Raw genomic sequence first — 72,089 nt, 5'->3', positions numbered from 1 at the left:
TCACGGATACTCACTTTATTTGTGTGCGCCAACCAACACCGAGACGCCCGGCCTCACCGATACTCCAACGGGACGCTGCTATTTAAGAGCTCAGGCGCGCCGCACTCATCAGTTCTCGAATCTCTCCACAGTTAGCCAGTCGAACTCCGGCCGAGAGCGAGCACGGATACTCCCGCGGAGCAGCTGAAAATCGAAAAGTTTTTAATAAGTTTTAAAGTTCTCGAATCTCTCCACAGCTAGCCAGTCGAACTCCGGCCGAGAGCGAGCACGGATACTCCCGCAGAGCAGCTGAAAATCGAAAAGTTTTTAATAAGTTTTAAAGTTCTTTTTCGTACAAGTTAATCGTACGAGTTCATTTTAATTTTGTAACATCGCAACTTAAAACTTTGTAACAATACATAAGTGTAAAAAGGGTGAAAAGTGTTTTAAAATAATTATTTAAATCATCCTCAAAACCCTCGTTGAGTAATTTCCACCGAATCTCGCGATTAATTAACAATTTATTCCCGTTGAGTAATTTCCACCGAATCTCGCGATTAATTAATAATTTATTTCCGTTGAGTAATTTCCACCGAAACTCGCGATAATTCGAAATCATTTCTTTCGTTCGAGTATTTTTCACCGAAACTCGCGAATTATTATCATCAATTTTCTTCGAGTGATTTTTCCATTCTTTTCCTCGAGAATCAATATTTCTTAATTCAATAAAATCGAGCCTAATTATTTTTCTCGAATTATAAATTTTCACGAGTTATTTTCATCAAGATTAACTAGAGTCTCAATTTCATGTTTTACAAAAACTCGTGTTCATTACTGAACGAATTTATTAATTTCATTCTCTCTTTTATCTGACATCGTAAATTCTTTAAAACGTGGCATTATTTAATTTCATTTTCATGCCTTAATTCAGCGATAAACCTGCGGATTTATTTCCTTTATAATCTGGCATATTTCTTTTATTCAATCTGTCAGTTGAATAATCAATTCAAGTTTTTGCATACGATTCTTTTTGTGCTAGACTCAGGCACGTTAGATCGTATTTTAAATTCCTTCATTTGTATCGTTCCGTGCTGGAGAATTTGGCACGCCGATACTGTGACGTGACATTTGAGCCACGCCACTCGTACGGTTCCGTGTCGACCAGTGGACCGGATTTACGGTCCTACTTGACCGACGCACGCCGACTCACGGGGCTGGACCGATCGGAGACTCAACTGGCATAGAGGCGAAGTATTTTCGTTTGTTTTGTTTCACCGTTTGTGATTTAGTTTTTGCGGCGAAAAGTACCTAATATCACCGCGGAATCCGCGAAAACGTGTGAACGTGGTCGAGAAGCCGTCGAGAGAGGAGACTGAGAGAGTTAGAGCCTAATAATTGAATTATACCATTGCCGTTTTATTGCATTTTGGCCCATTTCACCCCACGTAGTTACCCTCGCGCGGGAAAACGCGCAAGCGTCTCAGCACGGTTCATAAAAATAGCTTTTTTTTGGTTAAATCGCGTGCTCGAGTGCGGATCCGTATTCCGGGTTTAGTCATCGAAATCTGAGAGTGGGTGTCAAGGACTAGCGCCGGAAAAAGGCCCAATGTCGGTGGCCGCCCGCTAGTCCTCCTACTGTAGCAATCAAGAGTTGCAACCCCACCATCGTATCCTTGGGAACCGCGGTCCGAGTCAAATCGGCGCCTCGTCTAATGGGGTTCGGGTTCGTTTCCGAGTTGGAGGTGCTGAATTTCCTGGTGGTTTAAGAGTGGGCCCACCGTGGATTCAGGGACGCTTGGATCCATGAGGGAGGCCTCCCCTCTTTCCGGAGACGAACGCCGAATGGCCCTAGAGGAAGGCGACTAAGGAACGATCATTTGGAAGGACCTGTACTCGAGCGCGGGATTTGAGAACCGTATCAGCCGCATCGATCCTCGTTCGCTGGATCAGAGTGGGGATAACATTCCAACGTAATACGCGAAAAACTCCGAAATACCACGTGAGGCGTGAGGATAGGAGAGACAGAGAACAATCCAGTGCTGGGACACGGGCGCGTGGCCCTTCGTGGGGGGTAATGAGTGGTGGGGATAGAGCGAATTCGGGAGCTCTTGCCTACGAACGAGGCGAGGGATGATGAGTCTACGATCGATATCCTGTGCGGTGAGTCGTGTGTAAGTGCCCTTTGGATTACCTGGTTGTTCTTGGCTGATTCGGAGGAACTCTCGGTGAGCTCGTTCCTCTTTCTCTCCATTAATACGTTCGATCCCGTGATTCTTTAATCATTTATTTGGCGTTCCCTTTGTAGTACTAGTCATTTTATTTGGCGAACCACGATGCCGTGTTCTCTTGCGACAGTCTCGCGTTCACGCCACGTGGGTATTAATTTTTAGAGTTTGAGGAATCACGGGAGGAGAACAATTGCGATCCAAATCGGCCTTGTTTTTTTCTTATTGTGCGCTATTTTTCGAGTCATTAATTCCTATTAGTTGTTTTATTATGAGAATTTTAGTGGAATATTACGGCCAATATTACGTCGTAATATTTCAAAGTTTCGTAACTGCGTAGCTGCGAACTATCGGGTTCGCCTCAGTCTCTCTCTCAGCGCGCGCTCAAGGCCAGCGTCGTCCTCGCGTGTTTACCGTTTTTTCCTTGCGCTTCGCGCTCGCCGCGCGGGCTCTCCAAGCCGATGTCGTTATCTTATGCTCCGGCGTATTATTTTCTAGATTTTTCGTAGTCGAGAATCCCGGGCGAAACATTATTCCCTCGTCGGGATTTATTATTTTGCGTGCGATTATTGCGTTATTATATCTTACTTTGTGAATGGAATTCGTCAAGCTGTCTACACACCACGACGCACCGCTGCTTACCTATCCATTCTGGACTACCTCGCAGCGGTGATTCCATATTTTTCGTTATCGGGTTTGATTATTTCGGGTGCGATTATGGCGTTATTATATTTTGCTTTGTGAATGGAATTCGTCAAGCTGCCTACACGCCACGACGCACCGCTGCTTACCTATCCGTTTCGGACTACCTCGCAGCGGTGATTCCATACTTTCGCTATCGTGTTTTATTTCGTTCGCGTGCGATTCCTACAGCATTACGTTATAATTTTTGTTCGTAAATGGAGACGTCGAGTTGCCTACAAGCCACGACGCACCGCTGCTTACCTATCCGTTTCGGACTACCTCGCAGCGGTGATTCCATACTTCCTTTATCGCGATTTATTTCTCCCGCGTGCGATTCCTGCGTCATTCTGTCATAGTAATTTTGTGTAAATGGAGGCGTCAAGTTGCCTGCAAGCCACGACGCGCCGCTGCTTACCTATCCTATTTGGACTACCTCGCAGCGGCGACTCCGAATTTTCTTTAGTGGAACCTCTTTCCTCGCGCACACCTGATTCGGTGGTCGATTTCGTTATTTTATTATTTTGTTTATCAGTTCGATCGGACCCAATTTTGTTATTACTTCCTGTATTATTGTGGGCGAGCCACGACTACCTCCGACTAATAAACTGCATTTTAAGTCGAAATAACTACGCGTTGAGTATCTCTTTTGACCTTTTATGTTGCCTCGTGTTGTTACTCTCACCTTGGGCCAGCCCCTCTACCACTTCGTACCTCAGTTGGAGCTGAGTAGCCGGACCATCCTCGGTCACCTGTGTCGGGTGGCTCGGAGGGTCGTATTTGGCGAGGTAGGGCGAAAAATAAGTCGGTATTCCGACGGTACCTCGGTACCTGGCGCCCAGCCCGACCTCGCCGGTACGCCTCCACCCGTTAGCGGGTCAGGTGAGTCGAGAAGGGACAGGTTGGACCCTTTGCGGGGAAAAATCTCGTTACAATACATATTTCTCTCTCTCTCTCTTTCTCGTTGCTCTGTGCTGGAGAATTTGGCACGCCAACGAGATTTCTATCTCTCTCTCTCTCCTTCTCATTGTTCTGTGCTGGAGAATTTGGCACGTCAACGATATTTCTTTCTCTTTTCTATCCTTTAAACAAACTTGAATTAATTATCGAAATATAAATTTAATTATGAAATTCTCTTATTATGCCTCGACGTCGAGGAGGCGTTAAATTTCAAATCCGCCGGGCTATCGCACGTGCCTGTAACAGACCCGCTCTAAATCGCGGTAATAATAAATCGTGGGTGAAAACATTGTGCAAAGCCACTCAACACTCACAGCTATCTGAAAACTCCGGTGTCGAATATCCGAACGATATTATTTATAATTTGGTATTAAAATGGTAGGGTGTAAATTCGCCGAAAAATGGCATTTTCACTATTTCCGGTTAGGCAAAGTCACTAGCCGAAATAACTGCAGTCAGATAGTTCTTAGATGTAAGTATAGACGTCGCAGTGCAGTCCGACAGGGGTTCTCAATTTGTACCTAAATCCAGACTTGTTTTCGTCGTTTTCGTAGTTTCACGTCATGTTGACGTTTAAGGTTATGGTCCCCAGAGTGCTGTTTCTGCGTGTGTGAATATAATTGTGAATAATAAAGTAATAATAAATAATAAATGAAAATAATTATTGAAAAGTGAAAGGAGTCAATTATCAACGCGATTAATTAAAAATATCAAGTGTTTAATACTAATGAATGCTCGTTAAAGTTCTTGAGCGTACACAAAAGATGCGAGCAGTTGACAGTAAAGAAAGAGGTTCCTGGCAAGCTCAACTTTACGGAGCAGCAGTTGATGCTCGTAACACAGGAAATGAAGGAAAAACACCATCGAAAGGTGGAAGACGTTCGACAAAGGGTTTCCAAAGCTCTCAGCGAGGAAATTCGCAGACTTGTTGTTCTCGTTGACGGATTCAGCGCTCCCTTTCATCCTGAGTCACCCGTATCCAATGTTTACAAACGGGAGTTTCATACATACGTCAAAAATCGCTTAGGTTTGTAGAAAATATTTAATTTTTTCTATCAATTTCAATCCTCTGATAAAAATAATAGAAGTTAGAGGGCAAATAAATCTTTTTTGAGGCTTCAATTAACGAGCACGTCCCAGTACGGCGTTGGCAATGGACATGGAAAATTCACAACGATAACGGCCGTGACAACTTGCGCGCTGATTTTCAGTTTCTTGAACTCAATAAAAAATCATCCAATGATTTGATACACAGGCATCCGGCAGTATCCCTCCGAGCGTGGTGTTCGGCGTTGCAGACTCTTACACTTGCGAGTAACGAAGCAATACCGAACGATGAAATCAATGCAAGCATCAGTACACCTTTAGATGGTTTGTTAGGAGGCATGGCAAGCTGCGTTGTCAAGGATCGTAACATGGGTCCTATGTTCCTTCGTCTCTTCTCCGGGAATGGTTTGAATGTTGAATCTCGTGACAAACAATACACGATGGTGAGTTTTTAAAAAGTACTAATGTCTAAGATAATACGCTGCAAGAACTTCATAATTTTAATCTGATTATATGAAATTTGATAAAAAGTTGAAAATTGTTTCAAAGCAATAATGAAAGTAAATGTTTTTTGTCAGATTGGTTATTTTTTGAATAACTTCTTTTTCTATTCGCTATGCAAAACCATAATTCATAGTCTTCATAACAATAAAACAGGCTGGACTGAGAGTTGGACTCGCGCTCCAGGACTTTCTTGTGAGACTCAAGACCCGCTGTGACATCATAATACCAGGAAGTTCGATGGGAAATGCGCTAAAAGAGCTTCTCCTCTGGGTTGTTTATCAGTTTGTACAACCGGGTGGTGCTCTCGTGGCGAGGCGTGGATCTCTAGATGCTCAATGCATCCTTACCAATTCTCTTATTAATCTCAACTTCACAAATACTGATCTCGGTACCGCTATGAGTATTTCCGAGTGTGTTGGTGTACTGGTTTCTACTAACGTCAAAGACGCACGAGGTAATATACTTTTTACATCAAATACTTCATTGTATGAAGTAAAATAATGTTCGTTCTCGAATTATGTACATTCAATGCTATTGCCATTGATTCGTTTTTTGATTCGTCATCGATCAGTAGGTGCACAGTGCGGTGGTATAACCGACTCTTTGAATCAAACGGGCAGCTTCGGTGGCTTATTTTCGTGCGTTCTTGGTGGTGGAACAAAACAAGGTTGGCCTACGTCTTGTGATACGCTCGTTGTTGCTCTTATCAAATTAGTTTGCCGGCTTGTTCAGACACCTTTATCAAATGTAAATACACAAGATACAAGATCACAAGCATAATGTGAGTGAGTGAGAGCAGAATAATTTCTTATTTTGAGATCAAATGTTATTCAGAATTTTATTCATAACTTTTGGACATCCATAAAAAAAAACTTGGAAATCGATGCCTCATTCTTCTTATTTGATTCGAACAGCTAAATCAATTGAAAAAAATTCCATCTAATTTACGTGCAGCATTAAAATTTATTATATCAATTCGAGGCCAAGTATTTTCTAATGAATTGAAAAAAGTTACCACTTGAGTTACGTGCAGCACTAAAATTTATGATATCAATCAGTGGACAAGTATTTTATTAGTAACTCCAAATTTTGACATTATTAAATTGTTCTAAGAAGCTTTTAAATCCAAAAAAAATCACATGAAAGCTAGTCATTCGTTACTCTATGGTAGCAAAGACTTATAAGAAAATCGATTTTTCTCAGACTTTCAGGATCCTTGGTATTATTCACAAAATTCAACGTCGATTGGATCGATACAAATTATGTTTAAATAAGTGTTAAAAGTACTTGTCCGGCCCATCACTTTCCGTTTAATTTGTTTATCCAAATAAAAATCAGGGCTTGTCTAGAACTGATGGTTCACAAGTCACAAGTATTCATGCAGAGGGAATTGAGAGAATTATCTTCAAGTAATTTTTACTTAGTTGCACTAATTCAATAAAAAACGGAAACAAATTATTCCGCAATATACGAGGGATTTTATTCTGCATCGATAAATGAAACAAATTGTACATAATATATATGTTCAAGCTTCCAAAATAACTCTCCAGTTTATATTCAATGATGTCAATTTTTACTTCCTACTTATTCTTCCAGCGAACGAATTCCATACGGAATAAGAACTAACCTATACTATTATTAAAAGCATTAAACTAATAATGAATCGCATTTCAACAAATTTTTAACCAGATTCTGCCATACAATTTCGTTTTTTTATGATTGATTTTTTATTGAATGAATAGTGATGGGCCGGACAAGTACTTTTAACACTTATTTAAACATAATTTGTATCGATCCAATCGACGTTGAATTTTGTGAATAATACCAAGGATCCTGAAAGTCTGAGAAAAATCGATTTTCTTATAAGTCTTTGCTACCATAGAGTAACGAATGACTAGCTTTCATGTGATTTTTTTTGGATTTAAAAGCTTCTTAGAACAATTTAATAATGTCAAAATTTGGAGTTACTAATAAAATACTTGTCCACTGATTGATATCATAAATTTTAGTGCTGCACGTAACTCAAGTGGTAACTTTTTTCAATTCATTAGAAAATACTTGGCCTCGAATTGATATAATAAATTTTAATGCTGCACGTAAATTAGATGGAATTTTTTTCAATTGATTTAGCTGTTCGAATCAAATAAGAAGAATGAGGCATCGATTTCCAAGTTTTTTTTTATGGATGGAATTATCAGCAAACACGATACCATCAATGTACTTGTCCCAACCTTTTTTTCCCTAGGGGAAGTTTATGGTTTGATATCACGTCTTTTTTCTCGAAAGTTCCTTATTTATGTTTTAATGAATATATAATTTTAATTTAAATTGCTATGAATTATTTACGATTTACTGCTTATAACGTTGGTTTCCACGAAAAACGACCTATTTTTCGTCAAAATTGTGCTACTTTGGCGATTTTTTTCCTTGTATTCTAATATGTTTTGTCAATTAAGAACCAAAGAGCATGGTGGAAAGCGGGTTGGAGGCCGAGATATAATTTTCGGCTTATAACGTTGGTTTTCACGAAAAAAGACCTATTTTTCGTCAAAATTGTACTGGAAATATTTCGTCACAGGTCTGTTGTTGGACTTCAGCGATTTTTTTCCTTGTACTCTAATATGTTTTGTCAATTAGGAACCCAAGAGCACGGTGGAAAGCGGGGTGGAGGCCGAGATATGATTTTGGCTTGTAACATCTGATTCGTTGAAAAAAGACTGATACCGCACAATCAGTATACTAGTGAAGAACATTATACACTAATGCTGTAGGATTGTAATATATTTGATATTTTCTTACGGTTCGAAATCATTTTTGTTGTGTGATTTAAGAAGTTTTGTTTACATTTTTTGTGGTATAATGCGAAAACGAGCGATCATCAATGTAATTGTCCAAATTTTTTTTTCTCCGAGAAAGGATTTTTACGGCTTGATATCAAATCTTTTTTCTGTGGTAGTTCTAAACCACAAAAAATATTCTTAAATAAGATTTTCTCAAGTTCTCCAATGTTTCTATTGTGATATTTAAAAATAATTCTCCTTTCTCCAATGATTTTCTTTAAGTTTTGTACAATTTATAACAGTTTGATATTCTTCGAATGTTTGAAGTGATATCCTCAATTTTTCAACCATTTCGAACGTGTCTATAATTTTGTGGGATTAAAATCATATTCCGTAAGGTTTTTCAATATTTTGTATCATTGTGGAATTTTCCCCCTTCATTTATAAATTTTGTTTTCATCTGTTTTGATGAAATCATTGTGAATAAAGAAAACATGAAGATTTTTCAATGAAACGAATTTTTGGATTGATTTTCCTTCAAATTTGACAGAAGGAGAAAGAAAAAAATATATATAATGTTCACCAAGTCCACCAGAATTCGCAATTTTCACATATGTTTAATGAATTCTAATGCTAGTTATTTTTATTTCATTAAAAAACGTGCTTCCAAGGACTTTTTGAAGCAATCTTTTCCATTCGTATTATCATTCCCAGAGATAGAAAGTTGACGCACCTACGTCGATGCACAAAATTTTCAAACTCTGCATGTAGCCACCAAGGTTCAACCGGACAAAAGAAAAAGTATGAAGTGCGTCAAGACCAACAGAATTGCTTACTTTTTAATATGAGCATTGCATTTTGAAAACATAACTTCTTATGCCATTCATAAACAGGCCATCGCTGACTTTTTGTATCATTCATCATTATTTTTTATTATTGATTATTATTTATAATCCATTTCCAAATCCTATAATTCATGTATAATTTTTATTATTTGTAGATATCCATATTCCATAATCAAAAAAAGGAAGTACTAATACCTGGCATGCATGTCAATACACAGAATTTTCCAAATTTGCAAGTATTTGCTGCGATTTATTCATCTAAATTTTGGTACAGACAGAAAAAATTACCACCGATTCATAAAATTTATTATGCCAAATCTAAAAGGAAAAAAGACAGCGCACTTGAAAGTGAACAGAACGCATAATTGTTTCATGTATCTCATTCATATATTACAGTTGGAACCAAAAAGTGAAAAGATTGGCACACCTACCGCTTCGCAGGAATATCAAAGTTCATAGGTATTCGCTGCGTACCAGTAATACAAACTTTGGTGCTATGGGGCAAAAAACTTTAAAATTACCCGAACCACATTTTTGAAACTTATTATGGCATATTCAATAAATAAAGTGACAGATACGCTGCATGTTGAAGTAAATCAAATAGTGTAAAAAGTGACAGACAGATACGCTGCATGTTGAAGTAAATCAAATAGTGTAATTTAGTATGTCTCCATGGTTATACACAGACAAAATATTTGATCACATCCAGAAATGATCAGGCGTAGACTCACACACATGAATTTTTTAATCCATAATGTCAATCGTAAACATGGTCTGGAAATACTCAATATACGTGTCGCTTCATCATGTTGTCAAACTTAAGATGTGTTCATTGCATTTGGAAGATACAAATTTTGATATCACGAAAAATAAGTAACCAATGACTTATTGAAATGAATTTCCAAATTCATCATGCAACAATTCAAGTGAATATCTATGTATTTACATGGCCCAAAGATTTTTTAAAACTCGTGTTTGTAAACAAGCAATCATGAAAACTTTTTGTTATGAATTTTCCAATTTATTGACATCAATATGAGGAAATAGAAATACGAATGTCACTCGAATTGTCTAGAAAATGAATAGAAATTGGTATGGATACACTGTAAGCTAAGGAGGTGGGAAAAAGGGCCTGGTGAACACGGCCAAACGAAATGAAAGAAAATATGACAACAATACATTGAATTAGACACTTTTACTTGACCGAAGTTTTTCAACATTTATTTGCTTTCATTTACATACAATCACGCATATTTTTTCTATAATGTAATTACACAACATGAAATTTCTGTTTGGAAAGAACGTTTGAGAGGTTATATAATGAGCGAAAGTTTATTTTTCTCACATAACTCCCGTTGAAAATTTTTGAAGAACCAGAACCAGGATTGCAACAAAATTATGTCATAAATAAACGTAAAATCAAAGAATTTGTACAAGGAGAAATTTCCCAATACTAATATATGTTCGATATAACAAACACTCGCGAACCGATTGCGATGAGCGTAAACTAACCCACATGGTTTTCACAAAACTTACATAACATTTTTTTTTTATAGTCATATAAGAATTTTGAATCGAATTCATACAGCTCGCACTATTTCTCCGAAATTTTATCATTCAGATCGCTGTTGCTATTAATTTGCTCATGCCATCAAAAACTGACAGATGGCGATGTACTATATATCACGTCAAAGTCACTATATGTCTGGTTTTCGTAATACTGTATGACACCACATACCACTATTTTTAATAAAATAAATACATATTTAACACTTTATTAGATGAAAAATATTTTTTTGTCACCCCGCACTTCGTAATGTCGAAAATCCGTTTGTTATAACATCAATAACTGACGGCTGACTGATGGTCTTGTATATATATTCACATAGAAAAAACTATTCCATAAAAAAATGATTTCAACACAACAATTGAGAAAAAAAATTACAAATCAGGAAATTATATTACAATAGAAATCCATAATTAAAAAAAATTATTCAAATGAAACGTGATCAAATACGCCACTCAAAAATGTGGTTAATGTAACAAATAATGAAATCTCGTTAGAAAACATTTTAAACATCGATCCGACATTTTTCTCATCTTATTCTAAAAAAGAAATAACTAAATGAATTGAATAAGTTTCCATCTGAGATACGTACAGCATTAAAATTTATGATATCAATTCGAGGCCAAGTATTTATTGACAATTCGGAATACTAATTCCTACGGAACATAACAGGAACTTGGGAAAAATTTCGTGAATCAAAAAATTTACCATTTAAGTTATGTACAGTTGTAAAATTTATGATATCAATTAGTGGACAAGTATTTTATTAGAAATTCGCAATTTAACATTATAACATTATGGTTAATATTCTAAACCAGTAGTGTAATAGTATTAGAATAATTAATTTTAATACGCATTAATAATACTCGTCCAGCTCAATTCATTTTATGGAAATTAGAAGAACAATCAGTAACTATAAAAAATCTTGAGATCTTGCTTTCTAACAATTAGAACGATGCCAACTCATTTTTTTAATAATCAGAACATATACAAATAATCAGAACATATACAATTTTGTTTGAATGCGAGTTGAAAATACTCTTCCAGCCCAAGCAACGATGAAGTTAGAAGTTAGTTTCCGACAGCAGAAACTTATATGGAAACCGAAGCCTTCCTGTCCATGACTTTTTGGTAAAATGCTTAATCCAAAAAAATCACATTAAAGGTAAAGCCATTTATTATTCTTTGACGGTAGAGACTGCTAAGAAAATCGATTCTTCTCTGACTTTCAGGACTCCCATGGTATTATTTACTACATTCGACGTCGATTGGATCGGTACAGATTTTGTTTAAATACGTGTTAAAAGTACTTGTCCGGCCCATCACTTTTCATTCAAATTGCTCATTCAAATAAAAATCAGGGCTCTCCTCTAGAAATGATAGATCACAAGTTACATACAGAGAGAAATGAGATTAATCTCAGGTAATTTTAACTCGACTGCACTGATTTAAAGAGAAATAGAAAAGAATTTTTTGTAAAATACAAGGGAATGTATTGTTTACTCAGTAAAAAAATACACTTTGTATAATAAAAGTTTTCGAGCATCTAAGATAATCCCCCAGTTGATATTGTAATGACAATAATTTGTACTTTTCTCTTTATTTAGCGAACCAATTCTATTCGGTATAAGAACTATCTATTCGGTATAAGAACTATAACCTATACTATTGCTGAGACCATTAAGCTGATAATAAAACGCATTTTAATAAATTTGCAAGCGGATTCGGCCATACAATCCCATTTGGTTATGATCATGTACACAATTGTAACTCGTTAAATTATACGTCAAAAGATAAGTACACCACAAGGGTACCCTAGAACTCTGAGAGAAGTAAATTCTAGTGAACACTCTGTCTTGAAAAAGATATTTCGATAGTGAACACTCTGTCTTGAAAAAGATATTTCGATAGTGAACACTCTGTCTTGAAAAAGATATTTCGATATATCGAAACTACCACGAATCGTTTTATTCAGAGATAATATAGTCTCGGCAAGAGCCTTGGGCCAGCAGACGAACAGGGCTGTCAATATACTTGCCCCGAGACGCTACCGAGTCTCTTGATGTAGAGCCTTTATGTGTTGCCGTGAATCGTTACCACGGAGCAGCTGTCAGATGTCCGAAGTAAAGTGAGCGCGCAGCGTCAGTGTTTGTGCTCTTCTTTGATTTTTATTTGAATGAGCAATTTGAATGAAAAGTGATGGGCCGGACAAGTACTTTTAACACGTATTTAAACAAAATCTGTACCGATCCAATCGACGTCGAATGTAGTAAATAATACCATGGGAGTCCTGAAAGTCAGAGAAGAATCGATTTTCTTAGCAGTCTCTACCGTCAAAGAATAATAAATGGCTTTACCTTTAATGTGATTTTTTTGGATTAAGCATTTTACCAAAAAGTCATGGACAGGAAGGCTTCGGTTTCCATATAAGTTTCTGCTGTCGGAAACTAACTTCTAACTTCATCGTTGCTTGGGCTGGAAGAGTATTTTCAACTCGCATTCAAACAAAATTGTATATGTTCTGATTATTTGTATATGTTCTGATTATTAAAAAAATGAGTTGGCATCGTTCTAATTGTTAGAAAGCAAGATCTCAAGATTTTTTATAGTTACTGATTGTTCTTCTAATTTCCATAAAATGAATTGAGCTGGACGAGTATTATTAATGCGTATTAAAATTAATTATTCTAATACTATTACACTACTGGTTTAGAATATTAACCATAATGTTATAATGTTAAATTGCGAATTTCTAATAAAATACTTGTCCACTAATTGATATCATAAATTTTACAACTGTACATAACTTAAATGGTAAATTTTTTGATTCACGAAATTTTTCCCAAGTTCCTGTTATGTTCCGTAGGAATTAGTATTCCGAATTGTCAATAAATACTTGGCCTCGAATTGATATCATAAATTTTAATGCTGTACGTATCTCAGATGGAAACTTATTCAATTCATTTAGTTATTTCTTTTTTAGAATAAGATGAGAAAAATGTCGGATCGATGTTTAAAATGTTTTCTAACGAGATTTCATTATTTGTTACATTAACCACATTTTTGAGTGGCGTATTTGATCACGTTTCATTTGAATAATTTTTTTTAATTATGGATTTCTATTGTAATATAATTTCCTGATTTGTAATTTTTTTTCTCAATTGTTGTGTTGAAATCATTTTTTTATGGAATAGTTTTTTCTATGGAATTTTTTTTATAGAATTATTTTTTTTTATGGAATAATTTTTTCTATGGAATTTTGTTTTATGGTGGATTTTTATTGTTATATAATTTCCTGATTTATAAATTTTTTTCTTAATTGTTGTGTTGAAAATTTTCTGGAATAGTTTTTTCTATGGAATTTTTTTTATAGAATTATTTTTTTTATGGAATAATTTTTTTTATGCAATTTTTTTTTATGGAATTATTCTTTTTTTATAATGTCATCAACAAACAAGGAACCATCAATGTACTTGTCCCAACCTTTTTTTCCCTAGGGGAAGTTTATGGTTTGATATCACGTCTTTTTTCTCATAAGTTTCTCATTTATGTTGTGATAGCTGTAGGATTTTGATTTCAATTTCTATGAATTATTTTGATAGTACATTTTTATAGATCTCATGCTCATACAAATATAAGCAACGTTAAAATTTTATTCTGCGAACTCTTTTCCGCACCACCACAGGGGTAAAGTTCCAGGCGCGTTTTTTTTAACGTGGTTTCCCCGAGAGGCCTAATCCACATCTCATCGCTTGTAAACTCGTTGCTTATTCTACCGTAGTAGGACCATCTCTCTGCACGTTGATACGAGTAACGACTAGTGTCACCAATAAGATTTGAGTTGACATGCTACAAAAAACAATGAAAACTAAAGATGAATCTTGATGCTGGCTAGAGTATCAGCAGTTTTTAAAAATCGTATTTACCTAGCTACCACATCTGGAGTTGTATTTCATCAAATGAGTGAGTTGGTGAACTTTAAGCACAATTTATCGTCCAATGAGAAACGTGGCTCTGCAATTCAAGGCTAAATTGGTCAGTGACTTTCTTCCTTATCCCTGTACCAAACACTTCAACTGATAAGTGTTCTAGTGAACTGAAAATGTAAAAAGGAGAACCTGCGCAGTTGAATGTGGTTATGCGTTGTACAATGGAAGTATAGGCCTTATATTTGTACGTTAGTAAAAAGAAAATATATAAAACGTACTAGCAATTATTTTCCGAACGATTTGTTTAATTTACTCTCTCATCAAAAAAAATATATAAGAATCTTTGGCATTAACAGGCCATGTTCTCTTTTTAATTATTGCATCATCAACGTTTATCCAAGATGAACGGCCATGTCTGATCATGCAGGTATAGTGGCCTGTGGTGACATGTTCACCATGATGAAGTATCGCGCTCATAACTTTAAATGTATGTCCGCATAGTTTTATCTTAGAGCTAGGGACAGCCTTGATTTTGCACTGTTTTTTTGTTATTTTACCCGTTTTTTCATTAACTACCGGTAACGCTAATACAATTACCAATATCTTTGACACTGAGCTCAAAGAGTATCGTACACTCCTTGTCATTGCAGAACAATTGTCGCAAGGAATATCAGCTGATTTCCATTCTGCTAAATTTCGATCAATTACTTCCTGGAGCGTTAATGTTGTTTTCGTGTTAATAAACACATCTATGGTTAAAAAATTTCTAAATTCCTCCGTTAAAGTTTTCGTATACCCGCAGGATTTGCAAACAACTTTTTTCAAAAGTTTACATTGAACAAAGTTTTTGACCGATGGCACGACTTGACATAGAGCATCAAAGAAATCTGATGCATCTTGTTGAATGGGTTGAACGAATTTGTCACCAATAAACTTTCGCACTTCATTTAAAGCGAATGGGGGGTTATTCTTTGTTTTATTAATCTCTAATGCAATCGACAGAGGTCGACAATCGTTCGCTTTCTGAACCGATTTCACAATGGGGTCACAGCTGAAAATACATTGAATGACAGTATTAGCATAACAAGATATGCCATCAGAGTTCAAAAATCCGGTAATGGAAGAATTTTCCTGCCGATGACATGTTTCGCTGTCTTGTATTTGCACATCGGTCATTCCTTTAGGCACGGCCCAAATAACATCACGTGTTTTAGGTCCCCGAGTATCTGGAACCTTTAGGTCGCCAAGATCGGGTCGATACAAATTCCTCAACCTATTGTACTCATCAATACATAAACGATTAGCATGAACCGAATATGGGTCGAAGTTTATTAAATGCAAGCCATTAAGAGACGTAACTCGCGACAAACCTACATAAATTTGGCCACAGCTGAATATCGTGTTCCCACAATCCATGACAACACATTTTAAACTCAATCCTTGACTTTTGTGGAATGAAATGGCATAACTAACACACAAAGGAAATTGTTTCCTAATTACGTATACACCGTCAATCACTTCGAATTTAACGCTCACACGCTCTATATCGTATTGCGCACCATTTGCGAGTTTAATTGTGACTTTCTCAATTAAATTCTTATTCAATGACTCGGAAACTGAAAGTACCTCGCCGATTGTTCCATTTACGAGACCTACTGTTACATCGATATTCCGCCGAAGCATAACTTTGGCACCGATTTTTACGGGGATCACCCTAGCGAGCCCTGCAGTTTGACTTATGTCATCTTCCCACCGTTGTAAAATCTTTGTCACCCTAGTCTTGACTGATGGTTTATCGATTAAATCTTCAGCTATTAAGTTAATTTCTGTTGACGGAATCCGATCTAACATTGCCTCATTTAACACATCACACATTCGATTTGTGGGCATCAAGCAAACTACATCGGTTGCTAATGTACTTATATAATCGCACAATTCTCTAATTCTATCAGGAATATTTGAAGATAGCAATTCAATTTTTCTAGACTCCAACATTTGTATACTTTCGGTATCTATATAACCCAAGCGTATTTTTGAGAGCATTTCTCGATAAGATGAATCATTTTTTTGACGCATGTTGATTGATAGTTCGTCATATTTGAATAAATTACCCCACAAATTTGTGCTGCACAATGAACCAATCAATTTTTCAACCTTCTCTTTCGAAAGTTTCATGAACACTGGCTCTTCTCGAACAGGTGGTAATTGTAAAAGATCGCCAAAAACTATGATATGTTTTTTACCAAACCAACCATCTTCAACATCAGTGGTGTTAAAAATTTCTGTTAGTCTCAGATGAATGTACATTAAAGTGATATTTGAGACCATGGATATTTCGTCAATAATTATAAGATCAACGTTCTTCAAATTAACTCTAATGACCTCTAAAGCTGCATCGGACAGCTCCTTATATTTTGGTGTTTTATTATGTTCAACGGGCAATTGGAACAACCTATGTAAAGTTAATCCATCTATGTTAAAAGCAGCAATCCCAGTGGGAGCGGTAACAGCCGAATCCTTACCTTTTATTTGCTTGAGCCAACAGGTTATGGTTTTTATTAAGAAACTTTTGCCCGTTCCGCCCTCTCCGCTCACGTACAAACGTAATATTTCATCAGAATCCATCGTGCTGGTAACCAAATCAAACACACGTTTCTGGTCTTCGTTCAATTCTGCAATCATTTCTGTAATATTGAGATCTTTATGAGCTTCATTTGCGCCTAAATTGACGAAATCTTTCATCGCTTCATCTGCTTCGATGGGATCACATCCTCGTGGAATATTATCAGAAACGGGATGATTTTCTTGGTCTTTTTCCATTTCATCAATTTTTTGCTGTATCAATTCTTTCATTTCCTTCGTGTTTTTGGCAATTTCCGCTAAACGCTCGTGATATTCTGCGGCCATTGGCAATTTAGCATGTACTGAAAAATACGACGCAGTATATGTCTCTTCACCGTTTTTAAGCTCGGCCACACATCGCCATGGCTGGAATAATAACAACAACGAGTGAAAGTAATTTTCAGGGTTGGTCATGGGATCATAATGATAATGATTAATCAAATATCCGCGTTCGCGTTTCCGTAGATACGAGCCTGGTTTAAGTTTATAAAATACAACGTCTTTCCGTTGAGGCATGGCTTTTACAATGTCATACCACTTTGCGTAATCGTAAAGACATACATCGTTCAATTCAGTTGGTCTATTTGGATAATTTTCAATCAAACCTTCGTAGAAAATATCCGTAGATTCTGCGTCCATGGTCTCTATTACTTTGCGGGGTTTCACCCGCCTACTTCTGACAATATTGATATCAACCCACCTTATTACAGTTTCTGGATCCGTCATGAACAACGGATACCCCAATAATCTATCGGCTGCTTCGAGTGCACCACATTCTCGATGGTTCAATGCACGTATTCCAATATTCCATAGCTTACTGGCTACAGATTTCGTACTGTTAATTTGTTCAAAAGTTTCCCCGACATGCGTTTTTTCTGATTTCGACAAATACTTGGTAAGATACCAAGCCAGCGCCGACGATTTTTCTCCTACAAATGAAATATCCATATTACCCTCCCAGGCTGTCAAAACAGCAGGGTTGTAGTTGTTTATATTAACTTCGTCAAGACTACGAGGATTATCATACAATTGGCATTTAGACTTTAATTTTCGCCGTCCAGCAATGGATGTTTGAACATCTCTGATAATCCACTCGTTAGTGACCGGTTTCGGAAATGCAAATCGACAAACTTTACGACTACTACCCTTATCTTTTACTCCTACTGATTTGCTACGCATACAGTAGGAATTGTGATGATGATATTGATGGGTAGTAACTCTACGATACAACATAGGTGAAACATCACGATTCGGTATTCTGCAAGTCACATACGTTTTGATGAATTCAGAGACTTCTTCTTTCGAGTTTTTTCCGAGAACAGGGGCACCCTCTATCCATATAAGAAAATGGAAATGTACCATACCTCTTCCCTGATATTCTCTCCTTATAACAAAATGTATAATTTTTCCGATGGGATGGTCATCTGATTCGAGGAATTTTACCATTGCTTTGAATTCATTATCAATGAATATTGCAGCTGATATGGGATCGGCAGCTATGAGTTCGCTCACTGATTTTCCGCTTCCAACTGAGGGATTCCTTTCTCGTAAAAATTCGGAAAGTCTATCCCATTGCCATTCACTCGGGCTCAATGTAAAAAACCACGTTGGAGGTCCATAATAAAATAGCATGCAATTCAAATCACTACGCGGTTTTTTCCAATACTGTTCGGTATTCGCAAGTTTAGAAAATATTGTTGATAAATTTCCTTCCAGCTCCCCTTTTCTCAATTGATCCAAGTAAGAAGCAGAAGTATATCGCACGCGTCCATCGGTAACGTTAAGCTTATGATATATACCACTCGATAATTGTCGAATAGTTTGAGCGTTTAAAAGAAAAAATAGGTATTGTTGATTCAACCGAAATTGATTATTTCGTGACAGAATTCGGAGTTTAGCATACTCAAATGATGAAAGATGGACAGGCCTTTCTTGATATTCTCCATTAATACCATCAGGATATTCGCACGGAAAACATAATAAATCCAACAACTTATATCGATTATCTAATGGTTCAGCGTGAACCTTCAACATCTGATAAAGTTCTGTGGCAGTTTTATTCTCCTTCGGAGCGTGCATTCTCTGAATAGTGTACTGTTCATAATAACAATCAGATGGTGTCATTTGCGTCAACAAAGCCGCTGCGCGGCCATCGATTTGCTTGTTTACACCTACTTTTTGAACACCGTCTCCTTGTTCGTTTTGTTTTTCTCGTCTAGCAAGCTTGATATCTGGGTCATCAACATCTTCATCACTGTCACATTCTTGGGATATTTGGAATTCCGTTTCACGTAAATCCGTGTCCAGCAAATCCGAATATCGCTCTGGTAAATTTATTTCACCGTATAGGATATTGCGTTCTTTCAGAGTCAAAAGGGCGCGAAATACTTTTTGTTTGTTCACAATCGATTCCCAAACTTTTTTACTCTTAGTTGGAACGCCACGTACTAACATGTATAGTTCATGATCTGAATTAATTGCTTTGGTCGGAGGACAAATTTTTTCCAATGTTCTTTCTAACGGTAAAGGCAAATGGAAAGCTCGCCCCTGAGCTTTAACCAACATTTTTCGGTGTGGTATATTTTTTTTATGTACAGTACCCATCTTCACTACTGTTTGAAATACTTTTGCTCTCTGTATCAAAATTTTTTCAAATTCATTCAAATCTTTAAGTGGAGCAGGTGTAGGTCGAACGTATAAATTATTAAGAACGCATGTGGGAGGTATAACACCAGCTCGGAGCTTGGTTAAACAATACTGACAAATATAATCTGAATCACAGTCTTTATGACTAGCAATGAACAGCTTCAAATCTTCCCAAATCTTCCCAACTGGAACGACGCGTAAGTTATCAAGTTTCCTGACATCGGTCAAGCAACAAAGCTTTTGACACGAAAGGCAAGGAAAATGTGCAAGATTAAAAGCTTTTTTCTGAAAAGATCGGAATGCGTCTGCATACTTGTGAAGTATGGCATCTTCGTCTAAAAGTATTTCGTCGGTATGTTGGAAATGTGTTGCATTTTCTTTTGCTTCTTCCGCAAATTTTTGCAAGCTTGCAACATCCGTCGTATTCAATACAATATCAATCTGCATCACTTTTTGCAGCAATGCTGATACGGTATAAAATAATCGCTTCACCAGCCTCACTAGTGGAAAATGCGGTGATAAGAATTCTAAAGATAACAACAACGATTCGCATAGGGAAGGCTGCATATAACATGCTTGGCTATGTCCCAACATGTTATCAGTGTGTTTTACTGTACATTTGCGGATTTTAGGTAAGACTGTATTCAATCTACGTACGGATATATCACGCATGATAGTCAGAAACTTCTCAAACTTGTTCAAAACAATCTCGTCTGGAACTCTGCAATGCTCAGAACAATTCCACGCTCGAAAACCACGGCGAGTTTTTTTTGTAACAATTAACGGAAAAACATTCGTTGCTTTAGATTTGATATCCAAAGCAATAGGTTCGGTGATTTTTCTGGGATGAACGTAAGCAGTTTCTTCATAGTAAGGTTCAGACCGTGCTGTATGCTTCCTATTCGAGCCACATAGAGCAGCTATTCTACTATTAATATCACAGTTCGATACCGCTGATTGGAGCGTTAAACAAATTTCAGCTCTACGTTTTAGCTTTTGCAGCGCTTGCTTGAGGGCGAAAATCTTTTTACCTCTAAGTTTTAAATTCCATTTAATAATACGCTCAGCTTCGAAAAGACATTGATCCAACGAAAGCGAACGTAATTTTTTCATTAATAGATTAACGTACTCTCTCCTAGTATTCGACAATTTTATAGTATCATTGGTTTCGCGAATTCGGCAATACTTCCGGGATAATTGTTTTGCCTTCTGTAACTTAATTTTAATGTCGATGAACTGTTGAAAATTCCGGTGATTTTTGTCATTTGCACGAAATGTAATGCAATTTTGAGCTATAAGTTTTGGGCGTTTTGGAGAGTGCGGAAGCGCCGGACTATTGAACATTGAAAACTTTCGCTTTTTACATTGTTCCGTTATATTTTTTTTTATAATATACGAGGAACAAACCGAAGGCAAGACTTTTGATATTTGCTGATGATTATTGAGTTGTTTATCAATGGAAGTTAGATTCCTACACTTTTCGCTACGATCACTCAAGTTATTTTCGTCTATTATGAGTAAAGGGCTATTGGTAGAACATTTCGGAAGTTCTTGATGATTTCCAACTACAGAATCTATTAAACTTGAGTCCTTACGCTCATTCCTGTCACTAGAGTGATTAATCACGAGTTGAACAGTAGGGTTTTTTACTACGGTGACTAAAACTGTTTTACCATTCATATTATCGAAGTTTTCACCGTTTTTAACAATTTCCGGATCAGTTATGATCGTTTTAATCGACTCATAAGGTATTGTCTCAGGAGAAGTCACGGGCTGCAAACTGGAAACTTCACAATTTTTCGCTACTAGTGCAGAATTAAGTTTGCGAGGAATGTGGTTTATAACGCCTATAATAGTCGGCTCTTGGTTCATTGCATTCCCGTTGACACAATCATGAACTTTAGTTGTGTTAATTTCTTGAGAATGCTTACACATTTGTCGCCGATTTCGTTTTCCCAATCTGTTTTGCCTCTGTTTTCTCAACTGTTCCAAAGTGCATATTTTGACAGGATCGCCTTTCCTAACTATGCGCGGAAAATGACACAGGCTTCCTGTGTCAAATATGTCTAACAAATGTTGACGCATATTTCTCACATCGTACTCAATTTTTTCCGGTTTCACACCAAAAAAAAGCGATGTTGCGAAAGCAATAGCAAATACTCCACAGTCAACCGAATTGGGTTGATTTGTCACGACTGGAAATTTAACGGGACGCTGATCAAACGAATAGTTCGGAAACAAACGCTGGAGATATAACTTGTGATGTGGATGTAACTTCTTTTGGTTCATAGAATCAAATATGGAAATGTTGTGGGTATCGTAATAAGCGCACACCCAATGACCCCCTTTATTGTTGATTCCTTCTGAACTATGCAAAATTTGAATAAATTTACGATCAGCTCTCTCTTCAGTAATATTATGGGGTATCTGCACCTTCCATGTTTCTTGCATCACAAATTCAAATGCAGAGTGTTCCGCTAAAAGCCGGCCAAAGGTGTCGATATGATCTCCAGTGAGCCACTCGCCTCTAGATATAATCGTTCGATCCTCGATTTTTAATTTGTTCATATTCATAATTGGAATAGACAATCTATACTATTATTAACAGCCAATAGTAATAAATTTCAATCGCCAGTATAAACTTTCGTTATAGCGGACGTGACAGCTTTTGATATAGCGCACAAAGCAACTTTTGATATAGCGTACGTAGCTGCTGTTAATGTAGCGCACGTAGCAGCTTTAACTATAGCGCTTATAGCAGCTTTCGATATAGCGCACGAAGCAGCTTTTGATATAGCGCACGAAGCAGCTTTTGATATAGCGCACGAAGCAGCTTTTGATATAGCGCACGTAGCAGCTATTGAAAGAAGGTAAAGAAACAGGAGGTAGGAAAGAGAGAAGGTAACGAAAGGGGAAAAAATGTCTCCAAGGAATGTCTCCAGACGTGGGGAAAATCTGCAAAGAAAAAAATTAAAGCTGTCAGAGATAGGTACAACAAAATGCAAAATACAGTGTTCTTGTATTCTTTCTTTTGTTGAACCGAAATCGTGACGTATACGCTACCACTACTTATAGAAAATGGCCGGGGGAATCGGTAAACTTATCTCGGAGTCATTTTCTTGGTGTTATATACGAGGTGATCCATGTCACTTCAGCCAGTAACATTCCCGAAAAAAATTAATTAAGATGTTATTGATCAAGTCGAACGTCCGTTTCAGGGCAAAATATGCAAAAATCGTTTTTTCCTCAAGAAAAGGCACTCGTTATGTTATTTTTCAAAATTTCCCAAATTTGGGAAAACAATTTTTTTTTGGTTTATATAATGGGATTCTTAAACATCGTGTAGTGGGAGCTATTTTTTTTCCGTTTGAAGAGTGTGGAGCACTTATAATACGTTACCAGATTTTTACGATACGAATGATATATGCCATGCTAATCAAATATAAATAAAATAAAAAAAAATACCAAAAATTCGTTTTTTGAATTCACGATTTGAGGAAATTAAAAAAAAAATAACAAGTGTTTTTTCTTAAGAAAAAAAGCTTTTGCATATTTTGCCCTGAAACGGTCATGCTCAATATAATCTAAAATATTTTTTTGTAAGGCCATAAAAAGACGCACATTTTCGTTTTTTTTTTACAAATGTAAATACGTCTAATGCTGCCAAAGATACAGCTATTTGAATGGAAACATTTCAAAAAATATCGATCGTAGACAATAAAGGCATGAAGCAAAATTGTAGAGAGATGAACTTCCTTCAAGTTTATTGTCATTGATCTATGTGCTATACATAAAATTAAAAGTGATGCTGCTGTTATTCCATTTCGCCGATTTTTCATTCTGAATTATGTATAACAATATTGACCGATAAAGTGTATGGAGAACTATTGTGAAGATTTGCATTTCCAACAAAGTTGTATTCCCGCTATCATGTGCTAAAAATGATTTTTTCGGCCCGCTGCGCGGGTCGCATTCCGTCTGCGTCAGACAGAAAAATCGTATACACTTCACGGGAGTGAAATTGGACCACCTCAAACCGCGTGCTTCTCACCCTCGCCTTCCGCTCGGGTGACAATTCTGCCCGCGGTTTGAAGTAGTCTATTTTCACTCCCTAGGTGTGTAATATACTATTTCTTGCTCCCCTAGCCAAAAGTACGCACTTTCCGGCCGCATTTCAGGCCGGGAAGAGCATTTTTCGTGGCCGGCTGACTCGGCTAACTTCAGTGCGCTCTGACGATATTTTTGCGGCTGGTGGTGGTGAAGCCTGTATTCGTTGCCATGATTTTGTTTATTCGTTGCCAAGCATCATTATTTGCTTCAAGCGGGCGCGTATAGCGTAGCTTTCATCATTCATGTTATGCGCTATACTGCCATGAACCCGGACGAATAACATACATTTGTTCGTCCAGATGCAAAAACAGAAAATAATGTGACCGGACTAATAAAATGAATATGGTCGTCCGGAATAATGTTGTATTTCCAGGTTCCAGGTTCATAGGAAAGCAGCACACATTCATATAAATTGTCAAGTATAGCGGGAAATATTCATATAGAAATTGTTAACTATCATGGGACTTTAAATCAGACATTTATCAGCGAATTTTTTATTTGTTCTAATAATATTGTTGTATTATTGTGTGATATTGTCGTGTGTGTTTTTTACTTTTTGTTTATGTTTTTAATGCCCGCCCCGACCAGTAAAACCTCGGCTTCGCCTCGGTCCTGCAAAAGTCGGGCGGGCGCCCCCCCCCCCTCTCCCCCTCACGATTGCTAGTAATTATTGAACGTACTTTCGGCTACGGGATCAAGAAAAATAGTATACAACCCACGGCCCAAATGTTAGATGCCAGGAAATCCAACTTTCGGGTCTAGGGTCGTAATATACTATATTTTAGAAAATTATGCTTTTTTAATTCCGGTTATTTTTTGTTCAGATACATCTTGAAAAATATTAACCCCGACGATTCAGCACGGAATGCGGAATTATGAGAAATTGAATACCAAACGCGTTCGTTCTCATCAACTTATGCGCTGAAAGTGACATTGTAAATCACGTAGTTTTTCCATTGTAATCTTTCTCGGATATACCCCGAAAATTTTCGTCCAAACGTCGAAGTATATGAGGCAAAATTGTGGAGAATTCTGACTTTCTAACCTAAAACGAAATTGCCAGCAATAATATTTAAACCAATCGAAGAAAACCGAAACTGGTCTGAGTGAGGCTCGATCCCAGAATTCGAGCCTAGAGCGCTATCGACTGCGCTACCAGACATTCTATAAATAATAACTGAGACAACCAAACTATTTACATTATAGAATACCTGGTAGCGCAGTAGAGTTCCGAATTCAAACTGCGAGAGGCAAGAGATCGAACCACTTTTTTCCTATCTTATTCCGGTTTACTAATTCTACACCCGTTGGTTACAAGAAATAGAAATAACTAGACCGGTTTAGTTGGGTGTTATGTACTTCTTCTTCTTCTTCTTCTTCTTCTTCTCTTCCTAAATGGCTATTTCCCACTGAGGGCATGTGCTACCAATGTGTTATGTCTGTTTCCACGCATTTTAACATCGGATTTTACTACATCCGCTGTTACTAAATTGGAATAAAAGCGCCATGTAAACGTAGTCATTGAATGAAGTTGAAAAAATACAGATACAGATAAATACATCAGTTCATGGGAAGGCCCTGTTGCTAGCGGAACAGATGCGGTCGTAATTCACCGCTGCGAGTCCACCAATATTCGCCTCTATCCGTAACTTTTGGTGGCTTTTTTTTTCAAAATTTGTTCGGATTTTTTATTCACAAGATTATTTGTTCAGTTGATCAATTTATCTTAATTGTTTCAATTTGAAAATTTAATTCAATCACGTTTTTTTCGTTGTTTTTGGTAAAAACTTTCGATAACAGTAAATTAAATATATTTTAATCACTGTACGAAAAAAGTTTTTTCCATTATAGAAATAATAAACAAGTGTTGTTAATAATTCATTTACAGTTATCAATGAAAAATATCTGTATAAAAATAGATGTCACATATTTTATTTTTTATATCTTTGGTTGATATGAAAAAATGAAAAAAGTTGATTTTTTTCTATTATACCCTCATCTTATAACATATGTATAATAAACAACATATCACAAGATTATTTGTTCAGTTGATCAATTTATCTTAATTGTTTCAATTTGAAAAATCAATTCAATCACGTTTTTTTCGTTGATTTTTGGTAAAAAGTTTCGATAACAATAAATTAAATATATTTTAATCAATGTACGAAAAAAGTTTTTTTCCATTATAGAAATAATATAAACAAGTTTTGTTAATAATTCATTTATACGGTCAGTTATCAATGAAAAATATCTGTATAAAAATAGATGTCACATTTTTTATTTTTTATATCTTTGGTTGATATGAAAAAATGAAAAAAGTTGATTTTTTTCAATTATACCCTCATCTTATAACATATGTATAATAAACAACATATATATCATAAAAAATAAGGAATAAAGTCCAATAATGATTAACGTCATGTAAATGAACAACTTGCAAAGTATAATACAAGATATGAAGAAGTTAGTGTAAATTGCAAAAATCAGCTTACACCGAACAGCAATTACACCGGTTGTAACAAAAAACCGAACAGAAACGTATATATCATAATAAAATAAGATAAGAAATAAAGTCCAACAATGATTAAGTAAATGAACAAACTTGCAAAGTACAACACAAGATATGAAGAAGTTAGTGGAATGTTGCTAAACAAACTCACACCGAACAGCAATTGCACCGGTTGTAACAAAAATATAACTTAACATAGAAAATTAGCTTCTGAAAAGCAAATTATCACTTTTTGTCAGGCTATCTCAGAACAGTCCTGTGTTTATTCTATTCTTTAAAATAAGAAATTCCACCGTCAAGTTCATGATAATCCTCAGTGCTCTCAGAAAACTTGGTCGACTGGCTTCAATTTGACAAATTTGACAAATTAACAAACACAGATATTCCGGAATACCAAAAGTTTCACTGGTTGACCGATCAAAATGCAAATTTGGCTCAACAAAACTATACTGAATGTTGTTGATAAACATATGATCTACCGAATATTTTCCTATTATATGACCTATTTATTATATGGCACACCAGGGTTGAGCAGATTTGTTTAACAACTCATGTATTGTTCTGACTTGAATGTATTTTGAGTAACACTGTCGCGAAGTTGATTTTTTAATGTAACTATGGCGAAACTAGGAATTCGAACAAATCTGTGTGTAAAAATTTCAGTTATTGTTTGTGAGTCGCAGCGAACACTATTTTGTCAAAACAGAATCTTTCTCCGATTATCAAAGAAAAGTAAGGTTTTGACTTCTATTTAAATTTATTGAAATTAAATTTCACTCATATTTATTTGTTGCAATAGTATTTTGAGCATATGAATTTTCAGTCACCCTCAATGAATAAAATGTGGGTGTGAAAACTTTTACTGATACTGAAAGACAGCGACAAAACTTTTTTTAATATTCATCTAAAAAACTGATACTGAAAAACATCGATAGAACTTTTTTTTATATTCATCTAACATCGATAGAACTTTTTTTTATATTCATCTAAAATACTGATACCGAAAGACAGCGATAGAACTTTTTTTGATATTCATCTAAAATAAAAGTGTGGCTGCGTTTTATTTCCTCCTTTACTATGTGTTTATCATGCTCAATGAAAAAAATATCACAACTAGAGAAACTGAACCGCAGTTCATTCTGGAAAAAAGCGAAAGTATTGTCTATTGAGAACCGCAAAAGAAAATCATAAGTGATTACTTCTATAAATGCAACCTTTTTTGACAGCAGAGGCTGAAATGCAGTGAAAATATACCTGACCGTAGACTCTATTTATGTTGATAAATCATGCACTCTTGCTCGAATTGAAAGGCAGCAATACAAGACTCATTATTTTCATCTCTCTGGCAACCAACAATGAAGCATTCTTGAAATATAAAATCAGTTCTCAAAATAAAGTATAATATGAGGATTTTTATTACCTTTGGATTGGAAAGGAGTAAATTACATTGAGTGTTGACGGACGATTTGAACACATTCAATATTTTCCTTCGCTGATTTGTTACCATCGAGGTATAGATGAAGTCAGATCACCTGCGAATGAGTAATGTTATTTCCTACATATTCCGCTATAAACGAAACAACCTCGAATATTATAAAAAAACCCCATATAAATATATTTTCACAAATCAATTTTACTGTCAACTTGAACAGTGCGTGCAAATTCCTTTTTTTAATTACATTTTTTTGATATAACGGAACACTTTCCATACTTTTCCATGCTAAATTAACTTTGATATAAAAAATAAAAATTAACATGCTCTGTGCTTAATCATGGTATCATTATGAAAAAACGAACAATGTCCATGTATTATTCTTCTACTTCATGAATATCAAAGAAAATGTTCCTATGAATCCCTTGATTCATAAAAATTATTACTTCGTACCCAATTATGTATTCGGACACCATTCGATTAAGAAAAAGAAGAGAGAAATATGATAAATACTCACGAATTATCCATCCAAAACCGTACACATCATCAGATATACATAGCCTTACGACGAACTGAAGTTAATAAAAACGAAAACACTTATCACTTCTGACTGATCTCTGTGTATGAATCGATGAGTTTCAAAAGTTCCAATGAGGAAAAGATTGATTTTTAACGAAAATAAGGAATTATTCACAGAAATAAGGAAAATGTTTACAACGAACTGTTAACACTGTATCAAGAGTGTTATATATAACGGTTATAACAAACAAATTAGCCATGGCATAAAACTTCTATTGAGCGACTCTTCATATTGTAGTTCAGACTTCTGCCGACAGGTCGCTACCTATCGAAATATACAACTAGTATCGGTTTGAAACAACTGACTCGTGATAAAGACAGCTATTCAAAAGCTTTTTGAAATAATTGAATAATAAAATTTGGAAGAAAATATGTTTTGTCGTTTTTTATGCTGTGGTACCGGTGAATTACGATTGAGTTTGAGCGCCCTCTGCACTATAATTGGGTAGCCAGACAGTTCAACTTCGGCGCCCTATTCCAACTTTTTATGCCCGTTTTCTCCAACGTTAATCTGAGTTTAAACTCGGTTCATCCTACCTCGAAACTATATTAAAAAAATTGAACTGAGTTTAAACTGCGTCGGAGAAAACGGCCATAAAAAATGACCGATTTGTGACCGATTCATTAAAATGGCCGCCGTTTGTTTCTCGTAGAATTTCGAGTTTGTAACAACGGTTTGTTTAAACAAAGACTAAAAAAGTAAATGAAAGAAATAATAGAAAAATTGACACGAGAATATAATTAAATTTTTTATTATATTGGCATAAAATATGTGCGTGTGTAAGTTTTCAATAAGAAAATGTATTGAATACAGAAATATAATATAAAAAAACTGACAATTGTTTACATGTATATGCACTAGTCGAGATGGCTTTTATGAGAGTGAGATCATTACAATTAACAAAAAAAAACGAAAAACATGTATAAAATATGTCAAACAAATTTGATATTGAATAATAAAAATTTAATTATTACGTTAATCTTGTGTTGTGACGCGCGACTGAAATAAAAACATGCCCAAATAAAATTATAATCAAAACAGTTAGCAAAATTTGTGACCAATTCGTGACCATTCAAAAAATGACGGTCATTTTGCAACTATGTAGACGAATTCCGTCATTTGACGCAGTCAATTGACGTTAAACAAAAAGACGGTCATTTTGACTTTGAAAAAACGCTTTAAAAAAAATGACGTCGCAAGACCGTCAAATGACGGTCATTTTAGTGTCATTTGACCAGACATGAAAATGACCGTCCTTTGGCAACTCTAGGACCGTGCTGTTGTCTTTCAACGGGAGTATAAGTGCTCATCATGCGGAATGCCATTTCGTGATTTTTTGGTATACCTGAAAAACTGAGAAATCTAATTTGAATTTTTCTTTTTTTCGAATTCTACTGTTCCTCTAGCGCGTACCAGCGTGAGTAGAATAATTTTTTAAAATGTACCAGGTGATTTATAAAAACAATATAAAATTTAATTATTACGTTAATCTTGTGTTGTGACGCGCGACTGAAATAAAAACATGCCCAAATAAAATTATAATCAAAACAATTAGCAAAATTTGTGACCAATTCGTAACCATTCAAAAAATGACGGTCATTTTGCAACTATGTAGACGAATTCCGTCATTTGACGCAGTCAATTGACGTTAAACAAAAAGACGGTCATTTTGACTTTGAAAAAACGCTTTAAAAAAAATGACGTCGCAAGACCGTCAAATGACGGTCATTTTAGTGTCATTTGACCAGACATGAAAATGACCGTCCTTTGGCAACTCTAGGACCGTGCTGTTGTCTTTCAACGGGAGTATAAGTGCTCATCATGCGGAATGCCATTTCGTGATTTTTTGGTATACCTGAAAAACTGAGAAATCTAATTTGAATTTTTCTTTTTTTCGAATTCTACTGTTCCTCTAGCGCGTACCAGCGTGAGTAGAATAATTTTTTAAAATGTACCAGGTGATTTATAAAAACAATATAAAATTTAATTATTACGTTAATCTTGTGTTGTGACGCGCGACTGAAATAAAAACATGCCCAAATAAAATTATAATCAAAACAATTAGCAAAATTTGTGACCAATTCGTAACCATTCAAAAAATGACGGTCATTTTGCAACTATGTAGACGAATTCCGTCATTTGACGCAGTCAATTGACGTTAAACAAAAAGACGGTCATTTTGACTTTGAAAAAACGCTTTAAAAAAAATGACGTCACAAGACCGTCAAATGACGGTCATTTTAGTGTCATTTGACCAGACATGAAAATGACCGTCCTTTTGCAACTCTAGGACCGTGCTGTTGTCTTTCAACGGGAGTATTAGTGCTCATCATGCGGAACGCCATTTCGTGATTTTTTGGTATACCTGAAAAACTGAGAAATCTAATTTGAATTTTTCTTTTTTTCGAATTTTCCTCTAGCGCGTACCAGCGTGAGTAGAATAATTTTTTAAAATGTACCAGGTGATTTACAAAAACAATATATATTGAAAAATGTGCACAAATTTGTTTACATCCTTCTTGATGTTATATCATCTCAGCCACGCCTCCATGAAAAATCTTAATTCCCAATAAACAATGAAAATGAAAAAAATTCAAACACTATACCACTATAGTAAAAAGAAGAAAACATAGAAACCTTCTGCTACGGCACGTATCAGAATCGCTGCTGACGCACTAAGCTTCTTTGCGGAACTGTATCAGAATTATAAACAAGATCGTCATCGTTTCTGTTAAACACTTCTTTATATAAATGATAAAAATAATGGGAAATCAATGTAAACATTTCGTTTATTTTAAAACTATAAAGCTTTATTTATTGATCTTTAACGGTCTAACGAGAATGTGTACCACGTACCACTTCCGGTGAAGTGAAAATTGTACAACGCCATCTGGTTTTTTATTCATACCCCAATCTTAAAAGAAGTACTTCCGCGGTTTCACTTTCTCGTAATCACTGGACCACTTAAGACGTAAGTAGCCTTTGTTGATAATAATCCGAATTGAGTAGCATATATTATATCCGAATTGAGTAGCATATATTATATATATATGATTTTCACAACGAATAATAATTGTTATTCTTTTCTAGATTGTTGGAACGAGCAAAATGGTCCATGATATGGTAGTGGATAACGAACCGAGCGGCAAGGGCGAGGCACATTCTGGAGCTGGAGCTCCGCCACCACAGCAGCCTGCTGGAGTTCCACCACCACAGCAGCCTGCTGGAGCTCCGCCACCACAGCAGCCAGCTGAGGAGCAACCCCTGCAACATCCTGGGGAGCAGCGAGAAGGCGAGCAGCTTGAGGAGAAAAAAAAACGTAAGTGAAAAGAAAGTTGAAAATAAAAATCTAATTCCTTATTCCTTTTCCTTATAAAAAAGTTCTTCGATTTTAGTACACAGTAAAGCACAGTGCAACACAATACCGATGTAAGAAGTGAGCACTGTATTGCACTGTGCCAAGTGTGCTTCGATTGATTAGAATGCACCCAAGGTATTAGTCCCAGCGTTGTCATGATAAACCGTGCTTTCGAATAAAAACAAAACCAGACCTGGTTGCCTACTTATTTACAATCAAGACTGCGGTTCAGTCTGGCTCTCTATTTTGTTGGGAAGCAGCCTCTGTTAAAATAGGATACACCCAACGCAATGGAACATAGTACTCACCACTTCCAGTTCATTTTGTGTTGCATTTCCTTTGTATTTGAACTAAGTGGAGAAACTTCCATTTGTAAACTTGGCGTAAACTCTCTCATGCTATTTCCATGATGAACCTCAAATAGCAAACTTTGGTTCTCCATTTCAGGCACTGCGATACACTATTCGGTATGAATTTTTAACTGCGAAGACCCTCTACAAGGTGTACGCTGTACCCAAAATGAGAAACCAAGGTGCTTATCCATTTTTACAGGGCACATTTGATACAATACAACACAGTACTTGCTATGTTAGCATTGTGTTTAATTGTACACCAAGCAGGGGAACTTCAAGTTTTCTATATATTAGATTTGGTGTAACTGACCCATCATGTGGCTATGCGGAACCTGAAATATAAAATCTTGGTTTTCTATGCGTTAGATAGTTTTTATTATATTCATTGGGCAGTTTATGCCAGGATATGAAGGCAGATTTTTCTCAAAATTACTTCTGTTTCCCGTCGAAAATCCTTAAAACAATTTATTTGTCAATTTTAGATCGAGGCACGAGAGCGGGCTGGCGGGTCCGCCAGCAAATGAAAATAAACTTTGTCGCCCAGCTCAACGAGCGGGTGGGGACGATAATGGCCGAAAGGTACCGCGGTCATCAGCGACGTGGTCGTGGCGGCCGGGGACGAGGTAAGGAAAATTTACATAATTGAACACATATGTAGACAATTAACATTTTATTTTCAAAAAAAAAAATCATTCGCACAGTATTCTCATTGTTTTTCATTTTTATCTGTTTTAGGCTCATCATGATGTCCCGGTGTTTTTTTTTTTTTAATTTCAAAATAAATAATAAATTGATATAAAGTTATAAATCTTTCGTTTTCATAATTTTCTTAATCTCCTATCATGATGTCCCGGTGTTTTTTTTTTTTAATTTCAAAATAAATAATAAATTGATATAAAGTTATAAATCTTTCGTTTTCATAATTTTCTTAATCTCCTAATTCCGTGTTGTCTTTTTTCTCAATTTTCGTATATAATTATTAAGAAGTCTTATTCTGTGAGAATGATCTACGCGAGAAAATAATCTATCTATCCGAGAAAATGACAGTTGGATAAATGTTGAAAATTCGGAACATTTGCGATTGTTGAGCGATGCTGGCATTCAGAAATTTTAACGGAAATAATTGATAATCAATAAATAGAACGTATATGACAGTGAAAGAATTTGGCTGGGGGAATCCCAGCCAAATCCCACTACCTTTACTGAACATCAGTGAATTATCGGCCGTCGGTAACTTTTAAAAATTATCATCAAATTTTTTGATCAAACTTATTTTCCGTTCTGTAATCTGTAATAATAAAGAACATAATTGAACTCACTTTAAAATTATACAAAACTTGACTGGGACTCGCAGCAAAAATGAGACTATAAACGGATGTAAAGGAAACAAATCAACAGAGTGTGGAATGCGAAATTGGAACAGTGGTTGATCTGTCGTAAAATACTCCGTGAATAATGCTCTTTAATGTATGCTGGATCTCGATGTCCAAACTCCCAAGACCATCGTTCGGCATGTACGTCGCCATGAAACGATGGATAACACCCAGATGCGCTAGTAGCGGCTGGTTCAATTCTAACTTACGAATTCGAAACTCGACCAACTAGAAATTAAAAAAATCTTAGTTCATTTGCCTTTACGTGTTGTCCTTTTGATAGTGAATTTTTACAAATACAATTGAAACGTTCAAAACATTTGAAGCACTTTCGACAACAAAAGTATTTAAGCAAATTCTACTTACATCTCTCACAATTTACCACTTCGGTTCGTTTTTCGGAAACTGAAAACCGAATAGCTTGCCTTGCTACGCCAGACTTATCAGCACGACCAGCAACAGGACCGCGAAGCATATCCTATTTTTCACCATTTTTCCCATCATCGTAACCAGAGGATCTAAGAAAATGCGGAAAGAATAATTATGTTTTTGATTAATCATCGAGAAAAAAAGCTTATTGCTAATTCACGAGCTGAATTGCTACTTTGAATGATTCGAAATGTATATTTTCAATCACTTTTGACTAAAATATCCTGACAAATGAATAAAATTATATCTCAAGTTACTTATGATAAGAGAATAGATAAATTCTCACCCAAATATTTGTTGACACCGAGAATATTGAGGATTCGAAGATACCAATAAGTACAATCGATGCAATACATGCCACGTGCAATGTCGAAAGTACCCGATCACAACCGTAATATGAGACCGATTTGGAATAATATTATTGCCGCTGCGTCGCAAGGATTCCCCATTTTCCACGCCCAGACGCTGAACTTGTGCGATAATTTGGCGGGTTCGAATGTCGCGATTTCTCGTACTTTTTCACAACCGAGTGTGCATATGTATGCAATCTCATAAATTTCAGCCCATGATGGACAATCGGCCATGCGGATGAGAATGCAATACGAGAAGAGTAGTATCATATAACCAATCTGTAATTAAATAAAATTATTTTTCACCACAAAATAACAGCACACAGTTTTGTGATGAATAATGGCTATTAATCTCAGTTTGAAGCTTAATTTACTGCGTTGACTTCCGTGCTCATATCGCTTAGTCAATTCCATCTAAAGTGAGCTCGAATATTAGTTTTCCAACTTTATTCTTCAAAAACGTGACAAAATTTATTTTATTATGACTCTTTTCAAAATCAAGTCATCTTTCGATCCTATTAACTTCGAAATCACTCTTTTCAAAATCGAGTCATCCTTCTATCCTAACAACTTCGAAAATTCGTCGTTCGCCACAGAATAAAACAAATGTTTCAACTCACAGCATTGGCCCAAAATTTGGTGATTTGTAATATTCAGAAAAGAATTCATACGCCCGATGAAGATTATCGTCGTTATCGGTTGGTATTCTTTCGTTTTCCTTAACAATTTTTTCTTTCACGATAGCTGGATTGTGGTCGCTGCCAATGAGAGCCTGTGGGAAAAGAGTGCATTACGAGACAGAAAAAAGCAAGTAAAAAAGAACGGGGAAATAGTGTCCAGTGTTGAAACACCAGTTTTATTTATATCAATTGGTTAGAAAATTTCGTACGCTCGGTTAGTCGATTCCGTTAACACCAACAAAAGTCAAAATGTTACAGACAATCGTGAATTTGACGTTGCAAACAACCATCATGAGTATTAGACAATTTCAAATATTGTATTTTATCAATTTTTTCAACCTTTCCTTGTTTAACCAGCTCGATACGAAAATTCGGGAGAATCGAAGGGTATAGCTCAACATCCGGTCCCGGGGAAATCCCCTGTTTCGAGTCGCTCGCCTCATTCTCATCCTCCAAAGCAATGAGATTTCTGAATCTGTGGCATGAGTTGGAGTTCCTCCCGAGTCTTGAACTGGAGCCTCGTTATGTTATAAGCCCGAGCACAACCTGCAATTTTCGGTTCCAGAAAAAATCAACTTTTTTGTTAGAAAAGTAACTAACTAAAAACGAAACACAACGTGACAAAGAAATTTTGTTTTTTTTCAATATGACGAAACAAAAATCTAACAATTCCAAAGCTGTAAATAAAAAAATGCTTCTTTGAACCTGATTTTAACCCATATGTATTAGAATCAATAATTAATAAAATATTTCGTTTCCTATAGTCAAATGCAATCATTTTATTTTTTCGGTTCAACTGTAAATAAAGCTCAATCAAAGGACAATCAAATGTCCGATCAAATATTATTGAAACTTCATAGTGATAATCACTGAAATATAAGATGATTCTTTTCTATGTTGTTTCCGATATATGTACTTCTACTCGATTTCACAATAAATAAATTTGATTCAAAAATCACATTATTGTTGTGGAATACATAAGGCAAAGATCACTTTCGTAATATATTAGCAATACAGTCTCATCAATGGTTTCTTTCCATTCTCTGTCTTATAAACACACCTGAATTATCGATGAAGTATATTCCACACTCACTGATAGTTTTGAAATTGTGATAAAATATTTCGCATATAAAATCATTTCCTAATAGTCAAATGCAATCATTTTATTTTTTCGGTTCAACTGTAAATAAAGCTCAATCAAAGGACAATCAAATGTCCGATCAAATATTATTGAAACTTCATAGTGATAATCACTGAAATATAAGATGATTCTTTTCTATGTTGTTTTATGTACTTCTACTCGATTTCACAATAAATAAATTTGATTCAAAAATCATATTATTGTTGTGGAATACATAAGGCAAAGATCACTTTCGTAATACATTAGCAATACAGTCTCATCAATAGTTTCTTTCCATTCTCTGTCTAATAAACATACCTGAATTATCGATGAAGTATATTCCACACTCATCGATAGTTTTGGAATTGTGAATTTAAAAAAATACTTACCCAATATTATGTTTGCTGATATTCTCAGTGACCCTATAGATGGTAATTCATGTCCATGAGCCTTATCGTGCCTCAGATTGACGATCCATTCAGGAATTTTCAATTGCTTGGCAATTTGAAACATGGATATTTTGTTTTGTGTGTCCAATGTTTGAAATTTGATCCAAAATCTCATTATCCAAAATCTCATTATCGTTGTGAAATACATAATGCAGAGATCATTTTTGTTGTACATTGACTATACAGCCTTATCACTGTGTTCTTCCCAGTCTCTGTCTCGTAAACACACTTGAATTATTGATAAAGTATTTTTCACACTCACCGGTAGTTTTGGAATTGTGAATTTAAAAAAATACTTACCCAATATTATGTTTGCCGCTATTCTCAGTGACCCTATAGATGGTAATTCATGTCCATCTTTTGGTTTTTGTGTATCTATTGGTTTTTCATGTATAATTACGGATTTTCATCTCAACAGATACAGACACCAAATTTTCGAAAACGTTCGAAATATTAATTTTCCTTGTTTGCATGTAAATTAACCAAGCTCACCGTAAATTATTATCTTCGAGTCCATCGCAAAGTGCAGATGCTGAAAACAATTTACCCCGAGATTTGGGGGTTATGATAACATTCTTCCTTTTTCTTTCATCTATTTTTATGTCAATGAAAAATACACACGGTTAAAGGAATAAGGTGAAACAAAAGGGAGCGATAATGAAAATCCTCGAAATGCCCCTTTTTTGACAACTGTAAAATAATAAAGATGGAAAAATAATGTTAGAGCACGTCGTTTGACGTTCTCAACGAATTCAGACTGTCCTAACGGCATACTAACGGGTCCGACCGTTCCGAGAGAGAAGTACATCTATGCTAACGTCTTTTTCTATTTGATTTGTGCGCACGCGCATTTTTTGACAATCGCTCTACCGTTGTAAGGGTTGTAAGGAGCTATATAAAATTAGCCCCTCGATTTTGACTTTTACCATTGTTTTTTTATTCATTCTGATTGTTTGGCGTTAGTTTGTGAATGGTTGATTCATTTAAACGTTTGTTTGACAATATTTGTTGACAAACAAACGAAACAAAAAATAGCGTTAAATTAGCCGCTACTGTTTTAAAATTGATTTTTTCACACGCCAATCGATTCGGAATCGTTTGTTTGAAACAAATAATATTGTTTGAACGTTTGTTTGATCATTGTTTATCCGAGAAATGGATAAATCAAATGTTGTCAAAATCATCCCGTTGTGGCGCTTAGCGACGAACGTAACCTATATATAATTCATGTTGTGAGTGTGACAAGACCAGACAAAACCCAGGAATCGAAGAATTTTTAGAGGACACATGGTCATGGAGAAAATCACCACTCCATAATATTCTCGGATCGATCAATAACACTCTGGCTCATGAATACAACGGCATCAAAATGTGAGTTTTAAATGTATTCAAATATTTCCGACTATAGACATGCCACTATAGTTCGCAGTTTTGTAATTGCGTCACTTTTGGTATTACAGTATCGACGAGGACGGAATCAACAATGTGAAATCCACAAAACTCGTTGAGTGAATTAACTCTCGAAGCTCGCTTGAAGCACTTTCGATATCGAAGAATACGCGAAGGCCTATCTGACCTCGAAGATCGGAGAAGTCTGAATATTTTGACGTCCACGTAACGATGGTTGCTAATCCGGAGAACTTGACCGTTCAACGTTTCGAATCTAAGTAAGGATGAATTGAAAGGTGACAATTTTTCACTTTCCTAGTCAAATTATTGCCGGAGCTGATGACTCTTTGAGACTGCGAAAAGTATTTTTAGTGCAAATCGATATATCATTTTATTTTATTCATTCAAATTTTATTCAACAATTTCATCTCGATTTTTTGATGTTCATTGAAATTATTTTGTTCATTCAAATTTTATTCAACAATTTCATCTTGATTTTTTGATATTCATTGAAATACCGATTTTTCGTTTTCTCTAAAATTTAATTTTGATTTTGAACTCCAAATGTATATAAATTAAAAATAATTCAAGATTATAAACTTCTATTTTGCTCAAATTTGATTTTTATGTGTAGAATTTGATGGTGAAACTTTGGAAAGTTTGTCAGGATTTGAAAGATTCACATCTCCCTCTCGACTCGGTCAGAGAGGGTCGACTTTAAACTGCGAAACGTAACAATGATGGTTTTTGGTATCGGTGAGTAACGTGACAGAATAAAAACCCAGAAAAAATTCTCAGTGCACCGATAAGTTAGTTTCAAATCTCGGAATATCGTTCCATGTGAATTCAGCTCGAGTTTTGCAATGTTTATTGAGTTTTTTTTATTTTTCTCTTTCCAGTGGCTACGTGCTTAACGTAACTGACAAGCAAGTGTCCATGGTTTACTTGCCGTACAATGGTTTGCTTGAGGATGTATCGTAACAATTCCGTTTGAAGTTTGAGGAGCTCCAGATTATTTGTTTTAAAGAGCAAGGCAGAAATCGAAGTTTGACAGCTTTCCATCGAACCATCAAGTTGCTTACAACCAAGAAAATTGAAAGTAAGTACAACTATTTTCCTTATTTACCCATTTATCACTATGCATTTTTTTCTTGTAACAAGTCAGAAGAGTAGCCACCAAGTATAGGTAGAATATATTCGAAAAGCCTTAGAGAAAAATATTTAAATTTCAATCCATTCAAGAATGCAAATAATTATGACGGAACAAATGTTTTTAAAAGATTTTTAATTTTACGAAAATACATATCTTAACATTGTTCATTTTATCAATCGGAATTAATATCGTTACAGTTTTGGAGTGATAAAAAAACTTCTACGAGTAGTTAATTCTTCTACTAATTATAGAATAAAGTCAAAGTTTATTAGAAAGAATATTGCTAATTTTTCATGGGAACGACTCAATTACATTTTATTTTTTGTTCATATAAAAATCCCAATGTTATCAATGATATTTTCTCCACAGACACACTTGACATTCGGCAAAGACTTCAGTCAGGCGATTGAATTGGAGCAAGTAGCACAGCAAGACGCAGAAAAAGATCGTTTCCTGGTAGAAAGAGAGCAGAACAGCAAAAGAGAGCGTCGATTATCAGCGCCGAGGGTGACGCCCAGGCGGCCAGTTTATTGGCAATATTGCCCGGAGACGCGGATGATGGTCTCGTCGAATTGAGAAGAATCGAAGCCAATTATTGCGGTCAAGAAATGTCGCTTATTTGCCTTCGAGCCAAAATGTCCTGCTCAATCTTCAACAGTTGATGACTAAAAATATGATGCAATGAAGAAAACTGAATGCGACTGAAAATCATGTGCAGGAAACAAAGCATTTGTCGCAGCTTTTTTTCTATGTAAACGTCTTCTTAACAATTCGAAAAGAAGAATACGCGAGTACAGTATTTTAAGCGTTCGCAATTTGAATTTCGCGAGATTCAAGTTCGAAATTATTTTGTAGATTCACGTACTTTGTTTTACATTTTTTTGTTTTCTAACTTTTTTCTTTACCAATGTGCGATGATAAATGAAAAGTCCAAAGCTTCGGGTTTTTTCCTCGCGATTTTTACTCAAATTTTTCAGCACACCTAGGAAATAAGAAGGACAGAAAAAGAAAGGGTTCAATAAACTAATAAATTGATCTCATTAAGGTTTCATTTCTTCTCCAAAAATGTTTGCAAGTTTATCTTTTTCTTGTAGCGTAGTTTTTCATGTTTGTCAATGAAAGTTTTTTTTATCGTTTAATACCAATGATCTGTGAAATAAAATTTGGCTGAAGTATGACAAGTTCTTTTTATTTCAATCTGTTGGTCATTCTAGCACCCATATCGATATGGTCTCTAAAATTACAAATACTTGAACATTGATTTGCGTGTATAACTTTTTTTCACTTAAAAACTCAAATTTTTCACAATGAAGGATATTGTTTAGCTCCGTTATTATTTTTGGTTATTATGATTGTTGGAAATAGAATGTCTTATTATACCCTCCCATCCGGCGTCAATTAGAGATTTCTTCAGTTGGTTATATCGAAGAGTTTGACGCGTTTGAGAATGTAGTTTTCGATCGAGTAGTGCACGTACTTGTAATATATTGGAGTGAATACAAAGCTTCTCGACATATCTTTTGTTGAATTCTTGGATGTTTTTTTTTGTGTACGCTCCGTTTAAGTGGAAGGTGATTGATTTATAAGATTTTAAATTATCGGAGTTAAAACATTTCGCGAAGCGTATTGCATTTGGAGGTTTTCCAGATACGAAAATGATGGTAAATCTAAACATTGAGATACAACTCTTGAGGAAAAATTACAATGCAATATTACTTACATATTTTCGTAGAAAATTAGATTCCTTACACAAAAGAACCTTACGGGCAATACGTTCAGAAAAAGCGTTCAATTGGATGGAAGAAAAATTGGTGGAATTCTAATGAAAGAAACTCTATTTGATATATGCGTCATGATTTTATTTTAGTACTGCATAATAAAATCCATTATCTTCAATCTATCTGACTACGGAACAAGCCAATAAGTCAGAAGAGAAAAGCTGTTTTCTACACCATAAGAATCGTGGAACAACAGAGACACCCCTGTGGTTTTAAATATATCGTGGAAGAATGATATTCATATCTATACGATGAGCAATCTGATATGATTTTTATAATCGTTTTGTGAAACTTTGATCCAATTCCATGGCTATTTTCTATTCTTTATTTGTTATGATTTGATCATATGCATCCATCATGATGATCACGATGCTTAATTCTATAGCGAAACTCGTAACCAAAATGGCTCTGAAATTTGAGTCATATTTTGAAAATCTAAATTCTACTGTTTCACTTCATTTTTTAATCATAAAAATTAATAGAGTAAAGCAACGCAATGTGGCTGAATAAAAGAGAAACCCAAACAAATATGTAAATTGAAACGTTTCGAAAAATAGACATAAAAATGGATTTTTTTCAATTGATTTGCAAAACTAAGTTTATTCATGAATGAAGGAATCTGGGAAATCAGAGAAATTACAAAACCATTTGCGTTAAAATTTTTTTTCATAACATTTACAAAAATAATGTAGAAATAAATCTGTATAAGGCTCACACCAGACAGTTGGCAACTTTTTAAATTTTTTCCTTCACCTTCGAGAATTGTTATTGATTCTCACAATTATTCCCCATTTTTAAGACACTCGAAATAATGATAGTTCGATGGAACGCTGTCAAACTTCGATTTCTTCGATTTCTGTCTTACTCTTTGAAACAAATAATCTGGAGCTCTTCAAATTTCAAACGGAATTGTTACGATACATCCTCGAGCAAAACATTACAGCAAGTAAACCGTGGACACTTGCTTGCCGTTTACGTTAAGCACGCAGCCACTGAAAAGAGAAAAATAAAAAAACTCGTTAAATGCAAGACTCGAGCTGAATTCGCATTGAACGATATTCCGAGATTTAAAACTAACTTATCGGTGCACTGAGAATTTTTTCTGGGTTTTTATTCTGTCGCATTACTCACCGATACCAAAAACCATCATCGTTGTGTTTCGCAGCGTAAAATCGACCCTCTCTGACCGAGTCGAGAGGGGGATGCGAGTCTTTCAAATCCTGACAAACTTTCTGAAGTTTCACCATCAAATTCTGCACATAAAAATCAAATTTGAGTAAAATAGGAGTTCATAATCTTGAATTATTTTTCATTTATATACATTTGGAGTTCAAAATCAAAATCAAATTTTAGAGAAAACGAAAAATCGGTATTTCAATGAATATCAAAAAATCAAGATGAAATCGTTGAATAAAATTTGAATGAATAAAGAAAATGACAAATCGAAATAAAATTTGCACTAAAAATGCTTTTCGCAGTTTCAAAGAGTCATCAGCTCCGGCAATAATTTGACCAGGAAAGTGAAAAATTGTCACCTTCAATTCATTCTTATTTAGATTCGAGATGTTGAACGGTCAAGTTCTCCGAATTAGCAATCATCGTTACGTGGACGTTAAAAATACCCAAAGTGACGCAATTACAAAACTGCAAACTAGTGGCATGTATAGTCTGAAATATTTGAACATTCAATAATTTTTAAAACGTACATTTTGATCCCATTGTATTAAAATGAGCCAGAATGTTATTGATTGATCCGAGAATATTATCGAGTGGTTTATTTTTTGAAAAGTTTGACAATAGACAACGAGCCATTGACGCTGGGCTTGTGGATTTAAAAAAAAATGAGAGTCAGATACCATTTCTCTCTGGGAATCCAGCCGGGATGTTCGACATTTTCTCCAGCCGTAAAACGTTCTCCATATCGACTACAATTGTCCAGTCAAAATCTACGACAAACATATTCAACGGACGGCGATTGTTTTCTCCGAGAAACCTCATTCTCACAAACTTCAATTTGGAAAAACAGAAAATTATTTAATTACATGTCGAAATGATATAACTAAATAAAGGGATACAATATATATTTACCACAAACTTATTTCTCTTGGCTCGGCCTCGTGTGGTACCCAACACAAACTCGATTCGTTGTTTGCTGTCATCCGAATGAGACAGTTTAGTCATGTAAAAATTTTCAGAGTTTTCAAGGAAAGAAATTGAAGCTGGCAGAGTCGGACTTCTATCTTTATGAGATTTATCAATTTCTAGTAAAATTTTCGCCTGTTTGGCCACTTGATTTTTATTCATAGTTGGATTAAATTTTTGCTTGAGGAAATAAACCTTGAATAGATTTGATGATCCAGGACTTTCTGAAAAATCATAATTTTTTTCCTTGTTTTTATACAACATAATCGATTCTGTTTCATGGGAAGTTGTCGCATCTGATTTTTGGTGACCATACTGTTTATTCTCGTTTATACTTTAACTTTCTGAAAAATCATAATTTTTTTCCTTGTTTTTATACAACATAATCGATTCTGTTTCATGGGAAGTTGTCGCATCTGATTTTTGGTGACCATACTGTTTATTCTCGTTTATACTTTATTATCTGGAATGGATAAATTTTGCATTTCAACTTCAGAGCTAATTTCAGGATTTCATCATACATTCCATCTGCCAGCTTGATAGAAAGATGTTTGGCCTTATTTTTGTTGATGGCTCTACATTCCTGTAAGAAATCTGTATCCGGTGAACGCAAATTCATTATTTTTTTAATTACATGTCGAAATGATGATTCTATAAAAATACCGATACTCGAAATGTGCCGGGTGTATTTATTCCAAATAAAATATCGGGAGCAACTTTGACCGTGCTTGAACTTTTTCATTACCACCATTTTATTAAAAAAATAATCACCTCATTGATATAAAATGAAATAATCACGTCATTGTTGATTAATCCTTCCACTTTTCATTTATTTACAATCCGCACGCAAACAGCACTCTGAGGATCATAACCTCAAACGTCAACATACAATCCGCACGCAAACAGCACTCTGAGGATCATAACCTCAAACGTCAACATAACATGAAATTTCGGCTAGTGACTTTCGATCTCTCGGTCCTTCCACAGCTGCTTTCCGCCAACTTCCCTGAATTTATTGTTGAATGTGATTGGCCTAGAAATTTTCTCACCTCTCATTGGTTGCAACCAAAATTCTCTCACCGGGGATTGGTGATCGTGGGGGCCAAGGAGCCTATGTTTGTAGCGGTCAGAGTACGCGTATACAGATACGAAAATCATGAATGTGTTAGTAATTTTATGCATAATCTTAAGCCCGTGCAAAGTTTTTTCTCAGCAATTGCGACACCGATCATGCTGATTTTGGGCTCATTCGATAGAGAACTTCTTAATTAGCTGAAAGTTCAATTTTCAAAGCCGTACATAACTCATGAGCTTCGTAATTAAAGAAAATCACATGCGAATTTTACCCCCACCACGTCGAATCGTTTTATTCAGAGAAAGTATAGTCTCGGCGAGAGCCTCAGGCCAGCAGACGACAGGGCTGTCAATGTACTTGTCCCGAGACTCTACCGAGTCTCTTGATGATCGACTTACAGATTGAATATGCTGAGAAAAAGAAGGCAAAGGGGAAAAAATGCGAGACGACAAGGATGCTGTGATGGATATGTTGTTTGCTGCATTTGAGAAACATCAGTATTATAATATCAAAGATCTCATTAAAATAACGAAACAACCAGTAGTAAGTTGAATAAATCAAAATTGCAATATCGAATTCTATGAAATTGATAAAAAAATGAATATTTTTTCCTAGGTCTACTTGAAAGAGATCCTAAATGAGGTGTGCAATTACAATCTGAAAAATCCTCATAGGAACATGTGGGAATTGAAGCCAGAATATCACCATTGTATGGTTTTTAGCATGCAGCCAAAGTGGTCCAAATTGTCAAATGGGTGTTATGCAATTATCAGAGCCGTTGTTATGGTACATTTTGAAAGTACTTGATAACGAAGAGTCCGTAGCTGTATTTACTGCGATAGGTGGAGTCAAAGTACTTTGCGAGAATCTCGTGAATTCGAATAACGGCAGTTCAAGCAGCGGACTATCGTCGCCAGGAGTGATTGCTTTGGTAATGCAACATCTTTCGAACGCACCAAATCTGGCTGCGAGTGCTTCAACAAGCAGCAAAAAATCGTTAAATAATTTGGAATCGGGGAAGGACAGTTTGTTGAAATTTGCACCTCTCGGTACAGTTTCGTGGGTTAAACCAATCGTCGAACCGGCTGACGTTCTGATACAGAGCGCAGCCCCCCACAGGCGCGCGAGACCCGCTGCATGGTCTTATCATTTCTTCCCCGGCGAATCGTGGGTTGATTTAACCTTTACATTGCCGTGTGCGATATTGCTGAAGGAAGTCGAACTTGAACCGCACTTGTCTTCGCTCGCAAGTACGTAAATGTTTTTTAATTTTCATGATGTTGTAAAATGTCAAATATTTATTTAAACGATTTTGCAGCTTGTCCATCGACGGTAGCGTTGGAAATATCGCGTGAGGCGAATTCAGATCTTACTCCGGTATGCCCGCCCATGCCAACGGCCGGTCTGACATCGATTCATCTGACACTTTCCCAGCCAGAATTTCGTGTTTTTCACTGTTGTTGAGTTAGAATAAGGAAGGAATTGAACTTTTTTGTAATGGATGACCTGTTTGGAAAAGACGACTCTGGAAATGACAGTGATCAAGTTGATATTGATGAGAAAGATGACCATTTTAATTCCTTCGAGAGTAAACCAGAGCCAAAAGATTCGAGCAATGAAGTGGGTATGGATATTTCTTTTCAGGCTATAAAAGTAAGTTGTGTTTATTTTCACAAAATTGTTTAGAGTTCTAAATTAACCAATGAATAAATTGATATATGAAAAATAGTGATAAAGAAAGTTTGTAGTTGGATAAAACGACTTTCTGCTTAACTAAAAATTAATTGTAAACAAAAATTCACTATTCTAGACGGAGCTTGATACCTCCGGTACAAAATCCAATTTGGATTACGAACACACCGGCTCTGGAGTTGTCGATAAACCACAAGAGCTGCGGTTTATGGAATCTAGAGATTAATCCGAATATTGATCCCAATGAAAGACGACTCCTCAGAATTAAAGAATTTTTCGAATCAGAACAGTACACCGAAAGCAAGACTCTACGAACGTTCTACATCAAAATCGAGGTCAATCGAGGTATAAATGAAAAGGAAAGTAAAACTCAACCATAAGACTCCAAAATTGTAAATTTCATATAACTCTAACATTTCTAGGTCCGATACGACGAATTTTATGAAATTCAAATGTACAATGATGAAGATTTTACTGCTCTCACTTATCAGCCGATTATCGACGAAGGTCTGTACATCAAAGCAACAGACTCATGGGTCTTAAAGTACTGAGATACACGATTCCTCTTAGTATATCTAGTTTACTATTGGTCGCAGAAGCTGGTCGCATAATTTCATTTAAATTATCTCATAATTAAAACATGCCATTGAATATTTTACTCACTAAGTTCAGTATGTTTTTTTCTTTATTTGATCAAATTTAAAGTAGGCTGACAAGGATAAGCAGCATCAAGTTTTGATTTGCACATATGCAAGTTGTAAAAACTACCCAAGAATTTTCGATTGGCGATCGATCGAAGATTTCTGTGTCCTTTGGCAACTCGGGACTTTTGAAAGCATTGCGAGTCGGTAACACGACGTTCCCGGTTCACCTGGAGTTTGTGAAATACGGGACTCGTGGAAAACACCAGGACCGAAGCGGTGCCTACTTGTTTTTACCCGACAAACCAGAACCGGATGCGATATACGCTGACACTGAGAGGGTTGTCCACCTCGTCACCGGGCCGATTTTGTCGAGAGTTTTCGTCGAATTACCGAATGTACGTCACACTTGCACTCTCTTCAATTCACCAGGAAGCGACGGTCTCGGATTGCAAATACAAAACGAGGTCGATATCGCAGATACGCAGTATTTCGAACTCGCAATGAGATTCGACACTGACATCGCGTCGGGCAATGAATTTTTCACGGATTTGAACGGTCTCAATGTGAGTTGTAATCACAACGCTGCAAATAAAAACACACTTTGTCGGGAATTTATCATTTTGTAATTTTGCTCATTCATTTTTTACAGATGATTCGACGACAACGGTTCGCTAAATTACCCACTCAAGCGAATTACTACCCTCTCGCCTCCGCTGGTTACATCGAGGACAAACGAGTTAGAATGACTGTGGCGACTGCACAACCATTGGGGGCTGCATCCATGGCTTCGGGACAATTTGAAGTGAGTCCTCGTTCTCACTGATTCTTTACCATTTTTGATAACATCATCGATTGAAATTGAATGAAAGCAATTGCATCTTCAATGCTTGATTTTTTTTTAAATTTAGTTATTAATTCGAGTTCAGGTTATTGACCGTTTGAATTTGTGTAAATATTCAACGAGGTTCTTACTATATAGTAAAATATTTATTTGTCGCTTACTTGAAACGAGTACAACATTTCACTCGATGAATGTAAAAACAAATGTCCAAAAATATCATTTTTCAATGGAAATCGTTTTTCAACACAAGTTTTTTAGAAAGAACAATATTTTATTATAAAAATACATTGCTTGCGCTCGTCCGAACTTAAAGCAGCTCTTCTCATATTTTTTTATACACGTTGAATTTTCGAATTGACTTATCGAAAAGATATCTATTGAATTTACGTTGCAAGAACTTGACAGACAAATGTCAGGATTTTCGGTAGATCTCTTATGGAAAAAAAGTAGTAGCAAATAAATATAAAAATATTCATGACACATTGAATTATTCGCAGATAATGCAAGATAGACGACTTCTTTAAGATGACAACAGAGGTTTGAGTCAGGGGGTGATGGATAATTACTACCCTCTCAGGAATCGCGAAAGTTTTCGTCGGCGAAATAGTCGAAGAAGCTTTGGACGTTATGGAGGCAAATAATGAGTCAGGCCCTCTGCAGCTGAAACATTTGAGGGAAGCAGTTCAGAGGCTTAGATTGCAAGGCCAAATGCCTAAAGGACGTGCCCACAAATCATTTTTCCGATTGTGATATTTTCGTCGGGACATAATTTTATTTTTCGTCTTATCGGTTTATTTACTCTCCAATTATTCTTATAATCAAAGCGTTAGACTTTTTTTTTACAACTAAGGGTAAATACAATCAACATTAATGCGTTGCGATTTTTTTTTCATATTTCGTGCAGTTTCGAAAATGTCAAATTTTGACGTTGATACGTCAAACGCTGAATTAAGGTTTATTTATTTTCTCGTGTACATAAAGTGTAATATAAATAATTAACGAAAATAAAGTTTTTTATATCGAGACCGAGAGAGTAAAAAGAACAGAGAACGTAAAATTTTATTCATTGAATTGTAGAATCTCTTCTTAGAAATCCCCTCCAAGAAAAATTTGTTATTCGTCGTTAACTACAACATTGTTGCAACTTTTTTTCTTTCCCTTCTCTTGTTACCAATAATCATTCTGTACCAAGTCATCGTGCTGTGCATCCTCTGTGATTCTTGTGATTGTGCCTTTTTCATTGCTAACAGTTTATATCCAGTTAATTGTTCAGAAACGTAAAATTTGTAATCATGAGTGAAAACAATCGAATCGTTCCCGTAGAGGAAAAAAGTGTTAAACGATTGTACAACATGCCCGAGACCATTTTTGATGGCTATGCATATCAAAAAAATAAAATATATCGCAAAAGTGATGGGCGTATAATGAGGTGATTTTCCGTTACATTTTATTACTATCTAATTGTATTATTATTCATTTATCCATTTCTTTTCATCGTTTTCGAACTGAAGTTCTGCTTCGAACTGACGTTCAACAGTTTTCATTACACGATAAATATACAATGAATGAATTTTACTCATCCATCCTCCAAAAAAATAATAAAATTTTATAAGTATTTTTTTTTAATTAGCTATTACCGCTGCAAAAATTATTGAAAGGGCTGCCTGGGGAAAGGAATTTTGAGTGAGAGCGACAATACATTTACGCTCACTAAAAATCACAGCAGAGATGTCTGCAATGACAAATTTTGCGAGGAAATTGCAGTGTTCCGCAAGGAATTATCCGAAAAATTGGAAAGGGAACCAGGGAATCTCAAGAAAATTTATGATGAATCGGCAAAAACGTAAGGCTTGTTTTTTTTATTTAAAAAAAAAAGTTATCGGGTCGGGTTACGAACCCAAGCTTATCGATCCCGAAGACGAGCACAATACCATGAGGCTAAGTGCTCGTGATATTTGATTGAATATTTTTAGTTTATAAATTTTATATACATTAATGAAGTTCACTCAATTCAATGTTGTCATGCTAAACCATGTTAAAAACAATAAAAAATTCTAAAAGTTCAGAAATTTATCAGATTTTGTGATCGTATTCTTTGATACCAAACTTGACCATACATATTTTTTAAAGATTTTTCTTCTACACAGCAGAGCGCGAAACGGGGAAAATGCGGTATTACGTGCCAAAAAAAAAACATCGAAATCATATTTATAACACATTTAATTATGAAAATGAAAACAATTTATGAAAATACAATAAATTTTTTAACGGCGTTGGTTATTGTTAGAATTTCAACAATATTCATAGAAAATTGTTTTATATAATCCATTAAATGGAGATAACGCATCTCCGCATCAGTGAAGAATAGATCGAGTAGTTGGTGGTCCGTGGAAAGAAGAACCGGCTCCAAAATTTGCCATTTGGCAACTGTTTTGCAGGTCCAATCCTTTATGGTCTGAAACAATGCAAATATTAAAAATATTAATTTATCATAATACTCTAAAACATTTGGCGTAAAGAAACTGCTGCGACCCTACATATGGGCAAATATGCTATATTATGTGAAGAAATTACCTCTTTCCATTCCTGCAGGCTGCCCTCCGCATATTTATGGAGCTGTTCATCGAGTTGAGCCCATGAGGCGTTCAACCGGGATATGCTCAAAGTATCAGCCGTGTCTCTGAGCATATCCCTATTATTCTCAAATGCAGCTACCACGCTGTTCCAAGCTTTTTCTGTGGTCTTCTCCTGGATTTGTAGACACTTCTGCTCTCCACCAATATTAACCGGAGCTGCAAATAAAAAAAAAAGATTCCCGATAAGTTTATATTTAGCATCTAGGGGGTATACTTAAAAAAATTATGAATTTCAAAGATCTTTTTTTACCTTGAATTCCATTGACATAATTATACTCGTCGATGAAAATCCTGTCATAGTGGAGGAAGCAGTCGTGATTACAAACCCAGGAGAGTCCAGACGGCGTATTGCAGTTGATGCATTTGTACATCATCTGAAACATAAAAAGAAACATAACAATTATTCATTATATTTGTTCGATTATAGTAATAATATAAATGTTTAATTCTACGCATAGAAAACTCGTTTTTTAATACTTACTTTTGTGGTTATTGTCGTGATGATGGATGGATTATTAATTATTCTCCTGTAGGTAAGCAAGTGCTGCAACAAACAAAATTTACTCCAATTTTTAAGTGAAGTGGCGGTGGCGGCCAGTGGCGCTGCTGCTGCTGCGCGCGCTGCGAATCGGATTAGGCAAAGACAACGACGCATGCGCTGGAGAGAAATTAAAAAAATAAATTGAACGCAGCATGAATATTGTAACGAAACGCTCTTGCCGACCTGGCCTGAACGCCGCCACGCGTCGGTTCGAGCAACCTAAATAATAAGGAGCAGGTATGAAGGAAAACGCGGAAACCAAGAATTCTTGTTGAAAATTAAAATAATCAAATTTATTCAAATAACTGATTGAATTTTGACAAAATAAAAAGCTTCGCGATTGCTTTTGATGATTAAAACAGTTTGTTTTTTTTTTTATATTGTCTTGCGTTGTTTTACCGGATCTGGCGAGAAAAAGACCCGAAAGACCCGAAAACGTTGCAAATTCTCTGTCTGAGATAATTTTTAATTTCTCAATTTTCGAATTTTAATTGTACAAAAATAATAATTAGAAATAAAACAATTTTAAATTTAATGGTTGCGTTCGTTCTAGTCTCTCGACACGCCTCGAGCTTAAAAACCTCTCGATTCAATGCTTCGAGCTATTATTCGTTTGACGCGGTTTTTCCGATGTCCTGTTACGCTTGTTTTCTCTAAAAAAAAAATATAAATGAATCCAAGAGGATCTCTTCGCTTTTACAATTTTTTAATTTTGTTTTGACTCGATATAATTTTAACTCGATCTATCGCCTCTTGGATTTTTGTTAATTCTCTAATTTGCGTTAGGTCTCCATACCCGGCCAACTCGGACAAGATTTTTATCAATTTTGAATTTAAAATTTTAATTAACCCAAAAAAATAATTTTACAGCTCTGCTTTTAACGATCATAAAATGACAAAATAGAATCTACTATGGAATATGACAGGATAGCGTAGACCACAGGCTCTGGGATTGAAACGTCACCGAATCGCTCCGAGATCCTGTGCATCCACTAGGTTAGGTAATTCACCGTCCACGGGCTCTGGGATTGAAACGTCGCCGAATCGCTCCGAGATCCCGTGCAACGGAAATTTGGAAAAACTAAGAGTGGACCCTGGACTCTGGGATTGAAACGTCACCGAATCGCTCCGAGATTCCAGGCATCCAGGAAAATTTGGAAAATTTAGAGGTTAGGTGCGGACCCTGGACTCTGGGATTGAAACGTCACCGAATCGCTCCGAGATTCCAGGCATCCAGGAAAATTTAGGAAAGGAATTTGTGAATTTAAAAGCAGAGTGCTTGGTCAGTGTTGTCAGAGAGGTCCGAGTTGATCCTTGAGGCAGGGAGAACTGAATGCCGAATGAGTCGCGCAGCGCTTCTTATACCCGTGTCCCCACCATAAAATTCTCGAGCGCCGAGAATCTCCGTTTTCGCTCGGTTCTGCGCATCAACTTGTTACGCCCTCTCCGATTGGCCCGTTGCCATGATCCGCGATCGCCTGTTGGTCGAGCAGGCTAGCATACGATGCGCAGACTACCGCTTTTTATGATTTACAGCTTATTACGATGTTAAACAGTAAAAACTTCAATCTGATCAAATATTACTTAATTTCTTCTTCAATTTGGCATTTTTATTTGTTTTAATATGATTCGTAAAATTATAATCGCTAAAAGTCACGTACGCGTCCTATAGCCCATCAACGCTCTGCCCGCGCATGCGTCGTAGTCGCTTTTTACATTTTTCATTATTACGTTAATTCTGTTACATTGATTTGACTTCGGATCATTTTTCTTAAACTCGTACTATTTTTCTGATGATTTTGATCATATTCACGTGCTCGGGCGACTTACAATAAAAAAAAACAAAAAGAATTAATCTGGATAAAATATAGCGCGGCGAAGTTCAGAGCGGCGCCGGTAGCCCCGCTCAGGCTCATGCCTACCGGCCTAAGATGGCCGCCACCTGTCAACAGCGACGAGCGTGGTCGCCGCGATGTTTTGTCCGCGATCTAAAGATCGCGGAGTTTCGTTCGTTTCGACGGGCTCGGGCCGTCGCGCGTGTGTTTCGCTACAATATGTTGTTTTTTTTTGTTGTTGTTATACAGCGATTAAGATTATATTATTGAAATTGACAAAAAAGCAGAATTATAATATTAATGGAAGGAATATTATTTCCTTGAAGAAATAATAAAATATTGTGACCCTAGGAAAAAAAAGGTTGGGACAAGTACATTGATGGTCCCTCGTTTGCTGATAATTCCATCCATGAAAAAAACTTTAAAAATATGTTCTTTTTAAATTGTCAAAAAAATGATTTTATAAAAAAAAATACAGAACAATTCGAAAAAATTTTCACAAATCTTGAAAAAACATTATCTGTAAAAAAAACTAATCTGTATCTATTTTTTAAAGTGTCAAAAAAATCAAATAACAAGTAAAAAATAAAAAACCGAAAAATCGCGCTTGAAATCATTTTGGACACCGATGCTTCTTCTTATTTGATTCGAACAGCTAAATCAATTAAAAAAAATTCCATCTAATTTACGTGCAGCATTAAAATTTATTATATCAATTCGAGGCCAAGTATTTTCTAATGAAATGAAAAAAGTTACCACTTGAGTTACGTGCAGCACTAAAATTTATGATATCAATCGAAGGACAAGTAATTTATAATTTGTATCGATCCAATCGACGTCGAATATTGTGAATAATATCAGAAGCTCCTGAAAGTCTGAAAAGAATCGATTTTTTATAAGTCTTTGCCACCATAGAGTAAGAAATGACTAGCTTGCATGTGATTTTTTTGGATTTAAAAGCTTCTTAGAACAATTCCATAATGTTGAAATTTGGAGTTACTCATAAATTACTTGTCCTTCGATTGATATCATAAATTTTAGTGCTGCACGTAACTCAAGTGGTAACTTTTTTCATTTCATTAGAAAATACTTGGCCTCGAATTGATATAATAAATTTTAATGCTGCACGTAAATTAGATGGAATTTTTTTTAATTGATTTAGCTGTTCGAATCAAATAAGAAGAATGAGGCATCGGTGTCCAAAATGATTTCAAGCGCGATTTTTCGGTTTTTTATTTTTTACTTGTTATTTGATTTTTTTGACACTTTAAAAAATAGATACAGATTAGTTTTTTTTACAGATAATGTTTTTTCAAGATTTGTGAAAATTTTTTCGAATTGTTCTGTATTTTTTTTTATAAAATCATTTTTTTGACAATTTAAAAAGAACATATTTTTAAAGTTTTTTTCATGGATGGAATTATCAGCAAACGAGGGACCATCAATGTACTTGTCCCAACCTTTTTTTTCCTAGGGGAAGTTTATGGTTTGATATCACGTCTTTTTTCTCAAAAGTTCCTTATTTATGTTCAGTTGACTATAGGATTTTAGTTTAAATTTCTATGAATTATTTATGATTTTCGGCTTATAGCGTAGGTTTCCACGAAAAAAGACCTATTTTTCGTAAAAATTGAACTGAAAATATTTCGTCACAGGTCTCTCCTTGGACTTTGGCGATTTTTTCCCTTGTACTCCAATATGTTTTGTCAATTAGGAACCCAAGAGCACGGCCGCAAGCGGGTTTGAGGCCGGGATATGATTTTCGGCTTATAGCGTAGGTTTCCACGAAAAAAGACCTATTTTTCGTAAAAATTGAACTGAAAATATTTCGTCACAGGTCTCTCCTTGGACTTTGGCGATTTTTTTTCTTGTACTCTAATATGTTTTGTCAATTAGGAACCAAAGAGCACGGTGAAAAGCAAGTTGTAGGTCGTGATATGATTTCCGGCTTATAACGTTAGTGAAAAGAAAGGAAAAGAGAAAAGATAGATCAAATTCAAGACACAACGAATACAACACAATTGGCCATTTTTAAATGTCGTCTTTGCATTCTGAATCTAGACATTTTCGTGTCATCCAAAACATGCCCCCGATGAAATATATGTCCAAAGTTTGCAAGTGGCCGCGGAGATCCAATTATCTACAGTTTGATAGTTGCAGAAAAAAGGCACTCGGAAACATTTATTATGTCAGAATTCAAAGAAGTAAAAAAAACTGAGCGTACTTGATTCAACAGAGCAACGGAATTCAAAGACGTTTAAGGTACCTGCATTGCTTGTGGAGGAAAACAATTGCATTTCAGGATAATTTAGAAATAAATTAGGAAATTCAGAAATTTAGCATAGAATTTAGAAAAAGGAAAATTAAGATAATTAGTAAAGCTGAAAACTTTTGTGATGAATTTTTGAAATTACATGTTACCGTTGGAGTAAAAAATTTAAATAATTGGCACACACATTTAAATAATTGGTATTCGCTCCATACCGCAGTAATACAAACTTTAATACTATTTGAAAAGAAATACTTTAAAACTTGCTGAACAAAGTTCCATTACATATTACCATAAAGATAGGGGGTGATACTGAGCACATATACTTATCCACAGAAATTTCCAAATTCGCAGGTATCGGCTGCAATTCAATGTATCTGCGCAATGAGTTTGGAAGACAGCAGTTTCAAATTCATCCATAAATGAGCAACTGAAGACTTTTGTAATGAATTTTTCACTTCATATTTATGTTGCGGTGGGAGTCAAAAAATAAAATGAATGGCACAGTATATAAATTTTATAGTTTGCAGATTTTTGCTGTATTTCAATGATCCAAATCTATAGTATTAGAGTGCAAAGTTGTTAGAAGTCATGATGTTACATTAAAATGACATAGCGCACATAACATTCAGAAATTCTGTAGGTTTCCATGATGTTGGCAGGTATTATACTTAATCGCATCGAAAACTGAGCAACTGTAGACTTATCGTAATGAATGTTTTCACCAATAATTCCACATTTGCAGTTTGCTGAATAGGAATACTCAACATACACGTCATTTCATAAGTATTGTTGTCAATATTTGTGTTTGCCTACCGCATTCCGAAGATTCAACTTTTCATATTATCAGCAAAAAAAGCATCCAAAGACTTTTTGGAACAAGTTTCAAAATTTATTACTCGACAGACCAGGTGGAAAAAGAATAACTACACTTATATCAAGACCAGAAACTGTTTTGAGAATCTGTTGTACAAAATGTGCGATTGATGATCATAATTGGAAACCTCTTGAATCACGTTACCACAATCAGCATGAAGAAATAGTAGAAAATCATAGGACACATATTAGGCAACCAATTAATAATATGCATCGATCCGCTGCAAACTGATGGAGTCAAAACAAGGATCGGAAAGAGCAGAGCCATAGTTAAAAAGAAAAAGACAGCGCAATTGAAAGAGAACAGAAATCAAAATTGTTTCATGTAACTGTGCATTAGTTTCTGAAGACAGTAATTTCAGATCTATTCAGAAATAAGTAGGTGAAGACTTTAGTAATGAATATCTTCGTTAATATATTCCAGTCGGAACCAAAAAGTTAAAAGATTGGCATACCTGCTATTTCACAGAAATATCAAAGTTCATAGGTACTTGCTACGTACCAGTTATACAGACTTTGGTGCTATAGGGAAAAACACTTCAAAATTACATGAACCACATTTTTGAAACTTATTATGACACATTCAAAAAAAAAGTGACAGATACGATGCATGTTGAAGCAAGCAAAATGCTGTAATTTTGTATGTCTCCATAGTTATCCGCAGACAAAATATTTGATCACATCCAAAAATGATCAGGTGTAGACTTACAGACATGAATTTTTCAACCCACAATGCCAATCGCAAACATGGTCTGGAAATATTCAATATACATGTCGCTTCATCACTTTGTCGAACTTTAGAGGTGTTCATTGCATTTCGAAGATACAAATTTTGATATCATGAAAATTAAGCACCCAATGACTTATTGAAATAAATTTCCAAATTTATCATGTAACAACTCAAGTGAATATATCTATGCATTTACATGGCCCAAAGATTTTTCAAAACTTGGGTGTATGAACAAGCAATCATGAAGGCTTTTTGTTATAAATATTTCAAATTATCTTGTTGAAATTAATATAAAAAAATAGAAATACGAATATCTTTCGTATTGTCTGGAGAACAAATAGAAATTGGTATGACAATACACTGTAAGCTAAGGAGGTGGAAAAAAGGGACCGGTGAACACAGCCAAACTAAATGAAAGAAATTATTACAACAATACATTGAATTATTTGACCAAAGTTTTTTAAAATTTATTTGAATTCGTTTACACACAACCATCCACCTCTTTCTTTAATGTAATTACACAACATAGAATTTCTGTTTGGAAAGAACGTTTTAGAGGTTATAATGAACGAACGTTTTTTTTCTCATTGTTATTATTATTATTATTCAACACTAATTAGTCACGTCATTAATAATATCGATTCCTTCCACTTATCAATAACCACTTTTATTTTTCTACACTCTGCACGCAACAGCACTCTGGCGGTCATAACCTCAAACGTCAACATGACGCGAAATCTCGCAAATTTGCTATCTATGTATTACGAGACAGAAAAAAGATTTAGAACCAGGAAAAAAATTCTATAAAAATAATAAACGAAAAATTGAAAAGTTCAAAAAAATTCAACAAAAATAAAAAACAATCGAAAAAATTCTGTAAAGAAAAATAAAAAATTTTCAAAAAAAAATCATAAATATTGAACAAATTGAAAAATGTACTATCCAAGTTACATGCAGTATAAAAATGTATGATATCAATTGGAGGCCAAGTTTTTATTGATAATTTGGAATATTTATCGAAAAAATTGGAAACTGTAATGAAATTCATGATAATTATTTTCACGAAAAAACTTAATGAAAAAAAAGACATAACGGAAGTTACGTGCAGTACTAGAATGTATTATATCAATTCGAGGTCAAGTATTTATCAGTTATTCGAAATATAATCTCCGGCGACAAATGAGCGTTGAGAATCCTTGTCGGGCTCACAACGTTTTATCAAAATTACTAAAAAATTAATGGAAATAAAATCATTAAAAATTCACATGAAAGTCATTCGTTACTTCATCAAGGTATACACTTTAAAGAATCGATTCCCCTCCGACTTTCAGGATCCCCTGGTATTATTCACAACATTCAACTTCGATTGGATCGGTACAAATTATGTTCAAATACGTCTTAAACGTACTTGTCCGGCCCATCACTTTTTATTCAAATTGCTCATTCGAAAACAAATCAAAAACGAAGTTAATGCATGTGTTAATATTAAGGAACAGTAATTCCCGAGAAAATAATTTTCCTTCGAATCGCTCTTGTCAAAATGAAACGAAAATGAAAGATGAAGTTGATTAATCTATTTATATTATATGGAGTCATAATTCACAACAAAATCATTTTTCTACAAATTCCAGGAATCCACGTGTCGTACTCGACTAGTGATATTTATCAAAATGTGTACGTGACTATAGAAAAAAAAACATTGCATGGCTGAGTAGGTTCGAAAATTTCTAGTAATGCGCCTGATTATTTCTCATTTTCATTGGTTCTTACCGAATGGTATGTGTTCACTGAAGAAATTGAGAAGTGGATATTGCTATACGAACTTGCGAACAATCAAGTTCAAATTACTTGGAGATATTATTTTTATTTTTATCCATTTTATTATATTTGTCATTATAGAAGAGCCCTGATTTGTTGTCGAATGAGCAATTTGAATAAAAAGTGATGGGCCGGACAAGTACGTTTAAGACGTATTTGAACATAATTTGTACCGATCCAATCGAAGTTGAATGTTGTGAATAATACCAGGGGATCCTGAAAGTCGGAGGGGAATCGATTCTTTAAAGTGTATACCTTGATGAAGTAACGAATGACTTTCATGTGAATTTTTAATGATTTTATTTCCATTAATTTTTTAGTAATTTTGATAAAACGTTGTGAGCCCGACAAGGATTCTCAACGCTCATTTGTCGCCGGAGATTATATTTCGAATAACTGATAAATACTTGACCTCGAATTGATATAATACATTCTAGTACTGCACGTAACTTCCGTTATGTCTTTTTTTTCATTAAGTTTTTTCGTGAAAATAATTATCATGAATTTCATTACAGTTTCCAATTTTTTCGATAAATATTCCAAATTATCAATAAAAACTTGGCCTCCAATTGATATCATACATTTTTATACTGCATGTAACTTGGATAGTACATTTTTCAATTTGTTCAATATTTATGATTTTTTTTTGAAAATTTTTTATTTTTCTTTACAGAATTTTTTCGATTGTTTTTTATTTTTGTTGAATTTTTTTGAACTTTTCAATTTTTCGTTTATTATTTTTATAGAATTTTTTTCCTGGTTCTAAATCTTTTTTCTGTCATCCAGAAACAAGAGACCATCAATGTACTTGTCCCAACCTTTTTTTCCCTAGGGGAAGTTTATGGTTTGATATCACGCCTTTTTTCTCAAATGTTCCTCATTTATGTTATGACGGTTATAGGATTTTAGTATAAATTTCTACGAATTATTTGCTTAGTACATTTTTATAGATTCCATTCTCATACGAACATTTTTTATGGGATAATCTTTTGCATGAAATTATCAGCAAATAAGGGACCATCAATGTACTTTTCCCAATCTTATTTTCCCTAGGTATGATGTTCGGCTTATAAAGTTGGTTTCCACCATAAAAGACCAATTTTTCGTAAAAATTGTAGTGAAAATATTTGGTCACAAGTCTGCTCTTGAACTTTGGCGATTTTTTTCCTTATACTCTAATATGTTATGCCTATTAGGAACTAAACAGCATGGAGGAATCCGGGATGAGGCCCGCAAAATGAATTTCGGTTTATAATGTTTGTTTCCACGTAAAAGACCAATTTTTCTTCAAAATTGTACTGAAAATATTTCGGCACTGGTTTGGTCTTGGACTTTGGTGATTTTTCTCCTTGTCTTCTAATATGTTTTGTCTATTGGGAATCCAAGAGCATGGAGAAATGCGTGTTGTGGGCCATAATATGATTTTCGGCTTATAACGTTGGTTTCCACGAAATAAGATCTATTTTTCGTTAAAATTGTACTGGAAATATTTCGTCACAGGTCTGTCTTTGGACTTTGGCGATTTTTTTCCTTGTACTCTAATATGTTTCGTCTATTTGGAACCCAAGAGCATGGGGAAAAGTGTGTTGCGGGCCGAGATATGATTTTCGGCCTATAACGTTGGTTTCCACGAAAAACAACAAATTTCTCGTCAACATTGTACAGAAAACATTCCGTCACAGGTCTGTCCATGGAGTTGGGCTATTTTTTTTCTTCTACTCTAATTTGCTATGCTTATTGGGAACCCAAGAGAATGGTAGAAAGCGGGTTGGGGGCCGAGATATGATTTTCGGCTTATAACGTTGGTTTCCACGAAAAAGGACCTATTTTTCGTCAAAATTGTACTGGAAATATTTCGGCACTGGTTTCTTCTTCCACGTTGGTGATTTTCCCCCTTATCTTCTAATATGTTTTGTGTAATAGGAACCCAAGAGAGTGAAGAAATGCGTCTCGTGGGCTGTAATATGATTTTCGGCTTATAACGTTGGTTTCCGCGACAAAAGATCTATTTTTCGTCAAAATTGTACTGAAAATATTTCGTCACCTGTCTGTCCTTGGCCTTTGGCGATTTTTTCCAAGTCTTCATACCAAGAAAGAACTGATGTAAAGATTTCCTTAATAGAACAGATTTTATTTATCCCTTTTCTTCAAAATTCAAATGAAAGATAGATCAAATTCAAGACACGAAAAATCCAACAGATTTGCCCACTTTAAATGTCGCTTTTGCATTCTGAATCTAGAGATTTTATTTCATCCAAAACGTGCCCTCAATCAAATATATTTCCAAAGTTTGCAAGCGGCCGCTGAGGTTCAATTATCCACAGTTTGATAGTTGCTGAAAAAAAGTACCCGTAAACTTCTACCATTTATTATGCCAGAACTCAAAACAGCAAAAAAAACTAAGCGAACTTAATTCAACAAAGCAACAGAATTCAAAGACGTTTAAGGTGCCTGCATTGGTTTTGGAGAAAAACCATTTTAGGACAATTCAGAAATTAATTTAAAAATTCGAAAACTCACAATGGAGTAGAAAAAGGAAAATTGAAGTATCTAGAAATGCGGAAGACTTTTGTGATGAATTTTCTAGATTACATGATACGGTTGGAGGAAATGATTTGAATGATTGGCACACATGCTGCAACACAGAAATATCAAAGTTTGGAAGTATTTGCTGTATATCAGTCATACAAACTTCAATACTATTTGAAAAGGAACACTTAAAAACTTGCCGAACCAAGTTCCATTACATATTACCATAATCAAAGATAAGGGGTGATCCGTCGCATATATATTTATCCACAGAAATTTCAGAGTTCGCCGGTATCTGCTGCGGTTCAATGTATCTGCGCAATGAGCTTCGAAGACAGCAATTTCAAATCTATCCATAAATGAGCAACTGAAGACTTTTATAATCAATTTTTTTCTTCATATAGATGTTACAGTTAGAGTCAAAATGTAAAATGAATGGCACAGTATTTAAATTGTATAGTTTACAGATTTTTGCAGTATTTTAATGATCCGAATCTACAGCATTATAATGAAAAGTTGTCAAAAGTCATGATGTTACATTAAAATGACATAGCGCACATTGCATTCAGCAATTCTGTAAGTTTCTGGGGATGTTGGTAGGCATCATATTTGATCGCATCCAAAACTGAGCAACAGTAGACTTATCGGAATGAATTTTTTTTATAATAATCCCATATTTGTAGTTTGCAAAGTGGAAATACTCAACATACATGTCATTCTATAAGTTTTGTTATCAAAATTTGTGTTTGCATACCGCATTCCTAAGATACAACTTTTCATATCATTAGCAAAAAAAGCATCCAAAGGCTTTCTCGAAAAGTTTCCAAATTTATCACTCGACAGACCTAATAGGAAAAGAATAACTACACACTATACCAAGACCAGATTTTTTTTTGAAAATCTGATTTACAAAATGTGCAATTCAAGATCATGGTTAGAAACCTCTCGAATCATGTTACCACAATCATCATGAAGGAGTAGAAAATCATAGAACACATATTAGGGAACGAATTAATAATATGAATCGATCCGCTGCAAACTGAGCGGGTGAAAACAAGGATCGGAGAGGGCAGAGCCAAACTGAATATCAAGCAAAATATGGGGATGTTTAAAAATAATGACGACACAAGAAATAAATTAGAAAATATTTATTCAATTAAAGTTTCTAATATCATTCTAACAGTTGCGTGTATTTTTGTTCTATTTATTCGTATATATAACCTATGTACACATGATATATAACCACGCCACTGACAATTTATTCGCACTGGACAATATTTCTCGTACTCTGGTTTAATTGAAGCATTATTTCAGTTAACACTTATTTCCAATCGAACGAAATAATGAAATCTTGAAAAGTTTCGTTGACATACATGCATCGCGCATTTTTTATATTCTTTTTCACACACACATCACCGACTACATTTACGCGGCCGCTTTGATACCGGTTTAATATATCACAAATAACAAAATAAATAGTAATATGCACTTCTTTAGATGACGAAAATTATTTTTTTATTGATCCCGCACGCACTTCGCAATGTCGAAACTCTGTTCATACGATCAAAAACTGACACATGGTTTGTACATATATATATGTATATCGGTCGAATTTATGACTGCTGTTACCAGCTGTGCTGCGCCGTGTGCTACGTTCTGAAGTTGACGTCAGATTTCCAATCATCAACAACTAATTTCAACAACCAATCACAACGTCTAAAAATGGATGTCGTCAGATCCAACGAATCAGAAACTCGAGAGCATCAAAGTGCCTTTGATGGTGTTTATAAATACAGACGCATAAATTCTTGAATGTGTTGGTAACTTTTGCATAATCTTGAGCCCGTGCAAAGTTTTTTCTCAGCAATTACAACACCGATCATGCTGATTTAGGGCGGAATCGAAAGAGAATTACTCAATTGGCTTAAACTTCAATTTTCAAGTTGCTAAATGGCTCCTGAGCTTCGTAATTCAATAAAATCACATGCCAATTTTACCCCCACCACGGCGAATCGTTTTATTCAGAGAAAGTATAGTCTCGGCGAGTCTCGGGCCAGCAGACGACAGGGCTGTCAATGTACTTGTCCCGAGACTCTACCGAGTCTCTTGATATCGAAGTAGAACAGATAATTCTTAATTTTCACGACACACATTATTCACGTTTTCACTTCTCAACATTTTATTCACTCTCAGTACACTCTGTATGAGATCAATTAATCCACTTTTGAGGTTTTATTTATTATAGATATTATTGTCGTGAATTGGGCTCGAAACTTATTGAAACTTCTTTTATGAAAAAAATAAAATTGATTATATCCACTGCTATTTCCAATAATGTTTTATTTATTTAAACGAAATTTGCAAATCTTGCACCGTTGATCCACGGGGCTACGATCGCAATCACTTTATAATAACATAACAGACGATAACGGACGGTATACAAGAAAACATTGAGGACCATCAGAAAAACTTTCTCATCGGCGATTGGTCGAGACGGATAGATTCTCACCGGTGATTGGTTATGATGGGTATCAAGAAGCCCTTGTATGTATCAGTCTGAACCCATATACGGATACGTCAGCTGCGTGAATGTGTTGGTACTTTTTGCATAATCTTGAGCCCGTGCAAAGTTTTTTCTCAGCAATTACGCCACCGATCATGCTGATTTTGGGCGCAATCGAAAGAGAATTTCTTAATTAGCTGAAAGTTCAATTTTCAAATTGCGACATAACTCCTGAGCTTCGCAATTCAAGAAAATGACATGTCGATTTTACCCCCACCACCGCGAATCGTTTTATTCAGAGAAAGTATAGTCTCGGCGAGAGCCTCGGGCCAGCAGACAACAGGTCTGTCAATGTACTTGTCCCGAGACTCTGCCGAGTCTCTTGATATTATTTCAGTAACCAAATAGCGGCTCAATTTTTGGGTTTTCCCAAAATAAAAGAAAGTATGGTGAAATGGCGCAAACGGAGAGGTATTTCAATAATGCCCAAAAATATTGCTGAAATTGCTGAGATTTTGGAAAGTGATGTGTGGGAAAAGGAACTAGTATACGAAATCTCAGAGGTAAATAATAATCCCGTATCTGGTGCTGTTGTTTCCAAGTCGAAACATTACTTCCAAACTTATGGGATAAAAAACGTTCGCGCAGAAATTTCTTCTTCTATTGTGGAATCCCACGTAGTATTTGGGTGGCCAACGTTAGCCGCGGTATTTAAAGATACCAACATCAGTTTCATTGATGGAACGTTTAACGTTGTTCCAAATGTTTCTGGGGCCACCCAATTACTAAATATAATGGTAGAGCACAAAGGTCAGGTGAGCATAATATCGTTGTTGCCGCTGTTTTGGAATCTCATAATAAATATAAGCCGATATACGACAGTTGTTTTAACTTTCCTTTCAGCACTTTCCCATCGCATTCGCGTTACTGAGCAGGAAGACTGAGGAAACTTATGTTGCTGTGCTGCGATGCATAGCCGAATTTCTCGTTCCATGGTTCAAACCAAAAAGAGTTATAACGGATTTTGAAGCCGCATTGGAAAACGCAGTAAGAACTGTATTTCCTGAGGCGGAACTATTGGGTTGCCGTTTTCATCACAGCCAAGTAATTACTTAAGGTGTATATTCTTATTTGAACTGTCTTATCACTCCGTTATTTTTAATTTTACATCTGTTTAATATCTAATGTTTTTACTCCGTTTTACTTTCATTAGACGATTCAATTTCGGTTGAAAATGTATTGTAGCAAATGTTTAGATAATTAAATAGATGTATACCCATGTTCATGATTTCAGGCGCTTATTAAGCGATTTCGTTCTCGCTCGGTAATCACTCGGGTGAAACGTGGATGTCCGCACCTCCTGCAAGAGGCTCACACTTTTCAGAGGAACCTAATGAATTTGTGCCTCCTTCCTGCAGAATTCATTCCCGAAGGATTTCGGATAATAAATGAAAAAATAGAAGAGCAGTTTCCGGAACTCGCACTAATATACACGGACGCCCGTGAATATTATGCGAGATATTGGATTAAGGGAAAAGGCCCTAGGTCATACTCACACTACAGGAAGCGGGTCCGAACGAACAACCCATTAGAACGGTGGCACAGAAGGTTCAAGGAGGCGGTAGCAACCAGGCCTCAGTTTGACAAATTTATGAGTAAAAATTTATTTGTAATTCATTTAATAAGTTAGTACTATGAAGTAGATTAACGAATGAAGTCGATTAAACTTCAACATTATTATTAGCCATTAATCGAGTTGAATGTTTTCAGAAGTCCTGAAGGATCTGGTCCAATCGGCCCACTTGGATTTCTTGACGGTTGAACAGGGTGTGCGCCCTCACCGCAAGAGAAGTAGTAGAACAGAGTGTGCGGAAGATCTCCTTGACCGAGCATGGGAAGAAATGGGGGACCTCTTCTCGTACAACCTTGAAGAGCGAAAGCAACGAATCGAAGGATTTTTAATGACAGTGTCTTCTATTGAATTGGAAATTGCCCAATCAGGTGAGCTATATTTCGGTTTATAAAAAAATAGCACGTTCTTTCAAATTAACTTTTCGCTATAACCTAAATCGTCTCGTTTCCAAAAGTTAAAGAATCTTCTGCATGTTCCTTAATAAATCCTGTTATCCTAGAAATCCCAGAATTACAAGACCGAAGAGTAGATGAAGTCCTCGACGATCCTCAGCCGTCTACGTCCCAATAGCTTTTTCCAAAAAAAGAGTAGGAAAGAGAGATAGTAACATGTCCCAAGAAATAAAATAAATTAAACACAAACTGTTAACTACTGTAGATCTAATGTTTTATATTTTTCATTACAGATAATAACGAAAATACATATATACACACATATGTATGTATATATGTAACGAGATTTTCACAAAGAACTCCACCCATCGCAGTAAATGCAGCTACGGACTCTAGTGGAATTCCGATCTTGTTTATTTCATTTCGAACATTTATCGCAAGTATCCATTCGAGATAATCGTCCAATCTTCCGTGAAGCTCAGAAACTTGGTCAAGCTTATTTCACCGTTCTTCGAAACTGTGAAGCTTTTCATTGTCGTATCTTCTCCCCAGCAAAGATCAATTGCTTGACGATGCAAAACCATGCCGATACCTTTGCCGGCCCCTTCGGGCACCGGAAATACACGTAAACTTAATACTGCCATATCAACTGGAAGATCCACGCGCAGAAGCACAAAATTTGCATTTAAATCAAATGACGACGCCAATTGTAGATGAAAAGCAATTGTTGGATGTAACAATTCTTCCGAGATTAAATGACCACCTAGTGAAAGAATTCCAGCCGGATGATTCGCCGCTGGTTCTCGACGCTTCACATTGTTCACGTTTTTTCTCTAGGATAACAGTGAACACGTGGTTCGTCAATAAATTATCCATCACCCCCTGACTCAAACCTCTGTTGTCATCTTGAAGAAGTCGTCTATCTTGCATTATCTGCGAATAATTCAATGTGTCATGAATATTTTTATATTTATTTGCTACTACTTTTTTTCCATAAGAGATCTACCGAAAATCCTGACATTTGTCTGTCAAGTTCTTGCAACGTAAATTCAATAGATATCTTTTCGATAAGTCAATTCGAAAATTCAACGTGTATAAAAAAATATGAGAAGAGCTGCTTTAAGTTCGGACGAGCGCAAGCAATGTATTTTTATAATAAAATATTGTTCTTTCTAAAAAACTTGTGTTGAAAAACGATTTCCATTGAAAAATGATATTTTTGGACATTTGTTTTTACATTCATCGAGTGAAATGTTGTACTCGTTTCAAGTAAGCGACAAATAAATATTTTACTATATAGTAAGAACCTCGTTGAATATTTACACAAATTCAAACGGTCAATAACCTGAACTCGAATTAATAACTAAATTTAAAAAAAAAATCAAGCATTGAAGATGCAATTGCTTTCATTCAATTTCAATCGATGATGTTATCAAAAATGGTAAAGAATCAGTGAGAACGAGGACTCACTTCAAATTGTCCCGAAGCCATGGATGCAGCCCCCAATGGTTGTGCAGTCGCCACAGTCATTCTAACTCGTTTGTCCTCGATGTAACCAGCGGAGGCGAGAGGGTAGTAATTCGCTTGAGTGGGTAATTTAGCGAACCGTTGTCGTCGAATCATCTGTAAAAAATGAATGAGCAAAATTACAAAATGATAAATTCCCGACAAAGTGTGTTTTTATTTGCAGCGTTGTGATTACAACTCACATTGAGACCGTTCAAATCCGTGAAAAATTCATTGCCCGACGCGATGTCAGTGTCGAATCTCATTGCGAGTTCGAAATACTGCGTATCTGCGATATCGACCTCGTTTTGTATTTGCAATCCGAGACCGTCGCTTCCTGGTGAATTGAAGAGAGTGCAAGTGTGACGTACATTCGGTAATTCGACGAAAACTCTCGACAAAATCGGCCCGGTGACGAGGTGGACAACCCTCTCAGTGTCAGCGTATATCGCATCCGGTTCTGGTTTGTCGGGTAAAAACAAGTAGGCACCGCTTCGGTCCTGGTGTTTTCCACGAGTCCCGTATTTCACAAACTCCAGGTGAACCGGGAACGTCGTGTTACCGACTCGCAATGCTTTCAAAAGTCCCGAGTTGCCAAAGGACACAGAAATCTTCGATCGATCGCCAATCGAAAATTCTTGGGTAGTTTTTACAACTTGCATATGTGCAAATCAAAACTTGATGCTGCTTATCCTTGTCAGCCTACTTTAAATTTGATCAAATAAAGAAAAAAACATACTGAACTTAGTGAGTAAAATATTCAATGGCATGTTTTAATTATGAGATAATTTAAATGAAATTATGCGACCAGCTTCTGCGACCAATAGTAAACTAGATATACTAAGAGGAATCGTGTATCTCAGTACTTTAAGACCCATGAGTCTGTTGCTTTGATGTACAGACCTTCGTCGATAATCGGCTGATAAGTGAGAGCAGTAAAATCTTCATCATTGTACATTTGAATTTCATAAAATTCGTCGTATCGGACCTAGAAATGTTAGAGTTATATGAAATTTACAATTTTGGAGTCTTATGGTTGAGTTTTACTTTCCTTTTCATTTATACCTCGATTGACCTCGATTTTGATGTAGAACGTTCGTAGAGTCTTGCTTTCGGTGTACTGTTCTGATTCGAAAAATTCTTTAATTCTGAGGAGTCGTCTTTCATTGGGATCAATATTCGGATTAATCTCTAGATTCCATAAACCGCAGCTCTTGTGGTTTATCGACAACTCCAGAGCCGGTGTGTTCGTAATCCAAATTGGATTTTGTACCGGAGGTATCAAGCTCCGTCTAGAATAGTGAATTTTTGTTTACAATTAATTTTTAGTTAAGCAGAAAGTCGTTTTATCCAACTACAAACTTTCTTTATCACTATTTTTCATATATCAATTTATTCATTGGTTAATTTAGAACTCTAAACAATTTTGTGAAAATAAACACAACTTACTTTTATAGCCTGGAAAGAAATATCCATACCCACTTCATTGCTCGAATCTTTTGGCTCTGGTTTACTCTCGAAGGAATTAAAATGGTCATCTTTCTCATCAATATCAACTTGATCACTGTCATTTCCAGAGTCGTCTTTTCCAAACAGGTCATCCATTACAAAAAAGTTCAATTCCTTCCTTATTCTAACTCAACAACAGTGAAAAACACGAAATTCTGGCTGGGAAAGTGTCAGATGAATCGATGTCAGACCGGCCGTTGGCATGGGCGGGCATACCGGAGTAAGATCTGAATTCGCCTCACGCGATATTTCCAACGCTACCGTCGATGGACAAGCTGCAAAATCGTTTAAATAAATATTTGACATTTTACAACATCATGAAAATTAAAAAACATTTACGTACTTGCGAGCGAAGACAAGTGCGGTTCAAGTTCGACTTCCTTCAGCAATATCGCACACGGCAATGTAAAGGTTAAATCAACCCACGATTCGCCGGGGAAGAAATGATAAGACCATGCAGCGGGTCTCGCGCGCCTGTGGGGGGCTGCGCTCTGTATCAGAACGTCAGCCGGTTCGACGATTGGTTTAACCCACGAAACTGTACCGAGAGGTGCAAATTTCAACAAACTGTCCTTCCCCGATTCCAAATTATTTAACGATTTTTTGCTGCTTGTTGAAGCACTCGCAGCCAGATTTGGTGCGTTCGAAAGATGTTGCATTACCAAAGCAATCACTCCTGGCGACGATAGTCCGCTGCTTGAACTGCCGTTATTCGAATTCACGAGATTCTCGCAAAGTACTTTGACTCCACCTATCGCAGTAAATACAGCTACGGACTCTTCGTTATCAAGTACTTTCAAAATGTACCATAACAACGGCTCTGATAATTGCATAACACCCATTTGACAATTTGGACCACTTTGGCTGCATGCTAAAAACCATACAATGGTGATATTCTGGCTTCAATTCCCACATGTTCCTATGAGGATTTTTCAGATTGTAATTGCACACCTCATTTAGGATCTCTTTCAAGTAGACCTAGGAAAAAATATTCATTTTTTTATCAATTTCATAGAATTCGATATTGCAATTTTGATTTATTCAACTTACTACTGGTTGTTTCGTTATTTTAATGAGATCTTTGATATTATAATACTGATGTTTCTCAAATGCAGCAAACAACATATCCATCACAGCATCCTTGTCGTCTCGCATTTTTTCCCCTTTGCCTTCTTTTTCTCAGCATATTCAATCTGTAAGTCGATCATCCAAAAGTTATGAATAAAATTCTGAATAACATTTGATCTCAAAATAAGAAATTATTCTGCTCTCACTCACTCACATTATGCTTGTGATCTTGTATCTTGTGTATTTACATTTGATAAAGGTGTCTGAACAAGCCGGCAAACTAATTTGATAAGAGCAACAACGAGCGTATCACAAGACGTAGGCCAACCTTGTTTTGTTCCACCACCAAGAACGCACGAAAATAAGCCACCGAAGCTGCCCGTTTGATTCAAAGAGTCGGTTATACCACCGCACTGTGCACCTACTGATCGATGACGAATCAAAAAACGAATCAATGGCAATAGCATTGAATGTACATAATTCGAGAACGAACATTATTTTACTTCATACAATGAAGTATTTGATGTAAAAAGTATATTACCTCGTGCGTCTTTGACGTTAGTAGAAACCAGTACACCAACACACTCGGAAATACTCATAGCGGTACCGAGATCAGTATTTGTGAAGTTGAGATTAATAAGAGAATTGGTAAGGATGCATTGAGCATCTAGAGATCCACGCCTCGCCACGAGAGCACCACCCGGTTGTACAAACTGATAAACAACCCAGAGGAGAAGCTCTTTTAGCGCATTTCCCATCGAACTTCCTGGTATTATGATGTCACAGCGGGTCTTGAGTCTCACAAGAAAGTCCTGGAGCGCGAGTCCAACTCTCAGTCCAGCCTGTTTTATTGTTATGAAGACTATGAATTATGGTTTTGCATAGCGAATAGAAAAAGAAGTTATTCAAAAAATAACCAATCTGACAAAAAACATTTACTTTCATTATTGCTTTGAAACAATTTTCAACTTTTTATCAAATTTCATATAATCAGATTAAAATTATGAAGTTCTTGCAGCGTATTATCTTAGACATTAGTACTTTTTAAAAACTCACCATCGTGTATTGTTTGTCACGAGATTCAACATTCAAACCATTCCCGGAGAAGAGACGAAGGAACATAGGACCCATGTTACGATCCTTGACAACGCAGCTTGCCATGCCTCCTAACAAACCATCTAAAGGTGTACTGATGCTTGCATTGATTTCATCGTTCGGTATTGCTTCGTTACTCGCAAGTGTAAGAGTCTGCAACGCCGAACACCACGCTCGGAGGAATACTGCCGGATGCCTGTGTATCAAATCATTGGATGATTTTTTATTGAGTTCAAGAAACTGAAAATCAGCGCGCAAGTTGTCACGGCCGTTATCGTTGTGAATTTTCCATGTCCATTGCCAACGCCGTACTGGGACGTGCTCGTTAATTGAAGCCTCAAAAAAGATTTATTTGCCCTCTAACTTCTATTATTTTTATCAGAGGATTGAAATTGATAGAAAAATTTAAATATTTTCTACAAACCTAAGCGATTTTTGACGTATGTATGAAACTCCCGTTAGTAAACATTGGATACGGGTGACTCAGGATGAAAGGGAGCGCTGAATCCGTCAACGAGAACAACAAGTCTGCGAATTTCCTCGCTGAGAGCTTTGGAAACCCTTTGTCGAACGTCTTCCACCTTTCGATGGTGTTTTTCCTTCATTTCCTGTGTTACGAGCATCAACTGCTGCTCCGTAAAGTTGAGCTTGCCAGGAACCTCTTTCTTTACTGTCAACTGCTCGCATCTTTTGTGTACGCTCAAGCACTTTAACGAGCATTCATTAGTATTAAACACTTGATATTTTTAATTAATCGCGTTGATAATTGACTCCTTTCACTTTTCAATAATTATTTTCATTTATTATTTATTATTACTTTATTATTCACAATTATATTCACACACGCAGAAACAGCACTCTGGGGACCATAACCTTAAACGTCAACATGACGTGAAACTACGAAAACGACGAAAACAAGTCTGGATTTAGGTACAAATTGAGAACCCCTGTCGGACTGCACTGCGACGTCTATACTTACATCTAAGAACTATCTGACTGCAGTTATTTCGGCTAGTGACTTTGCCTAACCGGAAATAGTGAAAATGCCATTTTTCGGCGAATTTACACCCTACCGTTAAAATCGGGTCCGAGTAAAATTCGCGTCGTTTCCGACGTTATCATTCGGAAGAGCATCTTCATTATCTACGCTAATTCGCCATACTCATTGGGACGTTTGGTCGGTTCATCGATCTTCACTCAACGAGAGGAGTACAATCCCGATTGTGAAAACATCTCGGAGGCATCGACCGTTTCCCGACCATCAACACCAATCGACATCGAAGTAATAACAATTGATTAACTCATCCGTCAAAGAATAATTAAACGGTAAGTGAGTTTTATTTTATTTTTATTCTGGAAAGGTCATCCGGTAAATATCTCACGAGCATAGGTTTCGGTCCTGAGGGGGAAAATCTCACCTTCTCAAATACGAGATCTAAAATAAGTCTACGCGTCGTACCCCGTGTATTATTTTTCTGGACAAATAAATTCTTCCGGTTACCGACCATCGAGCATACTGCCGACGGTAATTCAGTCTGTATCAATTCAATCGGTCAAGTAGAGTTCCACATTTCCAGCAGTCGGTAAATTAACCAACCGCGACCAGGGTAAATCCCTGTCATACCAAGCGGGCTGCTCTAAAAAGTTTCTCTCTTACCGTCCGTAGCCGTGAATCGTATTGTCAGTATTTCGTTAGATAATTTGTCTCTCTCTAAAAATCCGGGCATTAAACCACACGACGTAACACGTGAAAATTGGTGATCACCGATAAACTTTTGTTCAAATCGATAAAAATGAACAAGATTTACTGACATTTCGAACAGAACAGCTTTTCGACGTGCGATCCCAGATCATAACTTACGATCGAGTGACGTCATTTCCGAACGTTCATAATCGTGAAAATTGGT

The 72,089-nt window shown here is 35.8% G+C and overlaps 2 protein-coding genes and 2 long non-coding RNA genes across 4 annotated transcripts; 3 read left to right on the top strand and 1 right to left on the bottom strand.

Annotated features, from left to right (window-relative positions):
* Positions 1-33,066: 33,066 nt before the first annotated feature.
* Positions 33,067-34,546, bottom strand: LOC122414816 (uncharacterized). Its single transcript, XR_006261820.1, has 3 exons — positions 34,216-34,546; positions 33,867-34,018; positions 33,067-33,728 (listed from the first exon to the last, which is right to left on the bottom strand). It is a non-coding gene; the product is annotated as an uncharacterized lncRNA (long non-coding RNA).
* Positions 34,547-37,773: 3,227 nt separating this feature from the next.
* LOC122414759 (uncharacterized) lies at positions 37,774-40,230 on the top strand. The gene is made up of 5 exons (XR_006261811.1): positions 37,774-37,899; positions 37,989-38,195; positions 38,552-38,673; positions 38,817-39,016; positions 39,440-40,230. It is a non-coding gene; the product is annotated as an uncharacterized lncRNA (long non-coding RNA).
* A 6,275-nt stretch (positions 40,231-46,505) lies between these two features.
* Positions 46,506-47,827, top strand: LOC122414810 (alpha-mannosidase 2-like). Its single transcript, XM_043426405.1, has 3 exons — positions 46,506-46,964; positions 47,051-47,203; positions 47,740-47,827. Exons 1-3 carry the CDS (start codon positions 46,506-46,508, stop codon positions 47,764-47,766), a joined length of 639 nt encoding a protein of 212 aa, XP_043282340.1. The 3' UTR covers positions 47,767-47,827.
* A 15,946-nt stretch (positions 47,828-63,773) lies between these two features.
* On the top strand, positions 63,774-65,182 carry LOC122414809 (uncharacterized). Its single transcript, XM_043426403.1, has 5 exons — positions 63,774-63,794; positions 63,883-64,083; positions 64,274-64,634; positions 64,750-64,980; positions 65,067-65,182. Exons 1-5 carry the CDS (start codon positions 63,774-63,776, stop codon positions 65,180-65,182), a joined length of 930 nt encoding a protein of 309 aa, XP_043282338.1.
* Positions 65,183-72,089: the final 6,907 nt, after the last annotated feature.

This window comes from Venturia canescens, chromosome 8 (assembly GCF_019457755.1).
Source record: "Venturia canescens isolate UGA chromosome 8, ASM1945775v1, whole genome shotgun sequence".
NCBI classification, from domain to species: domain Eukaryota; kingdom Metazoa; phylum Arthropoda; class Insecta; order Hymenoptera; family Ichneumonidae; genus Venturia; species Venturia canescens.
Note: the sequence above shows the minus strand (reverse complement) of the source record. Positions and strands in the feature narration are given on the sequence as shown.

Coding starts and splice junctions, on each gene's coding strand:
- LOC122414810 (XM_043426405.1), top strand. CDS start 46,506: ATGCAAGTTGTAAAAACTACCCAAGAATTTTCGATTGGCGATCGATCG. Junction 46,965..47,050: donor CGGATTTGAACGGTCTCAAT/GTGAGTTGTAAT, acceptor CATTTTTTACAG/ATGATTCGACGACAACGGTT. Junction 47,204..47,739: donor TGGCTTCGGGACAATTTGAA/GTGAGTCCTCGT, acceptor AATTATTCGCAG/ATAATGCAAGATAGACGACT.
- LOC122414809 (XM_043426403.1), top strand. CDS start 63,774: ATGGTAGAGCACAAAGGTCAG. Junction 63,795..63,882: donor TGGTAGAGCACAAAGGTCAG/GTGAGCATAATA, acceptor CTTTCCTTTCAG/CACTTTCCCATCGCATTCGC. Junction 64,981..65,066: donor ATTGGAAATTGCCCAATCAG/GTGAGCTATATT, acceptor CGTTTCCAAAAG/TTAAAGAATCTTCTGCATGT.